This window comes from Cornus florida, unplaced genomic scaffold, assembly GCF_030987335.1.
Source record: "Cornus florida cultivar Cherokee Brave unplaced genomic scaffold, ASM3098733v1 CherokeeBrave_3.0.0_Hap2_Chr08, whole genome shotgun sequence".
In the NCBI taxonomy this organism is placed as follows: Eukaryota; Viridiplantae; Streptophyta; class Magnoliopsida; order Cornales; family Cornaceae; genus Cornus; species Cornus florida.
The window spans coordinates 8,762,412-8,833,770 of record NW_026775578.1 but is presented as its reverse complement, the minus strand read 5'-3'; the positions used below and the strand labels follow the sequence as shown (position 1 = coordinate 8,833,770).

Sequence of the window (71,359 nt, the reverse complement as noted above, 5' to 3'; positions counted from 1 at the left end):
TAAGGGTCTCAAATGGCAATTGCTAGTGATCACTACTACAACATTGTGCCTACAATGTGGGAGAAGAAGGCAATAATTGTTTGGTAGAATTTTGTTAACCAAGTGTCCCTACTCTTTGCCGAACCTAGGTATGTAACCATCTCTAATCCCATCACACCTTTTAGTGAGGGTCAACAGCCTACAACATGCAAAGACAAGCCATATCAGAAGTGTACTTAATTCCCATATAAATTTGATGAACGACAATGATATGTTGACACTCACCAACCGAAATGAACAATAACAGACTACACCAACAAACACAAACGATATTTAAATGACCGATTATCAAAACCAGATCGAAAATATATTACCTACCTAACTGCAAAAAATAAAGAACAAATTGACTTAAAGTCCATCCAAATAAATCCAACTGTGAAAAATAAAGAACAAATTGAATTAAAGTCCATCCAAATAAATCCAAGGATGGATCAGTAATCTATTGTTAATTTTTCATTATCTTGTTCTTTGGAAGTTAGGAGCTAATTAAATAACATGTTAGCCTAAACAGTCTGTCCTCTAGCTAAGTAAACAGAATACTTTTGAGTCCCACTTTCATACTTCTAGTGAAAGAGTGAAACGAACAAGACAAGAGAATCACATGATTGAAAAATTAAAAAGAATATTACGTGTATAGAGGAGGAAACTGGAAGGGTAATGGTGTACACAATATGACCAAGGGAAATGAATATGAAAAGGAAAGCAAAAAAGTAAGCAACATCAATAATTCTTGGCGAATTTTCATGCCCCCTAACAGGTCTCACTAATGCATTCAAGTGCCCAGAAGAACCTTCTAGGTGCCATTAAATATTGTCAGTAAAAACTCTTCTTCTATATCTACTGCTCTGTGTGCAACTGTGTGATCACGTGTGGTCGCGGGCATGTGTGTGTCAATCCCCATCAACTCCTCCTCCATATCTCGCCCAACAAGCAAGTCAACGAGTCCAACAGTCGTGTGGCTAATCTTAATTCCTCTATTTGCTATATCATTGGCTAGCCCAGTGCACGATGCGCCCACCATTGCGGAGTCTATTTGCTATATATCATTATGATTAAAAAATCACTATAACACCAAGGATTGTGAACTGATATCTAGAGGAAGTTCTCTGGACCTCAAATTGAGAGGTCCAAGTATTGGAGGCTGTCAAGATAGAAGGTGTGTCATTAACTGTGATGTCTAAATGTCAATAAAGGCACACCAAAGTAAAGAAATGAGTATCAGTGATTTGATCCGAGTAGGGTTACATATCAATATATCACAATCCTCATCGATTTGGATTGTATTCATATGAAGCTGAATTTCAATATTTGCTATTCACATGGGGAATCTGTAATGACAACTACCATGCCCAGTAGCACATACCCACCAAACAAGCATGACTCATACGGTTCTATTCCTAAAAGGAACATAACTCTAAAGTGACACAAATGAGGCCAGATACTAGCAGTTCGAGCATCTAGCAAGCACTATATTTCGAGCAATACACTCTCTGCAGAGTAGTGAAGAGAACAGGAACAAATAGGATTCTGTAGGATTTCATTCTTATATAAGCACTAAGAAATTAGAGAAATGCATATTGTTGTGTCAAAACAGCATTTCAAGGGGTCCAAGAAAACCAGATGGCATTTTCAGGAATGAAGAATGTGCAAAAGAAGCAGCAAACCCCAAACCAGTTAATGCGTACGCAGCTCTAACGCATGTGGTTTCAGTAAAGAACAACACTACATGTCTACAATATCAAATGGCTCAGAATTATCCACATCCAGCCACAGAAACACCTTGCGAAAGAACATTCCAAAGAAGACAAATTTCAACATCATAGAACAGATTACATAATTTGGTGGCTAATAATCATTTCATGGTTTCATAAGAAAACAATATTTTTGACATGGACATTAATGGAAACAAAGTAAGACGTAAGAATATAAATAAAAATAAGTACCACTAAAGGTGGTTGGTAAATTGTTCAAATCTACTTCCATATCTCATGATCATTTGTAAAATTCAAAGTCAGTGTCAGGCTTCTTTACGTTGGTTCTGTAACCCTTCTCAAAGTCCTTAGGAAGTATGACATACCGGTTCTTACGGACGGCATGCATCCCTGCTTCTTGACAAATAGCGGCAATCTGCATAAATCGATCTAATTATAATAGTTTCCAGAAAAATGAATTGTTTAAGTATTTTCAGAATGATGCTTCAAATATTAATCACTAGAGACAGAGAACCAATCTTGACAATGAGTATTGAAATACAGCAATTAAAAGTAAAGCTGTCTTTCTCTCCAACTAAAAACTGCAAAGACGAACTCAACTAACCTCAGCAGCACTAATTTTATCTGGCCGAGAAACATAATCCTCCAAGTCAACCTCATCGCTTAAGTTCATTTTGGAAGTGCACACCTGCACAAAAACAAAAAGTTTAAGAGAGGGAGAGGGAGAGAGAGAGAGCCCACAAAGAAAAGTTTAAGCCGCAGGATCTTTGTTGAAAAAGAAACGTATAATTAAAAAATTCAGGTAAACTGGTAACCTCGTTAAGCAAATCCCAATCACCACTATTTCACCTTTTTTTCTATCCTTTTGTTAGGGGAGAGAGGGAAAAGGGTGTGGGGGAAGGTGGGGCAAGTGAGAATGAGAAATACGAAGTATTGTCGCAACAATAAGATACCAATTATGAATGTGGACTCAAAAGTCAAGATTCACCTGAAAAACAAGTCTCTTTTGTCGTCTGTCAGGCAAAGGAAACTCTATCTTTCGATCAAGCCTTCCAGGACGCAGAAGTGCAGGGTCCAAAGTGTCAGCTCGATTAGTTGCCATTATAACTTTAACATTCACTGTCTGGTCAAATCCATCCATCTGCAAAACAACACCCAAATCCATAACAGGTGTAACTTACAGATACAAAGAGCATCAAGACATGGAAACATGCAGGTCATCAGACTCTCAGCATGTCAACACACACATAAGCTCCCTCTTATCCTAGAATTATGATTTGCATGTAAAGCGAAGGTAAAATTTGTTACTTGGGGCAGTTTTTAAAACTTAAATCTCTTTAAAACTCGTATCTTGTTGAACTACCTGATTTAAAATTTCCATTAGGATTCGTTGAACTTCTCTATCGGCCCCCGTCTGAGCATCAAACCTAGCAGTAGCAATAGCATCTACCTCATCAATAAAGATTATTGCAGGCGCATTTTCTTTGGCAAGGCGAAAAACATCACGAACCATTCGTGGACCCTGCACCAAGTAATATAAAAACTTACATTTACCATAATATATGAAATACTGTTGACAACAAGTGACAACTCTACAATTTGGTCTAAAAAATTTATTTTCATATAAAAATGATATATCATGGTAAGATACAGTGTGAAAAATATAACAAAGAGTAGTAGATGGTACAGCCAGAAGAAGATATCTATCTAAGAGAATCTTGCAGGCATACCTCACCCAAATACTTCTGAACAAATTCGGAGCCAACAACTCTAATGAAAGCGGCAGTAGTATGATTAGCAACAGCTTTGGCAAGCATGGTTTTACCAGTGCCAGGAGGACCATAGAGCAACACACCACGCGGAGGATCTATACCAATCTGTTTGTACAACTCATGATGAGTCAGAGGCAACTCAACAGCTTCACGGATTTCCTGCTTTTGAATGTCACATCCTCCAATATCCTGATATAGATACAAGCATTTCATGAATCTGATATTTGGAATGAAGAAGTTGCCAGGATATATAAAAAAATGTTTCCAATGGTTTCTTGTGGCATAACTTAGCTCAAACCCCTATGAACTTTTGGGCAATCTGGCTCTCACACTAATCAGCAAGGGGTAGAAAGTAAAAATAGGGGAAAATTTGACAATAAGAAATTTACATCAATTACTGAGTATTCCATACAATAAAAATATCATGTCAGGTACGATATGTAGCACTAAAATTCTGATCTGACTTCTGAGTATAGAACTTTGGGAACAGAGTTGAGTCAAAAATTCTAATTATTCAGTCAAGTCAGAATAAGATTCACGGAAGTACAATAAAACAGTTCATGCTACTAAAAGGAAGGAAATTTCCCGCAGGCAAGCCCATGCTTAGTTGAGAGTATTTATTATTATGGAGTTGGAAAAGGGTGTTATCTGGATCCTTAATTGGGAGACACTCAAACATAGACTAAAAATTTTAAATGTCACAACACCATAGCCAGCACTCATAAATGCTTCCTCAAACACCACCACTGACGCTGCTGCTAATGCACCATGAGACCATCATGTCAACTAACACTAACAAAGCCACCAACCATCCCCGCAACAACAGCTGGACAACTGGTACTTTCGCCAACAAGATCACATTACCTCGGCAAATCCTCCAGATTTCATCATAACCACTATCCACTCCTTTTCCACTACGGGAGTGCATAATTCAACATCCTGCCAATTTAGGCAAGCCAACCACAGTATATAGTATCACTCTGCTAATCCAACCTGGCCAATTATGAACCTGTAAGGACAACATCAAGCCCAAGTGCAATATATTTGACTATTAAGAATAACAAAAGCAGCACTAATAAAGCATATATTATATGTAAAGTGTAACTATATACACGCATACGGAGCAAATACTGATCAAGGGGAATGCTCATCCCAGGTTTGCACTAGCTAGGAAGTTTAAGTTGCTAAGAGAATATTTGAAAAGGGCGGAACCAGGACGAGTTTGGCGGTTTAGGTATGCAAAATGCAAAGTTGTGGAGGGATATTAGAGAGTCGAATACGAAGGAAGAGGCCAGCTGAGACAGTCCTTAAGAAGAGTGGAGAAACAAATGTGAGCTTGAGACTTGGGAGGAAAGCATTGTCAGAGGAAATTTGTTGCGGACAACAGTCTAGATTTTTACGGTCAAAAAAAGGATAAAATACGAAATTACTTCCTCGTGATGGTTAATGTTCTTGGAAGATCCAAATAAATGGGGATGAGGCTATTGATGGAAATGACCAAAGTGATATCGATAAAGATGACGCGAAGATAGAGATCATGCACATTTACAAGAGCTCTGTACTACGACATGTTAGAGGGTTTGGATTTAGGATACAACTTGAAGGAAGAGAATTAATAGTTGAAAGAAGGCGTTTTCAAGAGAATAAGACGGTGGAAGCTCAAGGAGCCTTCTATTCCATTTAATACGAACAATGAAAACAAAAAAAATGGATGCAAGCGAATGTAGGAAGGATCGAAAAGGTATGCCTACCAGTGTTGTTAAAGGCGTGCCTAGGCTCGAGGCGCAGGTCTACTGCCTGTTGTCATCCCATGCTCACTGATGTTTACTAGGCGCGCGCCTCGGTTGCGCCTCGTCCTATTTGTCTAGGTGCACCTAGGCACGCCTCGCTGTTTTTTGTTTTTTGTTTTTAAATGATTGTTCTATCTCTTAAGCCAAAAAGGGTACTTCTAGCAACTTAATAAACAAATAAGAAAGCCTAAGCATATCAGAGAACGATCTTTTGTTCAAAAGAATAAACAAATATGAAAGTTCAAGACCGAACATAGAAAGAGTGAGACTGTGAGAGTAACGACGAAGCCCTAGTGGCAGAGATGAATGACGAAGCCATGTCAGTTCTTTCTTCTTCTTCTTCTTCTTCTCTACCTCTCTCTCCTCTCTTCTCCTCTACTCCTCTCTTCTCATCTTTGTTTACTTCTTTCTCTCCGTGTTCTCTTCTCTCTTGTCTTTTTTTTTTTTGGCTCTATTTTTTTCTCCTCTTTCTTCCTTAACACTTTCTCTCTTTTCTCATCTACTTCTGTCTTCATCTACTTCTTTTGTCTCTGCCTCTTTTTTTTTTTCTTTTCTTGTTAACAGTTTTTTTTTCTGTTTTGCCTTTCAAGAAAACAAATTTGTGCTATGTTTTATAGTTCTTGAATGCTTATATAGTTGATGGATTTACTTTTTTATATTTGATATTAATTTTTAGAATATTGATATGACTTGTGAGATATGAATGTTATTATGGTAGTTTAAAATTTCAAATATGTGCCTCACTTCACTCAGGCGCGCGCCTCACCGTGCACCTCGCGCATAGGCTCCAAAGGACCTCTAGCGCCTTGAGCCTTTAATAACACTGACGCCTACAGGATTTTCCGCGTGTTATTTGTTAAGAGGGAAGGTAGTGTGCAAAGAGTCTAATAATTTCACCGTTTGAAAGGTGAACCCTCCTCGCTCTCGCTCTCCCTCTCCCCTCTGCCAAATGGGAAATCTCCTCCCTCCTTCCCCTTTCCCTATCACTTTTTTCACAGCACTCTCCCACCAAACCAAACACATTTTTCAAAAGAGATGATGCTCCCGTCAAGTGGCATGTCTATAGTGTGGTTAAGGGGAAACAATGCATCATATTACAAGAACAGGGACTTCAAACAAAGCTTAAATGCCCATGTATTGCTTTGGTACCTAATAAGGGTGGGCAAAAAGGCTGTTCGGATACTCGTCGCTCCACCAGCTACAGTTTCTCGTTCAAGTGGGCGGAATACTTTCCTGTTAATTCTTCCTAGTCTGGATAACTGGAAGGCAGACGAAAGAGGTGACCATTTCATCTTATTTGACTACGGTGATGAAAAGAATGTTCAAAAAAGTATTTGTTATTCATTTTTTTAATCTAGATAGCTAATCCCTTATCCTTTCACTCCATTTTCTCTCATTGTTGAGAGGAAGCAACATTTCAAAGATAAAGAACCATCTCCACTTCCTCTTTTCCCCATTCCATCTCATTTTTCAAACCAAACATTTTAAGAAACAAAACCCACTTTGCCCAATTATAACTCAAATTCTTAACCACTTCTTTGGACAACGGAGGAAATTAAATAACCAGTCAAGTTAACTACCAAACACCATATATATATATATATATATATATATATATATATATATATATATATATTCCTCCTTTTCCTTTCCTCTGTTTCCATTCCAACTTCCCTCAATCCAAACGGACCATAAAGAATTTCTCCTAAATTATAAGCAAATATATAATCACAATAATTCCCAATAAACCCTAAAAACCAATTTCACAGACAAAACTTATAAACCCTAATCAAACAATTCTTGAAATCAGTCAGAGCACCTTACATTATAGGTAACGTCAGGCTTCTCCGACTGACTCAACAGCGAAATACTCGAATCGGCCTCCGGCGGCAACACGTCGACGAGGGCATTCGAGTGCCGGTGCAGCGCCACCGACGCCGAGGGCTTCAAGAGCTCCCTATTTATAGTACTCAGAATCCTCACATAGTAATTCGACCCCGTGGTTGACCCTACAATGCCGTAGTTCTGATCAACCATCTCCAGGAATTGGCCGATCACGAGAGGCACAGATTGGATTCTCTTCACCTCTTCTTGGGCTCGGAGGTACTCGCGCTTCAGATTCTTCTGTTCATCCTTTACGTACTCTTCTCTGATCTCTATGTTCTCGCGTTGGCGTTGCAGGGACTTGAGGCGACTGTAGAGATCGTCGTCGTCGAAGGAGGAGGGATACGGGTCGGGTAGGGTTGCCGGGAGGGAGTGCGATGGGTCCGCTAAGGGTTTTTGGTCAAGAACCATCGCTGCCGCCATTGTTGTTGCTGTTTTTTGTTTTCTTGATGTGCTATCTGATGTGAAGAGCAAGATGAGAGTGAAACTGGAGTGATACGCAAGAAAGTTCGTGTATTGAGTAAAGTAAAGTCACATTCCTTTAATTTGGCAAAAGAAAGTTACTTATTTTGTGGACAATGACACCCTTTCAGATTTGAAAAAGGGCAAAAAAGTCGCTGACAATAATAAATTGACTTTATTACCCTTGATATAGAATTGATATTTTAATTAACTTAAATACCCTTGAGTCACACACACAAACACATTACATAATCGCCACCTGATGCCCTGTGTAATGAACCCCTCAGCCACTGCCTCATCATCATTGTCATGGTGGTGGTACTTGAACCCATTGTCATAGTGGTGGTGATGACGACGCATGCCGTCATGAAATATCATCGGATCGAAGTCACTGTTCTTACCTTTTCTCCTTTCCGTTCTCTCTTCCTCCGCTCCAACACCAACAGACACACACACACACAAATATGTACAAGCAGCGATGGTGAATGGATATGCGGCCTTTATCCTTCGATTTCGTTGACCCATAGAGCCTCCATCCATCGAATCTTACCCAGATTTTGCAAAGATTCATACACATATATATATATATATATATATGTACACACCTCCTTTCTGTTTTATCCACAACCCATCCACAGCCCTTTTCTACGAATACAAACCTTGATATGGCGGCGGAGGGATTGGATGACTGGCAGAACTCGTTGTAGTCATCGTTGGGGGATGCGGTGGCGCCACTCCAAGAGAGCGGTGTGGGTAGGTGTGGTGGCAGCGAGGGAGGTTAAGGTGTGGTGGCGGCGGCCGATGACCCCTGTGCCTTCCCCGCCGGTGTTGGTGGTGGTGTTGTAATGTGTATATAATATAGGGAGTTTTACATATAATGTGTATATATATATATGCTTGTGTGTGTATAAATATATATGTGTGTGTGTGTGTGTGTGTGTGTGTTTGCATATGAGAGGGGCATAGACGGTGTGAACCGTGTGATAGGAAGAGGAGAAGAGAAAAAATTAATAACGGGCTATTGTGTCATTTTGCAAGGTTTGATATTTTGTAATATATCTAAATTTAATATTGAGGAGTAATTTTGATTTTTCATATGACTTAAGGCCTTATTTGGATGGAATTTCAGAAAAAAAAAAAAAAAAAAAAAAAAAAAAAAGGAATGTCATTGTCCAAAAAATGAGTAACTTTCATCTGTCTGTCTTTTTGCCAAGCCTCAGAGGGTCTGGCTCTACTTTACTCAAAATATTTTTATTTTTGTTTCTTTTAAGGGAGTGTCTACTTTTGTCATTTCAATTGGATGATAATTAAAATGTTTCTTTTGGGTAAAATACAGCCACACCCCTTGAGGTTTGGCAAAAAAGACAGACAGATGAAAGTTACTCATTTTTTGGACAATAACACCCCCTCTTCTGAAATTCCATCCAAATAAGGTTTTAAGTCATATGAAAAGACAAAATTATCATTCAATATTAAATTAGATATATTACAAAATATCATACCTTGCAAAATGATACAATAGCCCCTTATTAATTTTTTCTCTTCTCCTCTTCCTATCACACGATTCACACCATCTATGCCTCTCTCTCTATCTACACACACACACACACACAGACATATATATATATACACATTATATATAAAACTCCTTATATTATATACATATTACAGCACCACCACCAACACTGGCAGGGAAGGCGCAGGGGTCGTCGGCCGCCGCGACCACACCTTAACCTCCCCCACTACCACCACACCTACCCACACAGCTCTCCTTGAGTGGCGCCACCGCATCCCCCAACGATGACTACGACGAGTTCAGCCGGTCGTCCGATCTTTCCACTGCCAAATCAAGGTTTGAATTCGTAGAAAGGGGCTGTGAATGGGTTGTGGATAAGACAGAAATGGGTTGTGTACACATATATATGTATCAATCTTTGCAAAATATGGGTCGAATTCGAAGGATAAAAGCTCTATGGGTTGACGGAATCGAAGTATGAAGGTCGCGGATCCATTCACCATCGCCGCCTGTATATATATGTGTGTGTGTATAAATGTATCTGAATATACATATATATGTGTGTGTATGTGTGTGCGCCCGCGCGCGCACCTGTTGGTGTTGGGGCGGAGGAAGAGAGAACAGAGAGGAGAAAATGTGAGAACAATGACTTCGATTCGATAATGTTCCATGGCAGCATGCGTCATCATCACCACCACCATGACAATGGGTTCAAGCACCACCACCATGACAATGATGATGAGGCGGCGACTGAGGGGTTCTTTACACAGGGCGTCGGGCGGTGATTATGTAGTGTGTTTGTGTGTATATATATACACACACACACACATACATACATACACAGAAAAAAAGGGGAAAGGTTTGGGTTTGATCCAAGGATATTTAAGTCAATTAAAATATCAATTTTATATCAAAGGATAATAAAGTCAATTCGCCATTGTCAGGGTCTCTTTGTTCATTTTTCAAACTTAAAGGGGTGTCATTGTCCAAAAAATGAGTAATTTTTACCTATGTGTCCTTTTGCCAAACTTCAAGGGATGTGGCTATACTTTACCTAAATATTTTATAACTAATTTCAGCAATTGAACACTCCGGAATCAAATAAAAAATTAGCAAGTTCTACCCAGAAAATAAAATTAGAGATTATTGTGTACTTTGTGTGAAGAAGAGAAAGAGCAAAAAAAAATATATGAATTACAAGAACTACACTAAAAAGAATTATTTGAATTACACTAAAAATACCGTCGCCATCTTCGATGCCATTTCACTAATAATTACAAGAATTTGTGGTTGAGGCTTTGATGGTTAGGATTCTTTTAAGATTCTGTGTTTTTTAAACCTAATTCTAAACTACGTTTTTTAGGCACATAAACAATAAAAGTTAGAGATGATACAGTCATAGAGATTACAATCAAAACACATGACTTCATAAAAAATTTAAAATAAATAAATAATAAAAAAAGGGTTAAATTAACCATGAGTTGAGAAAAAAAAAAGTACCAGTATGTTGTCAAACTTAAATAATTTTAATTGATTTTCTGTCAAACTTAAATAATTTTACAGGTCTAGAAACCCTCGTTCTTTCCTCTTCTGTTTTGTTTAGGGTTGCAATGTATAGGATTTAACTTTTTTTCCTTAATTTTCTTCTGTTTTATACAAGGGCTGTCATACATGAAGGGAGTCAAACCTATATTACCTATATTTTAGAGTTCCACAAAGATTATTAGAGGAGTCAGAATGTTTCTTATGCAACAAAAAACAAAAATCAAATCTTGAAAATTGTAACATTATATCATAAACAAACCTATTTTTTATTTTTTAATTGTGATCCTATCTGATAAAAAAATTAAAAATTCAAATCTGAAAATGACTTATATCTTATAATACACACACAATTTCCGCTAACTATGATAATCTCTAGTTTTATTTTATGGGAAGAAGAGACATGCCACCTTCGAAAAATGAAGAACTGTGTGCGAGGAATAATTGGTGTATATTTGCTTAAATTATTCTTGTTAAGAAATTAGTGACAGTTTCATTTTAAGTCGTAAAAGCTAACTATGATAATCTCTAGTTTTATTTTATGGGAAGAAGAGACATGCCACCTTCGAAAAATGAAGAACTGTGTGCGAGGAATAATTGGTGTATATTTGCTTAAATTATTCTTGTTAAGAAATTAGTGACAGTTTCATTTTAAGTCGTAAAAGCAGCAAATTTGAAGAGTCATTTTAGTGAATCGTGTTAAAATAATTTCGAAGTTAAAAATTGATAATCAGAAAAAGCTACTTTTTTAATTCATTTTTTTATTATATGAAAATTTTAATATGTTTTCTCTTTTATTAGTTCGCAAATTAGGAAAAAATTGCTGAAGGAAAATTAAACAAAAAAAATGCAGTCAATATTTGGTGTATGAAATCTTTCACCCAACACTTACCATGTTCCTTAACTTCAATTTATGGCTGAGCATTCATTTTCCTTTTATTATCAAAATTACATTTTTTATTTTTTATTTTTGGTTTTTTCAGAAGCACATATTTCTCTTATGTGCCTCAAACCAAAAGACTTGATATTAAAGGTGAAAAAAGTAGAAAAATATTGAGCACTTAAAACTTAAAAGCACCGATAAAATACTCAACTTTTCTAATGAGAAGAGAGTTATATACTCACTTTTTAATAGTGGTCTTAGGATCTAATCCGACGGATAACCTATTTTTCCCTGTCTTTAGAAAACTTGATAATTGACAAAAGTAGGCACCCACTTAAAGGAAATATATATATATATATATATATATATTGCTACTAAATTTGTCAATTGAACATTCGGAATCAAATAAAATACTGGCAATTAATACCTGTTTGATTTCCCAATTCAGCGCTGAATGCAGAACACGGTAAGTGATTTTTAAAAATAAGTGTGTTTGATAAAATTTTAGGACACCGCTTAACATGGTAGGTACCGCTTAAAAGAGGCCAAAATTTTAAGCGTTGGAAAGATTGATTATAGATTATCGCAGAACACGGTAAGTGGTTGGGTTTAAAAAATAAATTTCTAATGACTACTCTACCCTCGTATAATCATATATATTTAGTTGATTGTTGTTGTTAATGAAATTGAATTACATGGAACAAATTCCAAAAAAATAAAAAAACATAATTCTACCTAATATATTTTAAACTATTACCATTCATATTGATTCACTATGTATAGAAAATAATTATTTATATAAGAATTTTATTCAATTTCACTTACTTTCTTTAATATTGTTAACACTATTTTTATACCCTACATAAATATTATGTAATTATTTATATTTTAAACTATTACCATTCATATTCATATTGATTCACGGTATATGAAAAATAATTATTTATATAATAAAATTCTATTCAATTTCACGTATTTTGTTTAATATTGTTAACACCATTTTTATACCCTACATAAATATTATGTAATTATTTATATAATAGAATTTTATTCTCAGAGTAGAATTGTGTTTCAAATATAACCGAATTACTTTCTTTAGTAATAATATTTTTGAATATTTATTTATCATGCAGAAAAAAAATATTTACTTATTATATATTTTATTAACCATTTTAAACATATTGCATTATAGATAAATATTATTTGTGTGATGTTGCATACACACACACCCGAAGATTTATAGTACGTTATCGTAATGTACGATATTGGTTAGCCGACTTTCGAAATGGTGGTCGTCCTAGAACAAAAGAAGAGCTATTTAACCATGCACATGCCAAGCTAAGGAATGTGATTGAACGAACATTTGGAATATTAAAGGCCCATTTTCCAATCTTGAATTTATATTTTTTTATGATTATATTTGACATTAATATTCATAGTTAAATTGATATATTTCATTGAGTGAATGTGGTTGTTTTATTAATATTTTTGTATTATAAATATAAAATTGTTATGAGTATCAGATATTAAGGGCAAAAATGTAATGTGGGCAAAAATGTAATGTGTACAACTTTCAGACTTCAGTTTTTGTATATAACAAATAATCTTAATGAATTCAGCGCTTAAAATTAAAACGTTATCAAACAGATTTTCAAATTAATATATTCAGTGCTTAAAGTTTCAGCGCTTAAAATTCAGTACTTGAAATTTTCAGTACTTAATTTTCAGTTTTATCAAACAGCACCTAAGATATGTTGCTCTTAATTAATTTTCAAAATTCTTTAAACTCCAAGAGAGAATGGTGGCATTATTTTCAGACCATACAGGACTTATGCATCAGGCCCAACGACCGGTCCATATTTGGTGGGCTTCGAGAAGCAGAGTGGGCCCATGATAAACGCCACGCACGCCCACACGCATTAAACACTTATGCTAGTGGTAGCCAGACAGCTCATATCCTGGTTCTTGGCATTCAAACCATTTCAATGAGTCCATCCATTCCTTCTTTTCCCGTGAGAGAGATTTGGTGAGTTGAGTAAATAATTTCTTATTACACAAGACTATAAAAGTCCTTTTTTTTCTTTTATTATTTTCAGTAAAGGGTTATTTTCAGCCTTGAAAAGTACTCAGAACACATATCAAATCACATAATCTAACAAAAAAAATAAATTATATGTCATATCCAATACATGTCGATGAACCATGATCCAATTTATTAAACTTTTATTGTTGGACCAACAAGAATTTGAATTTATTAAACTTTTAACGTTAACCCTAACAAGAATTTGAATTTGTGTAAGAACAATGATGAATTCCAATGTAGAAAGAAAATAATTACTTATTTTTTTCTGACCATGACCTTCATGTTCTATTTTTACTTGATGATCCTTTTGCATAAAGGTAACAGAAACCACATGGTAGGTCCTCTTTTAAAACAACGCCTTTGACATGCAGCAAGCATTTTAAGCATTTATTACGTCAATGAGTAGATTCACATATTAGATGGTGGGACTGTGTGTGGTTTAAAACTCTAATAAATAGACGTTTTTGGTGAGATATGTATGACCTATGACAGATTTGGATGACAGAGATGATAACTACGACTAATATGGGAAACATGGAAATTAAATTTTCTTGATTAACGTGTTGTAATAATAAGTAGATGCTCTTTTTCTTTGGATGTTTATGAGCAGATCCTTTTTTCCCTGATAAACCACCACCCAATATATCAACAAATAGAAAAACTAAATTAACGAAGCAATTTTTAGATACTTTTACATGATGTTAGAATGATAATAGAAAGATAAAAAAATCATTAATCACACTAATAAAGGAAGGTGATATCCACACTTTGATAAATACAATTTATTTTTTTTATTTTTATTTTTCTTAATTTAAATGACAAAAATACCCTAATTTTTTCTTAATTTTCTTTACTCGTGTCCATTTGTTTTGCTCGATCCCTAAAACTAGTAAAACTAGTTAAAGAGCTCAGCAAATTAGAAAATATTTGTGTGTTTTGAAAACAAATTCCAACTTCTTTACCGAAAAAACAAAAATCCAACTTTTGTTCTTCCTCCTCAATAACAAAACCATTACACAGTACAAAATTCCCGTGAACCCCTTCCACTAAGAGTGCTGATATAATGAATTAGTACTCGCTCAAACTACTTCTAGGTTATGTAAATAGATTATAGAAGCACAGCTCAAACTTACTTCTAGGTTATGTCAATTAGTACTCGCTAAACGATTTAAATTGAGCAAACTTGAACATGACAACTAGGAATGAATAAGTAAACAGAACTCTGAGTCTCCAAACCCGAACGCTACACTAGTTTTTAAATGGGTTAATCGGGTGACATTATTACAACGATTAAAATCAACCACCCGAGTCATGTTGATGAGCCGTGAACACTATTGCCACCCCTAGTAGCAACAATCCATGGCGAACTTCTATTATTTAGGGTGTTCAAATGTTTACTCTGAAGCATTATCAAAGCTTTTTCCTCAAACACATGGCTTCCGCCATTGCTACATTCTCAACACATGGGAAGTAGAACAATGCCAAAATCAACACAGCACTGTCACTTTCCCTTGCAGTCTACACAATCCCAGCATCAAATTTTACTTTAAAGATGAATTAGTTTACACAAACTTGAGAACTAAGGGTCTCAAATGGCAATTGCTAGTGATCACTACTACAACATTGTGCCTACAATGTGGGAGAAGAAGGCAATAATTGTTTGGTAGAATTTTGTTAACCAAGTGTCCCTACTCTTTGCCGAACCTAGGTATGTAACCATCTCTAATCCCATCACACCTTTTAGTGAGGGTCAACAGCCTACAACATGCAAAGACAAGCCATATCAGAAGTGTACTTAATTCCCATATAAATTTGATGAACGACAATGATATGTTGACACTCACCAACCGAAATGAACAATAACAGACTACACCAACAAACACAAACGATATTTAAATGACTGATTATCAAAACCAGATCGAAAATATATTACCTGCCTAACTGTGAAAAATAAAGAACAAATTGACTTAAAGTCCATCCAAATAAATCCAACTGTGAAAAATAAAGAACAAATTGAATTAAAGTCCATCCAAATAAATCCAAGGATGGATCAGTAATCTATTGTTAATTTTCATTATCTTGTTCTTTGGAAGTTAGGAGCTAATTAAATAACATGTTAGCCTAAACAGTCTGCCCTCTAGCTAAGTAAACAGAATACTTTTGAGTCCCACTTCCATACTTCTAGTGAAATAGTGAAACGAACAAGACGAGAGAATCACATGATTGAAAAATTAAAAAGAATATTACGTGTATAGAGGAGGAAACTGGGAAGGGTTATGGTGTACACAATATGACCAAGGGAAATGAATATGAAAAGGAAAGCAAAAAAGTAAGCAACATCAATAGTTCTTGGCGAATTTTCATGCCCTCTAACAGGTCTCACTAATGCATTCAAGTGCCCAGAAGAACCTTCTAGGTGCCATTAAATATTGTCAGTAAAAACTCTTCTTCTATACCTACTGCTCTGTGTGCAACTGTGTGATCACGTGTGGTCGTGGGCATGTGTGTGTCAATCCCCATCAACTCCTCCTCCATTTCTCGCCCAACAAGCAAGTCAACGAGTCCAACAGTCGTGTGGCTAATCTTAATTCCTCTATTTTGCTATATCATTGGCTAGCCCAGTGCACGATGCTCCCACCATTGCGGAGTCTATTTGCCATATATCATTATGAATAAAAAATCACTATAACACCAAGGACTGTGAACTGATATCTAGAGGAAGTTCTCTGGACCTCAAATTGAGAGGTCCAAGTATTGGAGGCAGTCAAGGTAGAAGGTGCGTCATTAACTGTGATGTCAAAATGTCAATAAAGGCACACCGAAGTAAGAAAAGAGTATCAGTTATTTGATCTGAGCAGGGTTACATATCAATATATCATAATCCTCATCGATTTGGATTGTATTCATATGAAGCTGAATTTCAATATTTGCTATTCACATGGGGAATCTGTAATGAAAACTACCATGCCCAGTAGCACATACCCACCTAACAAGCATGACTCATACGGTTCTATTCCTAAAAGGAACATACCTCTAAAGTGACACAAATGAGGCCAGATACTAGCAGTTCTAGCATCTAGCAAGCACTATATTTCAAGCAATACACTCTCTGCAGAGTAGTGAAGAGAACAGGAACAAATAGGATTCTGTAGGATTTCATTATATAAGCACTAAGAAATTAGAGAAATGCTTAATGTTTGTGTCAAAACAGCATTTCAAGGGGTCCAAGAAAACCAGATGGCATTTTCAGGAATGAAGAATGTGCAAAAGAAGCAGCAAACCCCAAACCAGTTAATGCGTACGCAGCTCTAATGCATGTGCTTTCAGTAAAGAACAACACTACAAGTCTACAATATCAAATGGCTCAGAATTATCCACATCCAGCCACAGAAACACCTTGCGAAAGAATATTCCAAAGAAGACAAATTTCAACATCATAGAACAGATTACATAATTTGGTGGCTAATAATCATTTAATGGTTTCATAAGAAAACAATAATTTTGACATGGACAATAATGGAAACAAAGTAAGACGTAAGAATATAAATAAAAATAAGTACTACTAAAGGTGATTGGTAAATTGTCCAAATCTACTTCCATATCTCATGATCATTTGTAAAATTCAAAGTCAGTGTCAGGCTTCTTTACGTTGGCTCTGTAACCCTTCTCAAAGTCCTTAGGAAGTATGACATACCGGTTCTTACGGACGGCATGCATCCCTGCTTCTTGACAAATAGCAGCAATCTGCATAAATCGATCTAATTATAATAGTTTCCAGAAAAATGACTTGTTTAAGTATTTTCAGAATGATGCTTAAAATATTACTCACTAGAGACAAAGAACCAATCTTGACAATGAGTATTGAAATACGGCAATTTAAAGTAAAGCTGTCTTTCTCTCCAACTAAAAACTGCAAAGACGAACTCAACTAACCTCAGCAGCACTAATTTTATCTGGCCGAGAAACATAATCCTCCAAGTCAACCTCATTGCTTAAGTTCATTTTGGAAGTGCACACCTGCACAAAAACAAAAAGTTTAAGAGAGGGAGAGAGAGAGAGACCACAAAAGTCAAAGCCGCAGGATCTTTGTTGAAAAAGAAATGTATAATTAAAAAATTCAGGTAAACGGTAACCTTGTTAAGCAAATCCCAATCACCACTATTTCACCTTTTTTTCTATCCTTTTGTTAGGGGAGAGAGGGGAAAGGGTGTGGGGGATGGTGGGGCAAGTGAGAATGAGAAATACTAAGTATAAGCACATCAATAAGATACCAATTATGAATGTGGACTCAAAAGTCAAGATTCACCTGAAAAACAAGTCTCTTTTGTCGTCTGTCGGGCAAAGGAAACTCTATCTTTCGATCAAGCCTTCCAGGACGCAGAAGTGCAGGGTCCAAAGTGTCAGCTCGATTAGTTGCCATTATAACTTTAACATTCACTGTCTGGTCAAATCCATCCATCTGCAAAACAACACCCAAATCCATAACAGGTGTAACTTACAGATATAAAGAGCATCAAGACAAGGAAACATGCAGGTCATCAGAATCTCAGCATGTCAACACACACATAAGCTCCCCCTTATCCTAGAATTATGATTTGCATGTCAAGCTATGGTAAAATTTTTTACTTGGGGCAGTTTTTAAAACTTAAATCTCTTTAAAACTCGTATCTTGTTCAACTACCTGGTTTAAAATTTCCATTAGGATTCGTTGAACTTCTCTATCGGCCCCCGTCTGAGCATCAAACCTAGCAGTAGCAATAGCATCTACCTCATCAATAAAGATTATTGCAGGCGCATTTTCTTTGGCAAGGCGAAAAACATCACGAACCATTCGTGGACCCTGCACCAAGTAATATAAAAACTTACATTTACCATAATATATAAAATACTGTTGACAACAAGTGACAACTCTACAATTTGGTCTAAAAAACTTATTTTCATATAAAAATGAAATATCATGGTAGATACAGTGTGAAAAATATAACAAAGAGTAGTAGATGGTACAGCCAGAAGAAGATATCTATCTAAGAGAATCTTGCAGGCATACCTCACCCAAATACTTCTGAACAAATTCGGAGCCAACAACTCTAATGAAAGCGGCAGTAGTATGATTAGCAACAGCTTTGGCAAGCATGGTTTTACCAGTGCCAGGAGGACCATAGAGCAACACACCACGCGGAGGATCTATACCAATCTGTTTGTACAACTCATGATGAGTCAGAGGCAACTCAACAGCTTCACGGATTTCCTGCTTTTGAATGTCACATCCTCCAATATCCTGATATAGATACAAAGCATTTCATGAATCTGATATTTGGAAGGAAGAAGTTGCCAGGATATATACAAAATGTTTCCAATGGTTTCTTGTGGCATAACTTAGTTCAAACCCCTATGAACTTTTGGGCAATCTGGCTCTCACACTAATCAGCAATGGGTAGAAAGTATAAATAGGGGAAAATCTGACAATAAGAAATTTACATCAATTACTGAGTATTCCATGCAATAAACATATCGTGTCAGGTATGATATGTAGCACTAAAATTCTGATCTGACTTCTAAGTATGGAACTTTGGGAACAGAGTTGAGTCAAAAATTCTAATTATTCAGTCAAGTCAGAATAAGATTCATGGAAGTACAATAAAACAGTTCATGCTAATAAAAGGAAGGAAATTTCCCGCAGGCAAGCCCGTGCTTAGTTGAGAGTATTTATTATTATGGAGTTGGAAAAGGGTGTTATCTGGATCCTTAATTGGGAGGGACTCAAACATAGACTAAAAATTTAAAATGTCACAACACCATAGCCAGCACTCATAAATGATTCCTCAAACACCACCACTGACGCTGCTGCTAATGCACCATGAGACCATCATGTCAACTAACACTAACAAAGCCACCAACCATCCCCGCAACAACAGCTGGACAACTGGTACTTCGACCAACAAGATCACATTACCTTGGCAAATCCTCCAGATTTCATCATAACCACTATACACTCCTTTTCCACTACGGGAGTGCATAATTCAACATCCTGCCAATTTAGGCAAGCCAACCACAGTATATAGTATCACTCTGCTAATCCAACCTGGCCAATTATGAACCTGTAAGGACAACATCAAGCCCAAGTGCAATATATTTGACTATTAAGAATAACAAAAGCAGCACTAATAAAGCATATATTATATGTAAAGTGTAACTATATACACGCATACGGAGCAAATACTGATCAAGGGAAATGTTCATCCCAGGTTTGCAATAGCAAGGAAGTTTAAGTTGCTAAGAGAATATTTGAAAAGGGAGGAACCAGGACGAGTTTGGCGGTTTAGGTATGCAAAATGCAAAGTTGTGGGGGATATTAGAGAGTCGAACACTAAGGAAGAGGCCAGCTGAGACAGTCCTTAAGAAGAGTGGAGAAATAAATTTGAGCTTGAGACTTGGGAGGAAAGCATTGTCAGAGGAAATTTGTTGCGGACAGCAGTCTAGAGTTTTACGGTTAAAAAAAGGATAAAAATACGAAATTACTTCCTCATGATGGCTAATATTCTTGGAAGATCCAAATATATGGGGATGAGGCTATTGATGGAAATGACCAAAGTGATATCGATAAAGATGACACGAAGATAGAGATCGTGCACGTTTACAAGAGCTCTGTACTACGATATTGTGGAGGGTTTGGATTTAGGATACAACTTGAATGAAGAGAATTAATAGTTGAAAGAAGGCGTTTTCAAGAGAATAAGATGGTGGAAGCTCGAGGAGCCTTATATTCCATTTAATACGAACAATGAAAACAAAAAAAATGGATGCAAGCGAATGTGGGAAGGATTGAAAAGGTATGCCTACCAGTGTTGTTAAAGGCGTGCCTAGGCTTGAGGCGCAGGTCTAGTTCCTGTTGTCATCCCATGCTCACTGATGTTTATTAGGCGCGCGCCTCGGTTGCGCCTCGTCCTATTTGTCTAGGCGCGCCTCGCTGTTTTTTGTTTTTTGTTTTTAAATGATTGTTCCATCTCTTAAGCCAAAAAGGGTACTTCTAGCAACTTAATAAACAAATAAGAAAGCCTAAACATATCAGAGAAGGATCTTTTGTTCCAAAGAATAAACAAATATGAAAGTCCAAGACCGAACATGGAAAGAGTGAGACCGTGAGAGCAACGACAAAGCCCTAGTGGCAGAGACGAATGACGAAGCCATGTCAGTTCTTTCTTCTCCTTCTTCTCTTTCTTCTCCTCTACTTCTCTCTCCTCTCTTCTCATCTTTGCTTACTTCTTTCTCTCCGTCTAGTTCTCCTCTCTGTCTTTTTTTTTTTTGGGCTCTATTTTTTTCTCCTCTTTCTTCCTTAACACTTTCTCTCTTTTCTCATCTACTTTTGTCTTCATCTACTTCTTTTGTCTCTGTCTCTTTTTTTTTTTGCTCTCTTTTTTTTTGTCTTTTCTTGTTAACAATTTTTTTTAATAGATTTATTTCTTTTTGTACTCTGTTTTGCCTTTCAAGAAAACAAATTTGTGCTATGTTTTATGGTTCTTGAATGGTTATATAGTTGATGGATTTACTTTTTCATATTTGACATTAATTTTTAGAATATTGATAGGACTTGTGAGATATGAATGCTATTATGGTAGTTTAAAATTTTAATTGTGCGCCTCACTTCATTCAGGTGCGCGCCTCACCGTGTGCCTCGCACATAGGGTCCAAAGGACCTCTAGCGCCTTGAGCCTTTAATAACACTAATGCCTACAGGATTTTCTGCGTGTTATTTGTTAAGAGGGAAGGTAGTGTGCAAAGAGTCTAATAATTTCACCGTTTGAAAGGTGAACCCTCCTCGCTCTCGCTCTCCCTCTCCCTCTCCCCTCTACCAAATGGGGAATCTCCTCCCTCCTTCCCCTTTCCCTGTCACTTTTTTCACAGCACTCTCCCACCAAACCAAACACATTTTTCAAAAGAGATGATGCTCCCATCAAGTGGCATGTCTATAGTGTGGTTAAAGGGAAACAATGCATCATATTACAAGTACAGGGACCATGTATTGCTTTGGTACCTAATAAGGGTGGGCGAAAAGGCTGTCCGGATACTCGTCGCTCCACCAGCTACAGTTTCTCGTTCAAGTGGGCGGAATACTTTCCTGTTAATTCTTCCTAGTCTGGATAACTGGAAGGCAGACGAAAGAGGTGACCATTTCATCTTATTTGACAACGGTGATGAAAAGAATGTTCAAAAAAGTATTCGATATTCATTTTTTTATCTAGATAGCTAATCCCTTATCCTTTCACTCTATTTTCTCTCATTTTTGAGAGGAAGCAACATTTCAAAGATAAAGAACCATCTCCACTTCCTCTTTTCCCCATTCCACCTCATCTTTCAAACCAAACATTTTAAGAAACAAAACCCACTATGCCCAGTTATAACTCAAATTCTTAACCACTTCATTGGACAACGGAGGAAATTAAATAACCAGTCAAGTTAACTCCCAAACACCATAAATATATATTTTCCTTCTTTTCCTTTCCTCTGTTTCCATTCCAACTTCCCTCAATCCAAACGGACCATAAAGAATTTCTCCTAAATTATAAGCAAATATATAATCACAATAATTCCCAATAAACCCCAAAAACCAATTTCACAGACAAAACTTATAAACCCTAATCAAACAATTCTTGAAATCAGTCAGAGCAACTTACATTATAGGTAACGTCAGGCTTCTCCGACTGACTCAACAGCGAAATACTCGAATCGGCCTCCGGCGGCAACACGTCGACGAGGGCATTCGAGTGCCGGTGCAGCGCCACCGACGCCGAGGGCTTCAAGAGCTCCCTATTTATAGTACTCAGAATCCTCACATAGTAATTCGAGCCCGTGGTTGACCCTACAATGCCGTAGTTCTGAGCAACCATCTCCAAGAACTGGCCGATCACGAGAGGCACAGATTGGATTCTCTTCACCTCTTCTTGGGCTCGGAGGGACTCGCGCTTCAGATTCTTCTGTTCGTCCTTTACGTACTCTTCTCTGATCTCTTTGTTCTCGCACTGGCGTTGCAGGGACTTGAGGCGACTGTAGAGATCGTCGTCGTCGAAGGAGGAGGGATACGGGTCGGGTAGGGTTGCCGGGAGGGAGTGTGATGGGTCCGATAAGGGTTTTGGGTCAAGAACCATCGCTGCCGCCATTGTTGTTGCTGTTTTTTGTTTTCTTGATCTGTATCCGATGTGAAGAGGAAGATGAAAGTGGAACTGGAGTGATACGCAAGAAAGTTCGTGTATGCGTGCGTGTGTGTGTGTATATATATATATATATATATTAGTGTTCAATAATAATGGCCTGCGGCTTTGGAATCAATTATTTTAGGATTTGGAAAAGGAAGCAGGAGGTATAGGAATTGGAATTAAAATGAAATTATATTTACATGTTTGGAACAAATTGGATTTAAAATAGAATTTTGAATAAAAATAATATAATATTATTTTTGTCTTTATTTAAATAATAAATAAAATATTTATTTTATTGTAAAATATACTCCAAAGTTACATCAAGAAGATAAACAAGGGAATGATTACGTTATGGAAATTTGAAACATAATAATTATTTATTATTTATATATATAAAAAAATAAATAAATAAATAAATAAAAAACAAGAATACAAGTATACAAAAATGTAAATTCTGCTCTATTCATGTAAGTTCTACTCCATTCATGTAAAAATGTAAATTTTGCTCCATTCAAGAATACAATAATACATTTTATTGCACATAAATGCTGCCAATTCTGAAGAATTGAATGATATGGCTCTTCGTTTAAATTTTTAAGTACACAAAATATAAAAGTAGTGGTGGATGCTAAAGTATTGGATTCCATGATTTTTGGTTATAAAGTTCTGTTCTATTCATGTAAAATTTTGAAGTACAAATATAAAAATGTAAATTTTTCAAAGTACAAAAATACAAAAGTGGTGGTAGATCAATTTATTAAATGCCGTGTAAGATATTGAAGTATACCAAACAAAATGGTGTGAATTATGGAGGATTGGAGCATGATTTTGGTTATACAAGATTTTTCAAATACAAGAATACGGTGGATCAATATGTTAAACACAGATTTTCAGTAATTTTGATCGATATCTTACCTCATAACTTTGAGATTTGAGGACAAATTTTTAAGTACACAAACGGTGGATACTAATGTTACGTTTGGTGTGCAGGAATTGAATGGAATGGAATACCCATTCCAACCATTCCTTTGTTTGATATGCAACTTAAAGTGGGAATGGCCATTCCATTGGAATGAAAATCCATTCTTGGGAATGAAAATCCATTCCACAACTAAACTTATGAAATGACCATTCCATTCCCAAGTAATTTATTTTAAAAAATCGACTTCCCAAAACACCCTCATATTCCAAATCTAAAAACCACCATTACCTTCCACCACAATTATCTCCGCCTTTCACCACCACCACCACTACCACTGCCTTCCACCACCACCAACTTTCACCATCGCCCGTCACTTTCCACTGCCACCACCGCCACCGCCTTTCACCACTGCTACTGCCACCGTTTACCACAACCACCGCCGCAGCCTTTCACCATTGCTACCGCCGCCACCACCACCACCACTTTTCACCATCACCACTGTCATTGCCTTTCACCACCTTCCACCACCACCGCCGCCGCTATCGCCTTTCACCACTGCCACCACCTTCCACTGTTGAGATTTTACCTATGGTAATTGTAACACCCCCACATTTTCCACGCATAAGTTGATCAGGCTTATACACGAAAAACGAGGGATATCAAAAACAATTGGCAATATACAAGCATGGAATACAAAATGATGATAATAAAAGAATTTAGACAGGAAAGAAACATTAAATAATACAACATCCATCCATCCTTTATTTAATACAGTACTTCATTACAACTTGGAAATCCTACGTCAGGGATCCCTAAATATAACCCTGAGAGTTCAACGTCAAAAGTAAATAAAAATTGAAACTGAAATACTACATAATACTTCTACCCTGCACTGGATCGTAGGAGTAGATGAGTTCGGATGATGGTCCCACACTGCTAACCTCAGCCTTGAAACGGATACTGACCGTATCCTGAAATAACAACAATGGTGGGTCAACCCCACGAGCAAGTCCTCTCTTCTATGACCCAAATCAGAGAATCAAATAAATTAATCATTATGAATCGGATGAGTACTATATCTGTATACATCCTATGGGAACTATCCAATGTATAACATGACCTCAACCAGAATAGACGGTGATCACTTAGACTCACACTAGGTGGTCAAGTGTCGCCTTTCCCTACCCGGGAAATCAGCTATTATACATGGTGCACGGTACAGACAACACAGACTATAACGAACTACACAGTGATAACACCTCGCAAAGTACTGATGAATATACTGAGCATATCAATTAGGCAACACATGCCAACAATATTAATAAATGTACCGACAATGTCAATTTAGGCAACACATGCCAATAATATTAATAAATATACCGAGTATGTCAATTAGGCAACACATGCCAATAATATTAAACCACATACCCCGACAGCCACACATCTGTCTATCGCAACGAATGCATAAGGTATAAATGAGTCTAAACTTATTAGTCAGCTCACATGGTTCTATATGGCAACACATCCATATAATATAAATGCGACATAATAAACAGTCCATTTATTCCCTGAAATGCACACAGCATAATAATCATGGTTTATATACGATTAACAGTATAAATATTCCATAATATATAATGGGTTATTTATATGAAGAAAACCAAGCACTAATTAATTTAACATTAATGGTTATTACAGTTTAATAAAATAATACCATTAATAGTCGTTAAATCAATTACATATGTTTACTAGCGATTCGCACTTTAACTGATACAATTAATATTTAGAAATATTAATCGGACATTTATAATAATTAACGAGAAATAAAATAATAATATAATGTCCCGTTAATTCCAAAAATGCCAACCCGAGGCCCCAAAATGTATAGTGAAGGTCCTGGTAATGACAAAACAGTCCCTAGGGGTATTCTGGACTTTTCCAGCAGCCGTAGAGGCCCTTCACGCGCCCCCACGCGCCTCCCAGAGTTCCCCACACGCGCCGCCAAGCTTTCCCACTCTCCCACGCGCCTCCACGCGCGTCTGGCGTCAGCCACGCGCGCACACGCGCTCCCACGCGCGTTTGGAGAGTCCCACGCGCGCGCACGCGCTGCCACGCGCGCGTTGATGGCTTCCTGCTGACGTGGCGTTCTCCGGTTGGTTGGCTGCATCATCCTTCCTACATGCGCGCCACACCGGATCATCTCACCCTATCTTCCCTCCATCCAACGCCCACAGATCCGGGTGTACCGCGGTATCATGGACCGCGATGCACCGGATCAATCAGACTCCACTAATGGCCAGGATGCGCGCGTACACCCTCCTATGGTGCGCCGCGTTGCACCGGATCACTCCGGTTGTCTCCCCCACTGCCGGCGACCGGAAAACTCGCCGGAAGGTCGCCGGAAATTGCAGAAAATGCCCGGAAAAATCTAGAAAATTCTAGAAAAATCCCTAAAGTCTTATTTAATTATTTTTAGCCATTATTAATTTCATAGGACATTAAATAAATATATACCATCCTATATAATTAAAATTCCATTAATTTGAATAAAATAAAATTAATAATTTATTAACCTCTAAACCTTGGCTCTATGCATAAAACTAAACCAAACAATTAATTTATTAATTCAAAGGGGAAAAGTAGATAATAACTTGCCTTTTTGGATTTAAAATAAATCCGCCGGTCTGCGCGTAGTCGGGTAAAATTGCCTACACCGGTCCAAGCTTCTTTCTCTTTCTCTTTTCCTTTCACTCTTATAAAATAGCTCTCTAGAATTTATACTTTGCTTCTAACTCCCTTTATTTTTTTTTTCTAAGGCAAGCTAGTTAATTTATATACAAAATATATAATATAAATATTACAAATATCTTATTTTTTCATCAACTAACCATCCTCCCAACCATATGGCTTCAATTCCAACCATAACCATTGATGCAATCCTATCCTAATCTCTAATTTCATCATGACAATGGTTTAATACTATTATTATTATTTATAACTATTATTATTATTTATTACTAATATTATTATTAATAAACTTTTATAATTATTATTATTATATTATTATTATTATTATTATTATTAAACTAATATAATTATTATTATTGTTTTTACAAAATAATATATTATATTATCATAATACTTTATAACACAAATATAATATTCTAATTAACTAATATTGCTTCATTAAACATAATTAACAAATAAACAATTAAATGAATAAATTTACTATTTCAACATACACATTTAATTTACATGCACCATTAAATGAACTTAATATAACAATGAAGCATGCACAATAATAGGTACAGGAATCCACACATAATTGAATTTAAATACACTGAACTATTTAATTAATTACGGGGTATTACATTCTCCCCCCCTAATAAAGGAATTTCGTCCCCGAAATTCACTACATACCTGTCTTAAAAAAGTTCTGGATACTTGGCACGGATAATATCGTCCCGTTCCCAAGTAGACTCTGTAGCACTATGATGACTCCACTGTACACGTACTAATGGAATAGTCTTCGTGCGCAGTATCTGATTCCTACGATCGAGAATACAGTAAGGTTGTTCCAAATAGGTTGCATCGGGTTGCAACTCAATCTCACCCACATCAATGTGTTGGTATCGATCTTCATCCCGTAGAAATTTTCGCAGCATAGATACATGAAAAACATTATGTACCCTATGAAGATTATCGGGTAGAGCCAGACGATAAGCTACTGCCCCAATCCGATCTGTAATCATAAAAGGACCCACAAAACGAGGCGATAACTTACCCTTTGACCCAAACCGCATTACTCCCTTCATGGGAGAAACCTTAAGCAAAACCTGATCAATCTTAATCATCTGACAGGTGCTACATTTAGAGACAAAGATAGCTATATCTCTTTTCATGCCGGCCCACCAAAACTGGCGTTTCATGTCCTGATACATCTTGTCTCCCCCTGGATGTACAGAGAACTGAGAAGTGTGTGTCTTTCTCATCACAACATTTCTCAAATTATCAGCTGAAGGCACAATTAAACGTCCCTTGTACCTCAATCCTCCATCAGTCCCTATAGAATAAAAAGGAACATCTCCGGAGGCTAACTCCGAAACCCGATCAATACACTGTTGATCTGAGAGTTGCGCTTGAATGACCTGATGAATGATAGAAGGAGTTACTACCACACATGCCATAAAAGCGTCTGCTAACTCATCAACAGTCTTCAAAGCATCCCACTCTGTTGTAAACAAAGCTGAAAGGCTGACATAGGGTCGGCGGCTGAGTGCGTCTGCTACAACATTCGCTTTCCCTGGATGATACTGAATAGAGAAGTGATAGTCTTTCACGAATTCCAACCATCTGCGCTGTCTCATATTCAGTTCCCTCTGTGTGAACAAATACTGTAGACTCTTATGATCGCTAAACAATCGAAAAGTCTCCCCCAAAAGATAATGTCTCCAAATACGCAAGGCAAAAACCACTGCGGCGAGCTCTAGGTCGTGAGTCGGGTAATTAAGCTCATGAGGCTTCAGCTTCCTAGACCCATAAGAAACTGGTCGCTCTTCTTGCATCAACACACAACCCAAACCCTTCAGAGAAGCGTCGGTAAATACTAAATACTCGATTCCACTCTGAGGTGTGGCTAAGACAGGTGCAGAAGTTAACTTACTCTTCAATTCAGCAAAAGCAGTCTGACAAGAATCATTCCATACAAATGGTACATTCTTCTTAGTCAGATGAGTAAGTGGACCCGCAATTTTGGAAAATCCCTGGATGAACCGGCGATAATACCCCGCTAATCCCAGAAAACTGCGAATCTCTGTCGGTGAGGTAGGCTGTCCCCACTCCATAACGGCCGCAACCTTGGCTGGATCTACTGCTAACCCTTCTTCTGACACTACATGTCCCAGAAATTTGACCTCTTTCTGCCAAAATTCACACTTCTCAAACTTCGCAAACAACTGATGTTCTCGAAGTGTCTGCAATACTGTGCGTAAATGTCTGGCATGGTCCTTCTCCGACTTAGAGTAAACCAGAATATCATCAATGAAAACAATGACAAACTGATCTAAGTATTCTCTGAATACTCTATTCATCAAGTCCATAAAGACAGCTGGAGCGTTCGTCAAACCGAAAGGCATAACACGAAACTCATAAGATCCGTACCTCGTGAGAAATGCTGTCTTTGGAACATCTTGTTCTCTGACTCGTAGCTGATGATAACCAGACCTCAAATCGATCTTTGAAAAGTAAGTAGCTCCCTTCAACTGATCAAACAGGTCATCAATTCTGGGCAACGGGTACTTGTTGCGAATAGTGACCTTGTTCAGTTCTCTGTAATCAATACAAAGACGAAGAGATCCATCCTTCTTCTTTACAAACAGTACTGGTGCTCCCCATGGTGAAGTACTCCTGCGAATAAATCCCTGGCTGAGCAACTGTTGAATTTGATCTTTCAACTCTCGCATCTCCACTGGTGCCATTCGGTACGGCGCCTTAGCAATAGGCGTAGTGCCTGGAGCTAAATCAATAACGAAATCTATCTCTCGACTCGGTGGCAAGCCTGGAATTTCCTGGAATACATCCTGGAATTCCTGTACTACCGGGATGCTGTCGAGAGATACCGCAGTCGCTTCCTGTGAGTCCTCCTCAAGAACGAATAAATAAGTGCTAGGCCCTCTATCAGGTTGTGGTACAACAAGAAGATACATCTCCTGTCCTGGTATAGAAAATACAATAGACTTTTCGTAACAGTTAACCTGAGCATGGTACTGAGATAACCAGTCCATCCCAAGTATAACATCATACGAATGCATATCTAACACTAACAAATTTGCAAGAAATCGAAGTCGGCCTATATCTATAAGAATATCACCGCTATACTCTCGTAAAATTGCGCCAACTCCCAATGGTGTATAAATATTAAGAGGTTGGTCACATAACTGAGTCGTCATACCAGATAAGATAACAAAAGATCTAGACACACAAGAATGTGATGCACCAGTGTCAAACAGTATACGAGCAGTTCTACCATGTATAGAAAACATACCCTCAATAGCCTGAGGAGCCTGCGCATTATGTGGCATGAAGTTATAAACTCTGCCCTGATGCAATTGCTGTGGAGGTTGTCCCGGAGGAAATGGTGGTGCTGGAAGTGCCGGAAAATTCTGAACTTGCCCACGTGGCATCGGTGGGGCCGGTAGAGGTAATGGCTGATTAGGTCTCGGCTGCCCATACTGTCCCTGCTTAGCTTTGGGACACATCTTGGCCGGATGCCCAATCTCTCTACAGTGATAACAACGTCCCGTAAAAGGACCTGCCTGCCTTCTCTGTTGATTTCCCGACCACTGTTCCTGTCCGGTCTGAGGTATCCCACCTTGTCTACCCTGATTAGGGACTCCATCCCTCTGCACATCTAGGTTTCCTTTGTTTTTCTTCCAAGGTTGTTGTCCTTGAAATCTGCCCCGATCATTGGACCTGGTACCACTGCTGCTTCCTTTCTCCACTGTCTGGTAGTCTCGGTTAGTCCGCTTATCTCCCTTGGACTTCCGGTAATCACTCCTCATCTGGCAGTGCTGTAAGGCGGCATTAACCACCTGGATATAAGTAGTATATGCCGGACTACCTAAGATCACCACTTTAATCGGCCATATTAACCCCTTCACAAAGCGGTCTCTCTTCTTTTCTTCCGTATTGACCTCCTCTGGTGCAAATAATGACAAATTTATGAACTTCTGTTCATACTCAGCCACAGTCATTTCTTCCTGTTGCAGATCCAGAAATTCGGTCTTCATCGCTGATCTTACTGACATAGGAAAGTACTTGTCGTCAAAGCGAGTCTGAAATTCAGCATACGTCAATCTGATCCTCTCATCGACAGTAGTAATAGACTCCCACCACTGCAATGCATTGCCTATCAGCATAAACGTAGCCAGCATCTGTTTCTGCACTTCGGTACAGATTACCATCCGAAGATGACGCTCGCTCTCCTGTTTCCACTGATATGCTAACAGGACATCTGTGGACCCCGCAAACGTTGGTGGATTTCCCCGGATGAACGAGTGACGAACTTTGTCCCATGACATTGGCTGTGCCACTGGTTCAGGAATAGGTACTATCGGAGGAGGTTGCTGGTTTCGTAGAGCAGATGCTACTCCTGCTGCCACAGCTCGTGCAATGATGTCAGCAACTTGAGGAGAAAATTCCTGATTCTCATTTTGAGTTGGGGAATTACTGCGATGACGGTTCGCATTCCTTGTCCCATGCCGAGACATCCTTCTATTATATTCAGAAAAATCTAACGTCAGTACATTATAATGGACCGACTAAAAGAATACAAAGAACCCTAATACTTAGGCTCTAATTATCAGAATACACAACGCGGAAGTATAGTAATCACAGATCCCTAAGACACTCGAACCTGGAATGCTCTGATACCAACTGTAACACCCCCACATTTTCCACGCATAAGTTGATCAGGCTTATACACGAAAAACGAGGGATATCAAAAACAATTGGCAATATACAAGCATGGAATACAAAATGATGATAATAAAAGAATTTAGACAGGAAAGAAACATTAAATAATACAACATCCATCCATCCTTTATTTAATACAGTACTTCATTACAACTTGGAAATCCTACGTCAGGGATCCCTAAATATAACCCTGAGAGTTCAACGTCAAAAGTAAATAAAAATTGAAACTGAAATACTACATAATACTTCTACCCTGCACTGGATCGTAGGAGTAGATGAGTTCGGATGATGGTCCCACACTGCTAACCTCAGCCTTGAAACGGATACTGACCGTATCCTGAAATAACAACAATGGTGGGTCAACCCCACGAGCAAGTCCTCTCTTCTATGACCCAAATCAGAGAATCAAATAAATTAATCATTATGAATCGGATGAGTACTATATCTGTATACATCCTATGGGAACTATCCAATGTATAACATGACCTCAACCAGAATAGACGGTGATCACTTAGACTCACACTAGGTGGTCAAGTGTCGCCTTTCCCTACCCGGGAAATCAGCTATTATACATGGTGCACGGTACAGACAACACAGACTATAACGAACTACACAGTGATAACACCTCGCAAAGTACTGATGAATATACTGAGCATATCAATTAGGCAACACATGCCAACAATATTAATAAATGTACCGACAATGTCAATTTAGGCAACACATGCCAATAATATTAATAAATATACCGAGTATGTCAATTAGGCAACACATGCCAATAATATTAAACCACATACCCCGACAGCCACACATCTGTCTATCGCAACGAATGCATAAGGTATAAATGAGTCTAAACTTATTAGTCAGCTCACATGGTTCTATATGGCAACACATCCATATAATATAAATGCGACATAATAAACAGTCCATTTATTCCCTGAAATGCACACAGCATAATAATCATGGTTTATATACGATTAACAGTATAAATATTCCATAATATATAATGGGTTATTTATATGAAGAAAACCAAGCACTAATTAATTTAACATTAATGGTTATTACAGTTTAATAAAATAATACCATTAATAGTCGTTAAATCAATTACATATGTTTACTAGCGATTCGCACTTTAACTGATACAATTAATATTTAGAAATATTAATCGGACATTTATAATAATTAACGAGAAATAAAATAATAATATAATGTCCCGTTAATTCCAAAAATGCCAACCCGAGGCCCCAAAATGTATAGTGAAGGTCCTGGTAATGACAAAACAGTCCCTAGGGGTATTCTGGACTTTTCCAGCAGCCGTAGAGGCCCTTCACGCGCCCCCACGCGCCTCCCAGAGTTCCCCACACGCGCCGCCAAGCTTTCCCACTCTCCCACGCGCCTCCACGCGCGTCTGGCGTCAGCCACGCGCGCACACGCGCTCCCACGCGCGTTTGGAGAGTCCCACGCGCGCGCACGCGCTGCCACGCGCGCGTTGATGGCTTCCTGCTGACGTGGCGTTCTCCGGTTGGTTGGCTGCATCATCCTTCCTACATGCGCGCCACACCGGATCATCTCACCCTATCTTCCCTCCATCCAACGCCCACAGATCCGGGTGTACCGCGGTATCATGGACCGCGATGCACCGGATCAATCAGACTCCACTAATGGCCAGGATGCGCGCGTACACCCTCCTATGGTGCGCCGCGTTGCACCGGATCACTCCGGTTGTCTCCCCCACTGCCGGCGACCGGAAAACTCGCCGGAAGGTCGCCGGAAATTGCAGAAAATGCCCGGAAAAATCTAGAAAATTCTAGAAAAATCCCTAAAGTCTTATTTAATTATTTTTAGCCATTATTAATTTCATAGGACATTAAATAAATATATACCATCCTATATAATTAAAATTCCATTAATTTGAATAAAATAAAATTAATAATTTATTAACCTCTAAACCTTGGCTCTATGCATAAAACTAAACCAAACAATTAATTTATTAATTCAAAGGGGAAAAGTAGATAATAACTTGCCTTTTTGGATTTAAAATAAATCCGCCGGTCTGCGCGTAGTCGGGTAAAATTGCCTACACCGGTCCAAGCTTCTTTCTCTTTCTCTTTTCCTTTCACTCTTATAAAATAGCTCTCTAGAATTTATACTTTGCTTCTAACTCCCTTTATTTTTTTTTTCTAAGGCAAGCTAGTTAATTTATATACAAAATATATAATATAAATATTACAAATATCTTATTTTTTCATCAACTAACCATCCTCCCAACCATATGGCTTCAATTCCAACCATAACCATTGATGCAATCCTATCCTAATCTCTAATTTCATCATGACAATGGTTTAATACTATTATTATTATTTATAACTATTATTATTATTTATTACTAATATTATTATTAATAAACTTTTATAATTATTATTATTATATTATTATTATTATTATTATTATTAAACTAATATAATTATTATTATTGTTTTTACAAAATAATATATTATATTATCATAATACTTTATAACACAAATATAATATTCTAATTAACTAATATTGCTTCATTAAACATAATTAACAAATAAACAATTAAATGAATAAATTTACTATTTCAACATACACATTTAATTTACATGCACCATTAAATGAACTTAATATAACAATGAAGCATGCACAATAATAGGTACAGGAATCCACACATAATTGAATTTAAATACACTGAACTATTTAATTAATTACGGGGTATTACAGTAATCCAGGATTATACAGTTGTAAATTGAATTATTTACTCCTTGATTTAGGGTTAATTGATAGGTAATTAGTTTCCCGGTTATTGTATAATTAGTTACCTATTTTAGCTAGGTATTATTCTATAAATTGAATGTAAAGCCATCGTGAATAATATCGAATTGAGTTTTGATTCTCCCATTCTTTCTCTGAATTTCAAGTTGGTATCAGAGCCATCATTGAACCGTATTTTTTGATTTCTTTGAATTTTTTGATCTCTTTGAATTTAGCCTTGAAATACACATACCCATACCCAGACCCATACACAGTCAATACATCAACAGGCATCTCATATCCATATACAACATAACCATACCCATACAACATAACCATACCCATACACATCAATTCACAGTCACCATTGATTAACCCACACAAGCCACTGCCAAACCGCTGAAGACCTCGCCGGATCTGGAAGTTGGTAATTGATTCTGGTGCTACAGATCATATGACTTTTAATTCTAGACGGGTCTTACCTCTTAATTCCTCCTCACAACATTTTGCTTCTACTGCCAATGGTACTTTAACCCCAGTTATCGGGGAAGGAGCTTTGACACTACCTGATAATTTGCATTTAGATTCTGTTTTAGTTGTTCCATCGTTAGCTTATAATCTTTTGTCAGTTTCCCAACTCACCTTAGCTTTATCTTGTGTTGTAATCTTTTGGCCTGATTTTTGTGTGTTTAAGGACATCCAAACAAAGAAGACGATTGGTTGTGGTATTAGGCAAGAGAAGCTGTATTACTTAGACTTGATGTCGAAAAGTTCCGACAAGCTACGACAAGTATTGACAGTGGATGGTTCTGAGGGGGAGAAAAAGAAATTTGAAATCTGGCTGTGGCATCGACGTCTGGGGCATGTTTCCTTTCGTTATCTGAAAAAATTATTTCCTAGTTTATTTGAAAATTTTGATGGTTTTAGTTTTCGCTGTGATGTTTGTGAACCAGCAAAGAGCTATCGTGCTTCGTTTCCATTATGTTTGAATAAAAGTCCACTTCCTTTTATGGTTATACATTCTGATGTTTGGGGTCCGTCCAAAGTTACTACTTTAGGTGGATCACGTTGGTTTGTTACTTTTATTGATGACTGTACCTGGATAACCTGGTTGTGCCTGATGAAATCCAAAAGTGAAGTGAACTTATTATTTTAAAAGTTTCATAAAATGGTTGAAACTCACTATAATGCACATGTTCAGGTTCTCCGTAGTGATAATGGTGGAGAATATCAGAGTTTTGACCTTCAACAATATTTGGAATCACATGGAACTATTCATCAAACCACTTGTTCCAATACACCCCAGCAAAACGGGGTTGCAGAGCGAAAAAATCGGCACTTGTTGGAAGTTGTTCGTGTTTCATTGATAGAAGCTCATATACAGTTATCGTATTGGGAAGAAGCACTTACCTCTACAGCATATCTAATCAATCAAGTACCTTCCAGCTATATTGACTTCCAGACACCATTGCAGGCTCTCACTGACGCAGTTGTTGCTCCAATCGCCCAAATCTACCTCCTCATGTTTTTGGTTGTGTAGCTTTTGTACACCTCCATAAACATCAACGCAACAAGCTAACTCATCGGGCATTGCGATGTGTTTTTCTCAGATATACTACTCATCAAAAGGGGTATCGTTATTATCACCCTCTAACTTGACGAATGTTCATCACCATAGATGTTGTCTTCCATGAAGACTCGATGTATTTTTCCTCTGCGTCTGAACTTTAGGGGGAGTACCAGAATGAAATTCAGACTCTAGATTATGATTATCACACTTTTGCGGATGATGATTCTAGTGGTGATGACTCACAAGTTGGACCAACCAATTAAGAATTGGGCAAATTGGATTCGAGTGGTATAAGTTTATATCAAAGTGGTGATGAACGCTCAGAAATGGAAAGTATGGTGCCAACCCCACTATCGTCGGAGTTTGAGTCCCTCGCAATTGATATATCAAACCAATTGCCTGCTGAGGATGTTCCTGATTTAGTGCCCGAGCCACTTGGAAAACAATTACCACAGCGTCACACTAGAGGTATTCCTAAACCCACATATGAACTTGAACTTTCTAATAAAGTTAAGTATCCCATGAGTCATTATGTGTCGAACCATCGTTTGTCAGAATCAAATTTGTCATTTTTATATCAATTATCTACTGTATTTATTCCTAACAGTGTGCAGGAAGCCTTAGCTGATCATAAGTGGAAAGCAGCTATGAAAGAGGAAATGCAATCCTTACAGAAAAATAAAACTTGGGAACTCATTGATCCTCCACCAGGAAAGAAACCAGTAGGATGTCGATGGATTAACACTGTGAAGTATAAAACTGATGGCACAGTTGAATACTTTAAAGCAAGGTTGGTGGCAAAAGGTTACACCCAAACCTATGGAATCGATTACACAGAGAAGTTCGCACATGTAGCCAAAATCAAAACAGTTCGGGTCTTGTTGTCTTTAGTTGCGAACTTGGATTAGCCATTGTAACAATTCGATGTGAAGAATGCCTTTCTGCATGGTGAATTATCTGAAGAAGTCTACATGGATCTCCTACCAGGATGCATGATACCCGAAAAGTATAGTCGAAAGGTTTGCAGGTTAAAGAAATCGTTATATAGGTTGAAACAATCTCCAAGAGCATGGTTTGGAAGATTTACAAAGTCAATGATAGCCTTTGGCTACCATCGGAGCAATTCAGACCACACATTATTCATGAAGAAACAACAGGGTAAGATCACTGCACTCATTGTATATGTAAATGACATGATGGTTACAGGGAGTGATCCTGAAGAAATGAAGGCTCTCAAGAAGTACTTGTCCAGAGAATTCAAAATGAAAAATCTAGGTCCTTTGAGATATTTTCTTGGGATCGAAGTGTTTTGATCTAATAAAGGAATCTTTCTATCTCAAAGAAAATATGCCTTAGATCTATTACAAGAGACTGGCATGACAGTATGTCAACTAACTGAGACACCAATGGAAGAAGGACTGAACTTATGTGTTGAGTCCAACAAAATACCTGCTAATAAAGGAAGATACCAAAGACTTGTAGGGAGATTGATGCACTTAGCACACACGAGACCGGATCTGGCTTATGCATTGAGCATTGTTAGCCAATTTATGCATGATCCTGGAGAGCAATATATGAATGCAGTTATGCGCCTTTTGAGGTATCTGAAATCTGCTCTTGAAAAAGGAATTTTGTTCACTAAAAATGCTGGTTATCAAAACATAGATGCATATACTGATGCTGACTGTGCTAGAGCTATAGATGATAGGCGATCTACTTTTGGTTACTTCACTTTTGTAGGCCGTAATCTTGTTACATGGAAAAGCAAGAAACAAAATGTTGTTGCTCGCTCAAGTGCAGAAGCTGAATTCAAAGGTATGGCGCTTGGACTTTGTGAAACTTTGTGGTTAAGGCTTCTCTTGCGGGATTTGGGTTATCTACCAAGGTAACCGATTCGATTATATTATGACAATAAAGCAGCATGTGATATTGCCCATAATCCAGTTCAATATGATCGTATGAAGCATATTGAAATAGACAGATTCTTCATTAAGGAGAAGTTGGATGGAAAAATTATAGAGTTGCCTAAGATTCGATCTGAGGATCAACTAGTCGACATTCTCACCAAAGCAGTCTTAACTCAAGTGTTTTCAAAATTTTTAGACAAGTTGGGCTTGTGTGACATCTATGCACCAACTTGAGGGGGAGTGTTGAGATTTTACCTCTAGTAATCCAGGATTATATAGCTGTAAATTGAATTATTTACTCCTTGATTTAGGGCTAATTGGTAGGTAATTAGTTCCCCGATTATTGTATAATTAGTTACCTATTTTAGTTAGGTATTATTTTATAAATTGAATGTAAAGCCATCGTGAATAATATCGAATTGAGTTTTGATTCTCATATTCTTTCTCTGAATTTCAAGTTCCACCACCACCACTGCTATCGCCTTTCACTACCACCACCACCTTTCACCACCGTCACCGCCACAGCCCTACACCATCACCGCCGCCTTCCACCACCACCACTGCCACATTTCACCACCACCGCCTTCCACAATTACCAACGTCGCCGTCATCGGCTTCCACCACCGCCATCGCCTTCTACCACCTTCCATCACCACCACCTTCCACCACCGCCACCACCTTTCACCCCCACCACCGCCACCACCTTTCACCCCCACCACCGCCACCTCCGCCACCGCTACCACCTTCCACCACCACGACTATCGTTAATTTAATTTAATTTTTTTGTTACTAAGAGGGATATTTTGGAGAATTCAATTAGAAATTTATTCCATTCTAAATTTTAAATTGGTCCAACCAAACACTAGAATGGTTATTATCATTCTATTCCTACACATTTCATATTTACAACCAAATAATAGAATGAGAATGACCATTCCATTCCATTCCCACTTGCATTTCATTCCATTTCTGCACACCAAATGTAGCATAAAGTATTGGATTCCATGACTATTGGTTATAAAATTCTACTCCATACGTACCTAAATAAAATTCCAGATGAAAACGAATAAATAAAAAAAAAATTAAAATCAAAATACACAAAACACTTGAATATGTTATGCTCAACACTCAGAGAAAAAAATATATGTTCAACACTTAGAGAACGAAGTAGCATGGATTTAGCTAAATAAGAGAATAAGAATGATTCAGTTAAATAAGAGATTGAGATATGGTAGTAGATATTTAGGATAGGGTTTAATAAGAAGAAGGGTTTAATAACGAGAAGAAGTTGGAAGGTTAATTAAGGAAATGTTTAATTAAAGAATATATATCCCGTTAAATCCTGACTTTTTAGACTTGATTTGAAACGTAATTAAAACGGTATTTGAAATCCTATAATTATCAAATCCCTTTTATAATTCCGTGATTCCATACAAGGCAAATCCTGTTTTCAAATCCAAATCCCATCAAATCCAGCATTCCAAACAAAGTGTTATGATCTAATCCGACGGACAACCTTCCTTTTGTTGTCTTTTGGAAATTAATAATTCTTTAGGTAAAGTATAACCACACCCTCTGAGCATTGACAAAAGGACACACGTGTGAAAGTTACTCATTTTTTGGACAATGACACCCCCTTCAAGTTTGAAAAATGAACAAAGAGACCCTGACAATGATGAATTAACTTTATTACCCTTTGATATAAAATTGATATTTTAATTGACTTAAATACCCTTGGATCAAACCCAAACATTTCCCCCTTTCTCTGTGTGTGTGTGTATGTGTGTGTGCGTGTGTATATATACACAAACACACTACATAATTGCCGCCCAACGCCCTGTGTAAAGAACCCCTCAGTCGCCGCCTCATCATCATTGTCATGGTGGTGGTGCTTAAACCCATTATCATGGTGGTGGTGATGATGACGCATGCCGCTATGGAACATCATCGGATCGAAGTCACTATTCTCACTTTTTCTCCTCTCTGTTCTCTCTTCCTCTGCCCCAACATCGAATTCAACCCAGATTTTGCAAAGATTGATACATATATATGTGTACACACCCCATTTCTGTCTTATCCACAACCCTTTCACAGCCCCTTTCTACGAATATAAACCTTGATCTGGCGGCGGAGGGATCGAACGACCGGCTGAACTCGTTGTAGTCATCGTTGGGGGATACAATGGCGCCACTCTAGGAGAGCGGTATGGGTAGGTGTGGTGGCAGCGGGGGAGGTTGAGGTGTGGGAGCGGCGGCCGACGACCCCTATGCCTTCCCCGCCGGTGTTGGTGGTGGTGGTGTAATGTGTATATAATATAGGGAGTTTTACATGTAACGTGTGTGTGTGTGTATATATATATGTGTGTGTGTGTGTTTGCAGATAAAACGAGAGGCATAGATGGTGCGAACCATGTGATAGGAAGAGGAGAAAAGAAAAAATTAATAAGGGGCTATTGTGTCATTTTGCATGGTATAATATTTTGTAATATATCTGAATTTAATATTGAGGGGTAATTTTGTCTTTTCATATGACTTAAGCCTTGTTTGGATGGAATTTCAGAAGAGGGGGTGTCATTGTCTAAAAAATGAGTAACTTTCATTTGTCTATCTCTTTGCCAAACCTCAGGAGGTGTGGATATACTTTACCCAAAATATTTTTATTTTTGTTTCTTTTAAGCGATTGTCTACTTTTGTCATTTCAATTGGATAATAATTAAAAGAATTAGGGTAAAGTACAACCACACCCTCTGAGGTTTGGCAAAAAGACAGACAGATGAAAGTTACTCATTTTTTGGACAATGACATCCTCTCTTCTGAAATTTCATCCAAACATGGCCTTCAGTCATATGAAAAGATAAAATTATCCCTTAATATTAAATTAAGATATATTACAAAATATCAAACCTTGCAAAATGACACAATAGCCCCTTATTAATTTTTTCTCTTCTCCTCTTCCTATCACACGGTTCACACCATCTATGCCTCTCTCTATCTGCAAACATTATACACACACACACACACACACACACACACACATTACAACACCACCACCAACACCGGTGGGGAAGGCGCATGGGTCATCGGCTGCTACCGCCACACCTCAACCTCCCCCGCTACTACCACAACTACCCACACCGCTCTTATTGAGTGGCGCCACTGCATCCCCCAACGATGACTATGACGAGTTCAGCCGGTCGTCCGATCCCTCTACCGCCAGATCAAGGTTTGTATTCCTAGAAAGGGGCTGTGAATGGGTTGTGGATAAAACAAAAAGGGGGTGTGTACACATATATATGTATCAATCTTTGCAAAATCTAGGTCGGATTCGAAGGATGAAAGCTCTAGGGTCGACAGAATCGAAGGATGAAGGCCGCGGATCCATTCACCATCGCCGCCTGTATATATATGTGTGTGTATATATGTATCTATATGTACATATATATATGTGTGTGTGTGTGTCAGTTGGTGTTGGGGCGGAGGAAAAGAGAACAGAGAGGAGAAAAGGTGAGAACAGTGACTTCGATCTGATGATGTTCCATGGCGGCATGCGTCGTCACCACCACCACCATGACAATGGGTTCAAGCACCACCACCATGACAATGATGATGACGCGGTGGCTGAGGGGTTCTTTACACAGGGCGTCGGGCGGCGATTATGTAATGTGTTTGTGTGTGTACACACACACACACACATACAGAGAGAAAGGGAGAAAGGTTTGGGTTTGATCCAAGGGTATTTAAGTCAATTAAAATATCAATTTTATATCAAAGGGTAATAAAGTCAATTCACCATTGTCAGGGTCTCTTTGTCCATTTTTCAAACTTGAAGGGGTGTCATTGTCTAACAAATGAGTAACTTTCACCTGTGTGTTCTTTTGCCAAATCTCACGTGGTTGTACTTTACCCAAATATTTTAAAACTGATTTCGGCAATTGAATACTCGGGAATCAAATAAAAAATTAGCAAGTTCTACCGAGAAAATAAAATTAGAGATTTTTGTGTACTTTGTGTGAAGAAGAGCAAGAGAAAAAAAAAATCTGAATTACAAGAATTACACTAAAGAGAATTATCTGAATTACACTAAAAATACTGTCCCCAGTTTCGAGGCCATTTCACTAATAATTACAAGAATTTGTGGTCGAGGTTTTGATGGTTAGGATTCTTTTAAGATTCCTTATTTTTTAAACCTAATTCTAAATTACGTTTTTTAGGCACACCAACAATAAAAGTTAGAGATGATATAGTCCTAGAGATTACAATCACAACACTTGACTTCATAAAAATTAAAAATAAATAAATAATAATAAGACAAACAGGTTAAATTAACATGAGTTGAGAAAAAAGAATACTAGTATGCTGTCAAACTTAAATAATTTTAAACCATCTTAGACTTTAATTGATTTTTTGATAAACTTAAAAAATTTTACACGTCTAGAAACCCCTCGTTCTTTCCTCTTCTGTTTTGTTTAGGGTTGCAATGTATAGGATTTTTCCTTAATTTTCTTCTGTTTTATACAAGGACCATCGTACACGAAGGGTCATCAAAGCAACAAGTACCTATAAATTATAAATTTTCTTCGTGTATGATTTTTTTTTTTTTTTTTTTCCTGGCAAACAGAAAGATCGTCAAACCTATATTACCTATAAATTTGAGTTCCACAAAGATTAGAGGAGTCAGAATGTTTCTTATGCCACAAAAAACAAAAATCAAATCTGAAAATTGTAACATTATATCAAAAACAAACCTATTTTTTATTTTTTCATTGTGATCCTATTTGATAAAAAAATTAAAAATTAAAATCTGAAAAATGGCTTATATCTATAATACACACACAATTTCGGCTAACTATGCTTATCTCTAGTTTTATTTCCTGGGAAGAAAAGACTAATTGCCAGTGTTTTATTTGATTCTGAATGTTCAATTGACAATTTGATTCCGAATGTTCAATTGACAAATTTAGTAACAAAATATTTTTATTTTTGTTTCTTTTAAGTGGGTGTCTACTTTTGTCATTTCAATTGAATGGTAATTGAAAGAATGATCAAGTTTTCTAAACACAGGGAAAAAAAGGTTATCCGTCGGATTAGATTCTAAAAGTGAGTGTACAACTCTCTCCTCATTAGGGATCAGTTGAACAGCACTGTGTATATATATATGGGGGTCACTTGTGCCTGCCTTGTTTATGTCGGATAAAGCAACCGACTCATTAACGCTGCTGTTTTATCGGTCCTTTTAAATTAAGGGTAACTTGTGCCTACCTTGTTCATATCGGATAAAGCAACCGACTCATTTACGCTGCTGTTTTATCGGTCCTTTTAAGTTTTAAGTACTCAATATTTATCTACCTTTTGCCCTTTTAATTTCAAGTCTTTTTGGTTTGAGGCACATAAGAGAAATACGTGCTTCTGGAAAAACCAAAAAAAAAAAAAAAAATGTAATTTTGATAATAAAAGGAAAATGATTGCTCAGCCATAAATTGAAGTTAAGGAACATGGTAAGTGTTGGGTGAGAGATTTCATACACCAAATATATTGACTACATTTTTTTGTTTAATTTTCCTTCAGCAATTTTTTTCCTGTTTGCGAACTAATAAAAGATAAAACATATTAAAATTTTCATATAATAAAAAAAATGAATTAAAAAAGTAGCTTTTTCTGATTATCAATTTTTTAACTTCGAAATTGTTTTAACACGATTCACTAAAATGACTCTTCAAATTTGCTGCTTCTACGACTTAAAATGAAACTGTCACTAATTTCTTGACAAGAATAATTCAAGCAAATATACACCAATTATTCCCCGTACACAGCCCTTCATTTTTTTGAAGGTGGCATGTTTTTTTATAATCATAAAATGGAGCTTATTATTAATATGAATGGTATGCTTTGTCAGGCTAGTTAGAACAGTTTTCTACTGTAAATGTTGGACATGAGTTGAAAATTACGAACTTGAACTTAATATGGTTTTGGATGTATAACATTTATTAAAATTGATCAGCTTTTACTTTAATTTCTTTCTTATTAAATCTTATTTAATATATATTAATACAGCATAGAATCGATTTCTTGAGAAATTTTTTAGTGTTTTGTATAATAATCTCTATAGGGTTATGTATGGAGATTATATATGCAAAAGTAACCCAATTAAAGGCTAATTTAAGGTCAAATCCCACACAAGCTCTTAATTATTTTTCAAAATTATTTAAACTCCAAGAGAGAATGGTGGCATTATTTTCAGATCATACAGGACTTATGTATCAGGCCCAACGACCGGTCCATATTTAGCGGGCTTCGAGAAGCAGAGTAGGCCCATGCGCCACGCACGCCCACACGTATTTGGGCTAGGGTTTCAATACTCTGCACGTACTATATAATGCATCGCATACCCTCCCCTGTAATTTCTAGGTCTTCAGAGCTCTGGGCAGATCACCGTTCGCCGCCATGGGGAGAAGTAAGTGTTTTTATGTGCGAGTATATGTTTATATTTATGTTCATCTAGATGTATGCATATGATATATGTCTATATAGATATATTCGTATGGATATAAACTGTATATTATCTCGTCACGTATTGACTCTCGCTGAATATTTGGACCTCGTTTGGCACTGTATAACATAGATTGATGGGGAATGTAGAATTGATAATTTATATGTTACCTTCGAAGGGTTTTGAATATGAGATTTCGGTGAGTGTCTTCTTGTGTTATTCATGTCAGTTTGTGCCATCTTGTGCAGAATAATTTTCTTTTAATCAACCTGTTTGATCGCAAAAGAAATATGAGGTTATTTCTTGTAAAACAAGAAAATGAAAATAAGGGATCCCACCTTGCCTTTTAAATTCTTTAAATTGCTTTGCAAATTATTGGTTGATCATTGTTACACTTGCTGTAATAAATTGATGATAACCCACTTTTTGGAGATTAATTAAATTTGGGTATTTCCGGCTGATGGTGAATAAGGGCCAATCTGTTTTAGTCATCCGATTCTTGAGCTAATTGTTCGACTCATCCGAGTCTGCTCGGAACTGGTCAATTCCTGAGCCATTTGTTATCCCTGCAATTCTTGACTTAGGTTGAGAAGGAGAGTGCCGCCTTGATTTGTGAAGAGAATTTATTATTATTTTGTCAATTTTTCTTTGGGACCCTCTGCTGTGTTCCTTGTGTCATTAGATGTTGGCTTGAGCATATTAACAACGGTAGTATAGACATTTTGGCACCCTCTGGTGTGTTCATCGTGTCATTAGATAATGTCTTGAGCATATCAACATCGGTAGTATACAGACATTTTGGCATGGAATTAGGAACTAGGCTTGACTTGAAGATATTCAACTAATTCATCTTCAAGTTTTGAATTACCCCTTTATATTTTTAGACCAGCTTCATTATAGGGAACTTTCATTGGTCATTTGATTAAAGTTTGAATACTTTAGATAATGTGCAATAGCAATTCCTTGTATGTTTTCCAGAAAGGTTGTATCATATGTTATCATGTTTTTACTTGTGTTTTGGTATCTTGTTTTACATGTCGCTTATTCCTTACCAAATACCTTTCATTTGTTTAATGTGGATAAACCTTGGTTTTAGTGGGGTTAATGTTGCTAGCATCATCTGAGTCCTTGGTCATGCTAGTTGTCCTTTTCAGTTTTATCATGTATTATTGACATCATGTTATTTATTTTTTGATGAATTTGTTCCATCTGTTGCTTAGAATATTGTATATGTTATGCTCTACCTAGAAGTGGTTTCTCAATGATTTTTATAACATTTTGAATTTCATTATGAGATGCGTAGCATGGGAATTGTGGATCATATTGTTTTTTAATTTTGCAGGACCAGCAAGGTGTTATCGCCAGATTAAAAACAAGCCATACCCGAAATCAAGGTATTGCCGTGGTGTTCCAGATCCAAAGATCAGGATTTATGATGTTGGAATGAAGAAAAAGGGTGTAGATGAGTTCCCATTTTGTGTGCATTTGGTTAGTTGGGAGAAGGAGAATGTCACCAGTGAGGCATTGGAAGCTGCACGCATTGCGTGCAACAAATACATGACAAAATTTGCTGGAAAGGATGCTTTCCACTTGAGGGTACGCGTTCATCCTTTCCACGTCTTGCGTATAAACAAAATGTTGTCGTGTGCTGGGGCTGATAGGCTCCAGACTGGAATGAGGGGGGCTTTTGGTAAGCCGCAAGGTACATGTGCACGTGTGAGCATCGGTCAGGTTCTGCTCTCTGTCCGTTGCAAAGACGGGAACAGTCATAATGCTCAAGAGGCTCTGCGCCGTGCGAAGTTCAAGTTTCCTGGTCGTCAAAAGATCATTGTCAGCCGAAAGTGGTATGTAATATATATATATGTGTGTGTGTGTATGTATGTATGTGTGTGTGTTAGCTATTAGTCATGAACTGATATTTTTGTGGCATGTATTTCGAAAATCATCCATCATGGCAATATAATATTAATCATGTGGCGCTTGAGTGCCTAAGGTCTTCCAACAAAACAAGTAGAAGTAGTTTAATTGTTATGGTTTGAAATTGATATAGTAGTTCCTCTTGTATCATTTATTGGTCTTAAATCCACACATGCGCCAACCTGCAACTGCAAGGTTGTTAATAATGCAATTATTATGTTTGATTTAATCATTGTGATCTTCAAATTATATATTGATGAAAAATAATTATGTTAATCCTTTGTCAATGCCATGTTCAGGGGATTTACGAAGTTCAGCCGTACTGATTATGTGAAGTGGAAAGCAGAAAACCGCATTATGCCCGACGGTGTAAATGCCAAGGTTAGTCTATGTTAAACATGCCATGTTCTGCTGCTTATGTTTATTCATTCACGTTTATTAATTGGGTTGTACCGTACATCACTCCAGTGAATGCCTGCCAATCAGGCAGCTGCTTGGTGGTGGTATACTGGATTAGTTGTTATATTATCCCCCATGACAGAGATCTAATGTATTTTGTGTGTGGATTTGAATCTTGCAGCTTCTGGGATGCCATGGACCGTTGGCCAATCGTCAACCAGGAAGAGCTTTTATAGATTCAGTTGCTTAGGACCACTCATTTCCTTATAAAACTGGGTTTCAGGCAACTCTCACCGTCTAATTTTTTTATTTTGAATGCTTTTGGTTGAAAAAGAAATTCGCCTGTTATCTTCTGTAATAGAATGCTTTAAATATGGTACATTTATTTGTTGTGTTTGTTGGCTGAATCTACCGTTTATTTTTGTGCTAACCTTGTTTAGATCATGGTTTTCTTCTTGATGTTTTGTATTCGGTTCGTTTGTTTGTTGATTTTTTTAAAGGCCCGCATATAGCTCGAGTATTGTATTACTGCGTCTTATGGAGTGTGGGATGCAATGGTGATTGAAATTAAAGTTTGGCAGTGAACTTTTGCTGTATAGTGGGTCTCAAAAACAATAATGGTAAATCACACTCCCTAATATTGTTAGACTTTGATCCGTTAAATAATTATTTTAATCATTGTAGTTTTTTTATTATTATTATTATATATATATTTATTTTAATTATTATAATCATTGTATTTTTATCATTATATATATATATACATTTATTTATTAGGGCTTGTTTGGGAAGTGTTATGATATTGTTTTTCTGATATTGGTATCCAAATTTGAGTCTCATGTTTGGTAGGGCCGATATTGGTTTGAAATAATTCATAACCGTTTAGATTTTTTGACCCAAACTCATATCACCAAATTGGTGATAATGTGTGTTTTGGTATTGTAGCAGATGAATTAAAGCAAATTTTTGAAAAACAAATTTTTATTATCAAATATGGTTTTGATTTCTACCCAAATAATAAAACGATTGTTTTGGTATTGACCAAAACCGTAATGACTAAAACATATCGTTAATAAAAAAAATTCGAAAATATGTTTGAGTTCTTCATTTACAATATAAAAAAAATTTGATATGTTACGAATTATTGCAAATTAATATTAAATTGTCTCAAACATGATATGGTTCTAAATAGATACTAATATCAAAAAAACAATATCATAATACTTCCCAAACATTGAATACCAATATCTTGCTATACAAAAAAACACCCCTATTTAGACAAATATATATATATATATATATATATTTATCTATATTATCTTTATTTATTTTTTGTTTAAATTGCTCCTTATTGAATAAATTATATTTAAATTGCTCCCTATTGAATAAATTCGTTCATTCTTTTATGAAAATCCTAAAGTACCCATTTGAGTCACAAAACTGCCCCTACCAATTTCCTCTCTATCTGGAGCGTAAATCTTTTCTTTAACAGGTTCCTTTCTCTCTCTATATCAGTGCAAGTATACTTATAAAGTATAATAGAGCCACAGTAGCAATAGAGAAAAAAATTCAGAAACCTTTTCTTGACTAATTGTCAAGAACTTTTTTGATCCTCAATACCCTCCCCAACGATAACTTTTTTGTGTTTCTTGAACCCCGCCAATATTGGGGACGGTGTTTCGAAACATATCTTAGAAAAATTAATTCAGTCAATTAGACCCAAAGACTAGAGTTTATTTGAGTAAAAATTTAATTTTGTTGATGTTTAGATTTGCTACGTAACTTACTTGTTTGGTTGAAGTGGCAAGAAAACAAAATTAGTGATCATAGTGGTTTTATGAGAGACAAGAATCCTCTTCCACAAAAAGAGAGGTCATGCACACCCATCAATCATTGGCAAGGAGACAAAATTAGTAATCATAGTGGTCTTATGAGGGACAAGAATCCTCCACACAAAAAGAGAGGTCATGCACACCCATTAATCATTAGATTGAATTCCCTTAACATCAACGACAATAGAAAATAGTACTCTATTTCTTCACCAGCAACTTCAATTCTTTTCATGATAAAATAGGACAAATACACCATGGAGGATAAAGGCGGTTCCTTTCTTATGAGATGATGCTATACATACTTCCAAACATCAATTTTGTTGCTTGTATTCAGGTTTAGAAGTCACAAAAACTGATATATGTAAATGATAATAAATTTGCGAAGTTTCAAGATTTGCCATTGTATCTAACGGAACCCATGAGAGCTGATATATGCCCTGATATATGCATGCATATATGTAAGTAAGTTGACCAAAGACCGGGAGATAAGCGCTTTAACAACTAAGTCACTAAGTAGTACCCAATTAGATTTATTAGAGTTATATACAAAATTGATATGTTAACATGCACAATATATTCTATAAGGTTTATATATATATATATATCAATCTTAATTCTTAATCTCACATCTCAACCAATAGTCTCAAGAGGTTGCACAACCTACACGATATGAGTGCTGGGATCTAAGTCACACAATCCTTCTCAATGGGTGTCGCTTTCACGCTCCGAGCGCGCTTCCTCTGTCACACTTTACGCACTTTTTGACTCAAATTTTAACTGTTTATGACTTAATTACTCTCGCATTCGTTGTCACTCCTGCTTTATGTGACTTAGGCTGAGATTGCATCAAGATGGAGCTCAAAATTTGCTTCACACTACATATCATACATGATATATATATATATATATATATATATATGTATATATGTATCTATTTCTAAGCAAGGCAATAAGTACGGGACTGAATCAAGGATGGAGCTATACATTTGTTTCAGAGGATATACCATGCATGATAATTTATATATTATTTCTAACTAAGCAAGGCAATAAGTACTGCTCGTGTATCATACACAAGTGCAAGAAGAAAATTTAAAGAAAAAGAAAAAAGAAAAACAAAGATGACGGTTCCACCATTATAGTAAATGATTTTTCAATTTTTTTCATCAGCCTCTTACTTTACTTTTCAAAGGAAAGTCAGGAGTTTAAGTGTCAAAAGAGACAAGTGCTTGTGACTAGGGGAAAAAAAAAAGGATTTTTCAATTAGTAATTCTTTTCATCAATGATAATATTCAAATTTTCAGTTAACGCAGTGAGATTTAAAAAATAATAAAGAAACATGAAACCAAGTTTATGAACCTGCTTCTGGCACCATATTCATCCAATACTAGGCTAAATGGGAAGTAAAAACAGAAGAGAGTTTAGATTTAGAAGTCACAAAAACCGATACATCAAAATGACAATAAAATTGCGAAGTTCCAACAACTTCGGCTGCAGTCAATACTGAAACAGTAGCTTATTTACTGACAAAACTAAGGAAAAAAAAACGAGGTTCTTTGTAGAAACAAAAAGCAATTGGCTTCATGCAAGACTTCAGTACCTGTGCTCCATCTTCTCTTTTTCCTCGTAGTGCTGGACATACCTGCATCAATGAAAAGATGTAAACAAGTAGGAAATATGGTGAACACAAGCTATCACTGCTTGTCAACAAAGTAGCAACAATGTCTGCCTATGTTGTTGGTTCATCAACAATGGGATTGGCCACCAAGTGTTAATAACAAATCATCAATTAGTAAGAAAAAAAAACAGTTTTCAATATGGTAAAGACTCTAGCAAGACTTGTCAAATACTGGTTAATCACAAGTGCATGCATCAGTACTCACTAATAATTAATAGTAGTTAATAACAAACCTTACAGTATTGTTAACTATAGAATAAAAGAATGCATTCATTGCACACGTGTAACAGGTATGCACATCATAAAATTATTGCATCACATATCCCATGTTTTGACTAGTGGATCATCAATATTCTTCATTTTGAAATAACTTTTTTCTCTGCGTATGTTTATCTAGTGGCCAATAAAAGTAAGAATAAATTAACAAGAAAACTTTGTAAATTAATAAATATGGCACTAGCCAAGCTATGTACGCATGTAGGAAATGTTGATCGAACTAAAACACGAACTTCTTCATAAGTACCAGTAAAGAGCGCCTGAGGTGGCACAATCCAAGTGCACGACACCTATATTTGCAGGTACTAGTGTGTGACTTGCAAAGTCAGCTTTAAGAAGGAAACAGACACAGGAATATAGTGCGTATAAAGACACATACCAAGGCCAGAAGGACTGACACTGTGGAATGTGTATACTGTACACACTTGTAAGCATCAGCAACTAGATTGAGATAAGATTTTCCCCCTAAATTCTACCACAGCTGAGCATTAATTAAGCCTCATTGTAGGAGAAATTTATCAACAAAATAACACAAACAAATAAATAAAATGATGACATTACTAAAATACTAGAGTGACCTCATTTATGTATGGCTGAAGAATGAAACAGATAGATACATTTAAGCATTATGAAGAGAATGGAAAATTTTCTTTCTTGTACTGTCCAATGGTCCTTCAAAAGGTGAACCCTAAAAAAAGTGGGGGTTAAAGTTGTAAATGCAAGTAACCTGACACTGCTATGTCATTTTGCAGCTTCTAAATAAAGGAAGAATACAAAAATATTGCATTCTCATGCAGAGAATTCTGAATCATTTTTCTATACCACAACATATAAATGCATTGTTTGTTTTACTATGTAATTTCCAATGTTTCACTCCCCAACATGGTCATCTTATAAAAGATGGTATCATAACCCCTGCCTAAGGAAATTCCTAACTATGCATAAACTACAGTAAAAAGTAATAGCCTTAATTCAGTCCCCACAGCCAGGTTGAAGCGGACCCCTTCATGTCTAAACTGTAGGAAAGGGAGCAGTCTCCACCCCCTCCTTACCTCTTCTGGGTTATATTAAAATGTCATAGCTCTCCATTAGATGTTCCCCACTAGACTGCTAAATGGGGGTAGGCTGAGATGCAGCCCCATAGAAATCATCCATTGCAATGTCATTCTAGGCCAAAAATACCCATAATAAGAAATAATACTATTTGAAAAGCACAATTCCCAACCGCAAGAAAAACCCCCCCCCCTCCTTTTGTTTTGAATGTGATTTTCAATTAAACACACTAAGTAATTTTTCCAAATATTTGACTATTTTATGGCTAGCAAGTTAATCTAGTAACATGCCCCATCCTCTCTCCCACTAAAGATTGGTCAGAGGATAATGCATTGGGCTTCAATGCAAATTCTTTGCTATGAGATTCCAACCAGAACAGTTCAATAGATGCAAAACTTCAGTAATTTTAGATATGATATTCCATATCCAAAGGATCCAACAATGAATAGTCCAAGTCGGTTCATTTTTTCCCAAGGATATTCGAAACCTAAACAAGGATCTAAGCATGTCAAAATTGACAGGATCTAGCTATAATTCATATGAATCATATTAGATTCATTTCATATAATATTGAAAGATCAATTTTGGTCTAAGACTTGTGACGGTTGCCCAAGCGGCAATCAAGTTCAGAAGTAACAAGAAAAGTCATATATTCTACAAGCTAATAACAATAATAGCGTTCTATACTAACAGGAAATAATGGAAAAAGAGAATTCATGTGACCGACCCGTCTATATGGGATAAAGGCATGAATGATGAAGATGTAGTGTTCTATAATCTAATTTACAAATTTTTACATGTAGAACACCAAAAATAAGCTAACATGTTTTGTATGGTCACTTCCACACACATCTTGCTTCAATAAGATGTTTTAGACTTTTCCCGTGTGTCTGAGCTTTCTCGTGTTGGAAGAAAGTTAAACAAGTAGATACGAATCCCAGGCCCCCAAAACTCAAATTGTCAAAACCAATCAGCAATTCCATAAATGTATTTAATTATTTTTTTCGAAGAAATTCCAACAATCTCTAGGGGGGAAAAAAATTAATCATAGCCTACGCTCAGTTGAGATATGCTTAAATTAAGAACCACTAATGAGAGCACAAGTGTATCAACGGTTAGACATTCATGTGAAACCAATGCCAATACTCATCAACAAAAGATGATGTTTAAAACCAAGATCAATCAAGCTGAACTATAAAGGCATCAATCAGCATCACAGCAATTGCACTTTGCATAACAAAGATGAGAGACAATGCTCCAGTTTTCGAATTTCACACAATTCTCAGGTATCAAACAGCTATACACTTCCAGCTAATTCCATTCAATTAGCGTCCCTCAATCATCAACATCAAAATCAAACCCCCTCTTATGGAATTATATATTACACCAATATTGGATCCAAGCACACAACTAACCTTTATACACACAGGAACAGGTAAAATTGGAAAGGCAATATGAATCAAGACGAAGTAACAATAAGGAAATTGAAGTATATACACACACATATATACATCGAAACTCTAAGAATCAAGAATGGATAAGAGAGATAAGGGGTTTTACCCATAGACACCAACGAGGGGAGCGAGGAGGAGGGTGGCGTTGAGCCAGTTCTCGGAGACCTTGTGGTGGATCTTACCGGGGAGATCCTTCCAGAGACCCGTCATCACCTTCTGCTGGAACGGCGATAGGGCGTAAACCACAGCCCTCATCTTCACCGGCGTCTTCCCCATCCTTTTCGATGCTTCTCTCTATCAACCCTGCGCACGTTAGCAGCCGTCAGTGGCTAGATCGATACTCGTTTTAACAGATTGGGGTTTGAGAAATGGCAAATGCCAACACACTATACCAGTTGTTTGACTGTAAAATGAGCTTGGTGATAGTGGGCCGGTGGTTTCTCCTGGTCTGGGCTCGCTTGCTTCATGGGCTCACATGTTTTTCAAAACCCTTATTATATATATTCTCTCCATCCCAAAAAAAAAAATTGTTCACGTTTTTTTTTTTTAAACAATATATTTCACATTTTTTCATATATGTGTTTAAAATTTCAAACTTAAATATTCAAAACCTAAAGAGCAACTAGAGTCAGCTTCAGTGACATTGGGAAAGTCAAGAATTTATTTCAAATGAGGTCAATATAATGAGAAATTTTGAATAAAAAAAAAGGTCTTTTCTTAATTTTGATTCTTAAAAGTTTTGCGGGACTATCTGAAGCCTGTTCTTCTCTCTCTCTCTTTCTTTTTTAACCTTTTTATACACGAATCCCACATATTTTCACATTTAGAATTTACATATGCAACATATATCACTGTCAAGAGTGAATTTTTTATTAGTTAGGTTATTTCTTATTACTTATATATTTCAATTTTTTTTTTTTTAAAGGTACAAAATAAGAATTGTGTTGCGCCATATATACGAAGGAGTGTACAATAATGATATATTTGATGAATCAAATACCACGGTCTAACAGTGAAGCATTTTAATTAGTTGATAATATTAGAGCATCTTTAGCGGTATATTAAATATTTTTTTGTGTAAAATATACACTGTCATTTATGATGTGTAAATTTTTTTCATCTCCAGCATATGTTAAGATACATTGCTATATTACCAATGTGTAAAAGGTTTGTGTATTTTACACAACATTTTTACACTACTGTATCAACATATCTCTTTTCTCATCCCTCTTTCTCGTTCCATTAAAAAATTAACCATATATTAAATAGGTTTGTAAAAGTTATGTTAGGTCCTGGCATGACACATGGTTGATTGTCATTGAGAGATATATTTTTACACAAAAAGTATAAAACAACTGTTGGAGTTAAAATTAAATAATCCAAAATTTTTGTATAAATTCATCATCACACATCACATTTACACAAAAAAATATACACAACGGTTGGAGATGCTCTTAGTGTTTGTTGATAATTTTGTGAAAAATTCCTTGTGAAAAGTTTCATTTACCCTAGTTCATATGGGTCTTTTCTGAATTTTGAAAATTATGTGTGGTCAATGAGTTAGAAAATGAAAGGTCTTTTTAAATTTTAAAAGTTTTTCTTAAGGTGTTTTGTAAATTTTTTAAGACTTCACAAAACACCTTAAGAAATAAATTATTAAGGTGTTTATTATTAAATTTTTGTATAAAAAATAAAAATAGCATAAAATTCCAATGGAGAAAGGTGGGGTAAATAAATAATAATAATAAAATAAAAATTGCTCAAAGGATCTTTGACTAGACCACACGAAGAAAATGTTGCTCCACCAATTTCTAATGATGGAATGTGCCTCACCTAAAACGAACTCCAAATGATTTCTAGTTAAGGGTCATAACTTTTTGTCTTTCTTTTATTTTATTTTTCCCTGCAAAAAGACAAAAAAATATGGCTTACATATTTTGATCAGGAAAAACACAAACAGCTCTAGATAAGTTAATACAACATCTATGCAATTGCACAATATATATATATCCCTCAATCTGAAAGAGTCACAGGGCTGTCAATAGTTTTTCCGACACCAGTCAAATAGAATAGATTAATAACAAATAAATCCAATAATTATTCTACTTTTACAACAGCAAGCAACTACAGTCACAAAAGCTACAAGGAATGTTGTTACTCTTTCCTATTCCCTCGATTCGTGTTATCGAATTCGTCCTGCATCAAAATTCAGCCAGCCATGTTCGATCAGCCCTCTCTTTCAAGCTTCACAGAATCCACACACACCGAGGTGCATAATATGGTGACAAGATGAAAACCAGGTGCCACGATAGGTCATCAGGAAGAATAATTAGAACAGATCCCTACCAACCAGTTTTTGCACGCTTCAACCCACTGGAGCCGAAAGGAGACACACTTCCACTACCACTCGGTCGAGGACTTTCTTCTCTGAAGTTGGAATTTAGCATGGCAAGTTCTCTTAGCTGTTGCCTTTTATAGAAATCCTGTGACTCATCCTGCAGTTGAAGATGTAAGAAAATGAGGATATCTATAAAAAGTGTTGTGGGATATAAATTCCTTAGTTACATCCCCTGATAGTACTTTGGTCACAAGTGAAGGGCCCTTTTGAAGAATAAAAATACCTAACATCAAGCTTGATCTTTTTGATATTTTGTGACTAGTCATTTTAAAAGCTACGCAATATAGAAGCTAATATATTCATTATATTCTTTCATCGATAATTTTCACTTTCACTATGTTAAATAGACTCTTCAAAAGTAGGTGAAGTACTCGTGTCTAAAACACATTGCTCGAACATGGGTATGTGATATGCGTCCGACACTTTTAGTTGGACATGTACCTAAAAAACATGTCCAATAAATCAATTTTATTATATTATTGATTCAAAATGAGTGAAATGTCTACATTGTACATTATGTTACATAAAGACATTATTTTACTCTAATAAATAAATAATATGAATATTTAGCGGTGTTCATGTGTCTTTTTGTTTGAAAATTTGACATGTCTGATACATGGATACATATCCCCACCCGAGACACATGTACTGTCATACCCGAGTCCATGTAACATAGCTTTCATATTGCAAATTATGCATGACCGTACATCAACAATATATGGCTGGAAGTGTACTGAATAGCCAGCCATACATCATAGAACAAAAAGAGATTAGGATAAAAACAAATACCACAGGTTTGAGCAGTTCTTCTATAATTTCCCGTGCCTGTCTCAACCGTACATCAACAATATTAACAGGTAATTCTGCCTCAATCAAAATGTGCAGAGGGTCATTCAGGTGCTCATATCCTGGTCTTCCTCTTAGACTCTCTTCCTTCAAAGATAAATCCATAATTAGAAAGTATGCATACATATATATATTATAGCATGAGAAACAATTTCGACTCAGCATGCTACAGATTTGAACCTTGAATTGTCTAACCTAATGTTAGAGATTTAAAAGATTACATATAATTGAAAATTTTAATTTAATTTTTTTTCCCTAAAAGTATATTACCTTGTCAGGGTCTTTTATTGAACCTTTTCCTCTAATGAATACACGGCATCCTGTTGAAGCTTCCACCCGCTTTAGGGAATTGCCGCGTGGACCTAGAAGTCGCCCAACAAAATTGAACTATTGTCCAAAAGAACTGTAGTTAGTCTAAGCACTTCTTAATGTTAGGAAAACAACGTCCAAAATCTCTCCTGTTTTTTTTTTTCCCAGTGGGGACTCGAATCCTCAACCTTCCATTTGAAAGGAGGAGGGGATACCACTTGGGCTAATCCCTTGGTATTCCAAAATCATTCTTTTAGTTTTTACTTAAAAGGAAACACGAAATTGAGAGATCAATGTCATATAGCTTACATTAGGATAGCTATCCACCGGTATCTCCAAGCGCATAACTCTCTTCACGATATAGGAACTTGGGCTTCCTGGTGCTGCCTGCCAGTCCATTGTCTTCCCTTGTGGTCCACCTAATCTCTATTACACAATGAACGCAAGGCTTATTATCATAACTAGAATCAAATAGGCAGATTAGAAAAAAAGAAAAGAAAAACTAGGACATTTAATGAATTAGGTGAAAGAAGAACAGGAAAGCAGAAACAAAGCATGAGTATTTTTAACACACGAAAAGCAGATGAGCAAGTACCTAGCATTCACAGTAATTCCACAGGAACATATAATACTGTAAAATAATATAAGAAACAAAATCTCTGGCACATATATCCAAAGAATGACGGACATTGCGCATTCCTCTCAATATTACAGCAACTAAACAACAATATGGGAATTGACACAAGCAGTCAACTAAGAGCTTGATAAACTAACAGCCATACAGACTATGGATTTAATGTTTGGAATTGCCCAAGGATCAATGGTGCTTCTCACTTCTTCACCCTAGAAAGTATCATTCATACAAAAGGGGTGGAAAGACATCTGAACTCCATATACAAGAAATGGAAAGGACTAGGGATGTCAAGATAACTCAACCTATATGACAAAGCCTGGAACAGGAGGATGTTTAGGGCCTTGGTTAAATGAACTACTAACCGCTTGTAATTGTTGGATATCCACAGGTAATAGCCATATGAGTTTTTTCTTCAACAATAAATATTGGAATAAAATTCTTTCTTATTTTTTTTTTATTTTTTATTTTTTTATTTTCTCTCTCTCTCTCACCTCTTCTTCTTATTATTATGCTTTTTATTTGTTTCTTATGAGTTTCTCCTTCTGTAAGTAGCATTGATTTTCAAAATTTGTTGAGCAACTGAAAAGCATATTTAGGTCTGAGACTTGGCAGATGTTTTTATATATGCCTTTGGAGATTACTTAAAAAGATGAACTCTGTCAACCATGGGTTGTTCAACTTTAATAGAAGAATGGAGATAGGTTGAGCAATTATGCATCTAGATAGAACTAACTGGTGAACAAGAATTTACAAAAGTAAACCTCAAATAGTTGGGACCAAGTTTTTGTTGAATTGAGTTTGAGTATAGGTCATTTGTTAAACATATAGTCACTATTGCTTTTAATCAGTTAATTTGTTTGATATCATCATTCTGCAAGATAAGCAGGTGGGGAAGATTTTCTTTCTACATGCTGCGTATCATTTCAAAGTCTCAGAAATTCTCCATAGGGCAACTAACTGGGAGAATGAAAAGGGGGTGGGAGAACCATATAATTGGTTTGGACCAACAGAGCAGAGGCTACTAGATCATCACATCACGTCAGCTATGAGACCAAGTTTAAGGAGATCATGTGTGTTTTTATACACTCGCGTGCGCACAATGAGACACAGACAGATAGAAAGAAAGGTGTTTAACATATAATATTATATCTTACATATTGCATTGCACATTCACATGCAAAATCATAATGAACATATTATTATCAAATGTTACTATTTAATAAATTTTATAGACGTGCCTTGTTTATACTTTGATGCAGCCTCTAATCAACAATATGATAATGATGAAGACGTAGTTTAGGAGTATGTTATTAGAAATTAGAATCCATAAAATATTGCAGTCCTACACTAGCACTCCACCCATTTAGAAAGGTTAATGTAGAATAGAGATTTTTTTAACAAATTTAAAAATTAAACATTTCCACAAATGGGAAGGTAAAGAGCAATAAGAGTGGTCTTTGTAATCTCCAATAGCCCACATGATAGGAGCAGAGAGATTTTAAAGTGGGGCAGAGGTATCTCAGTAAAAGCAGAATTTTGACCTTAAAACCATTTAAGTAAGAGATCAAATTGTTGTCTCTAGTAGTAACTTGTTTCACTTATATTTTCTCAATTTCTTTTACTTGTCACACACACACACACAGAGACAAAGAGAGAGAAAGGTCCAGTTTGGCATTTCAGGATGGTTTTATATATGAGCAAGTAGTCATGCATTGCACATTCAAAGGGACATGGCACATATCATTTACTCCAAGTTATAAAAAATTACCAGTGTATTCTAGACATATTGAGTGACAAGATATGCAACTAAAAACCAAGGGCCTAATAAGAAATTAAAGTGGCTTGGCTATGAGCCTATGAACATACTAAAAAGAGAGGCAGATATTTCAGTTAAGATACAATAGATTATAAGAGCATACGTCAGTCTAAACAGATCAAGAAATAAACAATGGACGTTTCATCATTATAGAAATAATAATGTTTGTTAGCCAAAAAAAAAATGTGTGGTTATGCAGAGGAAAATAATAGGCAATCATTTCCCCATAAGATGTACCAGTGGCACTAGCTAATGAGCTCAGTCACCTCAGTGATGGGATTCTCAGATGGGGTTTATCTCCTGGGTAGGTGACAACCTGAAGTTCTTAACTTTCTACGATATAGGTAGAAATGGGGTTTTATCTCATGTAGTAGTATGGTGCCAAAGTTAATGGTCTGAAATTCCAAATCATGAGTCAGTAGGTATAAAAGTAATATGGAGCTAGGCATCATTAAGCATAAATGTGTAGTGCATGGACAAGTTTAAGGGAGCACATACAAGTGCTACTAATCAAATATAGTAGAGAACAACTGCATAAAGAACAGGTGCATATAAAATTGTGATATATAAGAATTGAACAGATTTTATCATCCGGGGAGGATCCAGGAGTGATAATTTCAGCCATTCATGATGACAAACATTTGCTTACATACCTCATGTGGAAGGCCACTCCAGCCATTTCCACTCCATCCACCTAAACTTGTTCCACCAAGATTTGGCATTATGTCTGAAGAAGCCATGGGACTAGGGCTTCCACGCTGCAGTCTGTCAAACTCACTAAACCCTTGGTTGGACATCATGCCAGAAACCCTTAATATCTCTACAAACATTAAAAAGTAATGAAACAATTTAAAGGAATATTTACTTTATAAAAATACAAGAAGAGTGACCATGAAATAATTTTTGATGCATATGCAGACAATTATAACAAGGGGATGCAGAAAATGGATTAGAGAAGTGAAACAGAAATAAAAGCCTATAATAGAAAGGATATACAAGTTCAAGCCATGATTAGTGAAACATAAAGCCATTCAAAATAAGAATCAAAGCAGACAAACCACAATGACCATTAACTAAAGTAATCTACTGGAGAAAGGGAAGTACATTGAACTTTGATAACTGTGAAAGAGATCGGTTACAACATCGAGGAAACATATCAAATATTGAATATCTGAATTGTTCAGGATCACGATGATGCCAAGCTTACTTACTGAAGATTTTTATGAAATTACGGATTTAGAAAACATTGCCTTAACACAAGTAATAGATTAAATTCTAACTCAATGATCATTCAAATGTAGATTGAAGAAAACGAAAACAAAAAACCCAATTAACATACAATTCAGTTTAGCTGTATATACTATCCTACTAATAGTCTCACACATTTATACACCACATTTACATGTATATATATGGGTAGGTAAGAAGGCGTCTACATATCCTGCATACATGTATTAACTAATCGCATTCGAACATGAAGAGAATCATAAGAATTAGTCAAAACAACAAAAACCCATTAAAACATAGAAAACCTAGATCCGAGAATTGAAGGTAGAAACCAACCTTGATTCAACAGTCGGCTGCATATGGGTAGGATTTGCGTGAAGGGTCCAAGTTTCTGGTGCTCTGCTAACAGCTCTGTCAAGTACTGACTACAAAAGATAAAAAAAAAAAAAATAACATAAAACCCTAATCGATCAAAACCTTGAAGCATATTAAAACCCAATTGAAAGTTTAACATCAGAAACAAAGAATTGCTCTTCTTATTACCTATCAACATCTGGGTTGGTCCTCACATGTGGAGAAGCAGCTCTTGCAGGTGAGTAATTCAAATTCTGTGTGTATAAACCAGACATGGCAAAAAAGGGTTTGAATCTTGATAGCAGAGAAAAAAGAATTTAGAACAAAATTCACACACAAAAAGTTTGTGTGAGAAAATAACTTGAAAGGTCTGTCCTGTGGACCCTGAAAAAGAAGGAAATAAATACATGGAAAATGTGAATGTATAATTGAGTGGCCTTTTTTCAGCTCTGGTGGTTTAATTTAGGTGTGGGGTATACATTATTCACACATGTATATGTATTCGCCTTTATTGCTATGTAAAGTTTTTTCTTTTTTTTTTTTCACAGATGTGTTTAGAGAGAGAAAGGGATAGGGGTTAGAGAGAGAGAGACCTGGGAAACCTTTGCTGTAAGATTTTAGATTGACATTCGACAAAAAAAAAAACAGCCGTGAGTTATATAGTCTTTTTGAATGAAATTGAAAATACACGCGCTAGTGAGGAGCGTGAAGGTACGTTACAATCATGTGGGGACACATATGGCACTGAATTAAAAATTGGATTGGAGTTAATTTTACGCCAAATGCAAGCGCGTGAAATTAACTCAATCCCATTTTTTGAATATTCGCATCAAAACGGTAAGAGGGAGTGCTTGGTCCGAGTCGTGGATGCAGAAATGCGTAGTGTTTGGTTTCAAGTCCTCTTCAGGCTCAGGACATGCCCCAAACTATGGTTTTTTTATTATAGCCATTTTCAACTTCTATTTTCTGTTTTTAAAATATTTTTTTTTAGTTGAATAAAATAGAAATATGTCTTTGTTTCAATTTTTTGACTGAATATAATAACAGTTTACTATTACTCCTGAAAAGTTGTTATATGAAGCGTATCAAAATTTACAAACGGAAAAATAAAATATTAGAATGATATAGTGTACAAACTCCCATTTTTTTATTTTATTTACAGTTCTCTTTTAAAAAAGGCTTCTTGCTGTGCTAGTGTAAATTCCACATGTAATTGAAAATTTTCATTTGGCATATTTAGTTGAAACTTGAAAGAAAGTATTATATCAAAAGTAGGTAATAAAATGTTAATAACTAAGACGTTCGGATTATATTCGAGTAACATTTAACAAGGTGTTTCTTAATAATTTTAGTTTGTGTAGAGACAATAAATTTATAATCATTCGCCATGCCTCTTTGATTTACTTGTCCAAGTAGAACGTAATTAAAACTTGCTTAATCAGTAAACGATTAGATGCTTGTTTAAGGCCTTTATATATATAATACTTAATGAAAACACTCCATATAATTTTTTACACAATTTAATTATATGTTCCCTCCATGGATGATAAAAATAGACTGGATTCAAGGTATACATTCCCTCCAATTTTATAGATTTAATTGAACTATAGACTTTTACTCTAACCATCTCCTTTTTACCACATATTCTCTTATTCTTCTAAAATTCTTCTAGGTTGTTATTATAGTATTTTTTTTTTCTCTTTCTTTAGGCTCTTTTAATCGGTTAATTAGTGAAGTTATGAAAATATATAGACTTAATTAATATTATTTATACTAAAGATGAAATAATATTTCCATTAAATTTATTGCTTTAGGGCTCAATATGTATCAAGCTGGCTTAAATGTAAAATGTTAACTCATGAATGTAATATTTTTGTTAGCTATTATGAGCCTTAACTTTAAACTACGTTTTGAGACGAGCATAAATATATTCGTAAGAAGTACGCAGAGAAAGAACACCCCATTTAAAGTTGAGTAGTGAAAATTTTGAAATTTTTAATGAGTTATTTTGACTTCTTATTCAGGGACGGATCTCCACTAGGCTTAGTAGGGACAGTCGCCCCCATAAAAATTTTCTGTTTTTGTATTATATACCCAATTTTTTATAAATTATATACCCATAAAATTTTAACAATTTTGCCCCCACTGAAAAAATTAAAAATTAAAAATTAAAAATTAAAAATTCTATGAAGTGGTGAATTTACTACCACCACGACCATCTCTCAACAACCTCCAAGTCCTAGTTTGAAAGTATTTTCACAACAATCCAATGCCCACACACTTGGCGCAAGTGTCCACACTTTGGTTCTGACCTCATTTTAATCCACAAAACTGTCACCACATCATTGTCCCTCCCACCTAAAAGTCCTGTCACGGCAAACAGACAGCTTCTTTAATTAGAGATGTAAACCATATACTATAAAATATTATATATATCTATATGTCTCTAATATTACTATATAGTATATGTGTGTATATATATATATATATATTTACATAACTACATTGCATGCGATGCAATCAGCTAGCTAATAGAGTCCAATGTTTTTATTCTCTAATCTTGGAACTACTTCCAATTAATTTAAGAATCAGAAAAATAATAATTAAATTAAATTATTATTCTCAAAAGACATGGGTAAAATTAAAGATGCAACATAGGATTCCTCCTATTAGGTGGTGGCTTGAAAAGTATATGGCAGTGCACGTTGGGCCGGAGACAACAATGTGTGGATCACAACAAAACGATTCCCAATTATTTATTAAATTCATGCACATCTTGCTGAACCGTCCTGCTTAAATTGTACAGTATATGTATAAAGTATATCTTACAAACTACTTCTTTGTCCATCATATGTGTATGCTCTCCCCTAAAACATTATACCGAAATTTTTATCGCGGAAAATGATTCTGATTTAGTTCATGACTTATTAAAAGTAGAAATCGCTCTAGTGGGATGGATCCTCACCGATAGAAAAGAAAAAAAAAAAAAAATACTTCAGATACCGTGCAAAATGAAACTCGTTCTATCTTTGATTAGAATTTTTTTTTATAAAATATATGAATCCTAGGAATATATTCAAGTATAACTACTCACCTTATACAAAAATAATGTCAAAATTTAAACAAGTGTACTTGTATAGTTGTATCCTCTCATCATCTTCATAAAATTGGCCGATTGAGTTGTTATTAATTTGAAGAAAAGGAAATAAAAATTATTTTGCAGTAAAAGAAAGGGCATATGACACATAGTAGGAGCAACCACGATGGTTTTAGTTGGTTCTTGATTTGGGCTGCGATACATATGGACTATTTCGTCATGTTGTTTGGATTGTTTCTGGTTCTGGACTTTTTAACTATAACAAAATTGTGTTTATTATTGCCTACTTAGTGGCCCACTAACAAATCTAAGCAAGTCTTTGATACAAACAAAATGTTAAAAACAACTAAATTTATTGGTTGGTAGTCCACAACATGTTTTTTTAGTTGGCACCAGAACTTCCTTGGGCAAGTGCCCAAGGTCCTTTGGAGTCACCCCAAAGATACAAACTCGGGATACTGCAGTCGGTCCTTTAGTAATAACACCAGGTTAGTTAGGGGTTAAAATGGAATGTTAGGGAGCAAAATCCTGAACCGATGAGAACGAAGGCCCTCTCCTTACCGCTGGACCAAACCCCTGGGGCTGGTAGTCCACAACTTGAAACAACAAATTTGCATTTACAAACCGATTATAAATTATGCACATACACTCGTCATCCTTCCCCACTATTCATCTTCTCCTTCATGTTGATTGCCAAATATGGTGGTCGTTACCTCTTAGTCGTCATCCTCTTTCTTGATCTCAGTTGAATGTCTTTCTTGGTCCCAAATCTACACAAATAAGTGTGCTACTCGTTACCTATTAGTCCTCATTGTTGTTCCTGAAATGATGTCCCGTCCATATCCAAAGACTTGGGGGAAAAGCCAATTCTTTTATTAGTTCTGCAAATCCACGCTCAAAACAGTTTGGTATGGTTCAAGATCTGAAAATTCAGACTCTAATCATGGTAACCATATATGAAAGACTATTGTCCTAGATTGTTTTCTGGCTCCGTGTAACCCATTTGTTATTTAAAAAAAATCAAAGACACAATTCCGGACTGACTTGACGTTTTCTAAGGGCGGATCCAGTCTTTCTGAATGGGGTGGGCTAATTTTGGATTGGGCTATGTTTTTTTTTTTTTGGGGTGGGCTAAAGCCCAGCTTCGCCCACCCTTGGATCCGTCCTTGACGCTTTCATGATCGTCAATGTTGAGAATATGCTCAGTGGCACAAGGTGGGAGCTAGAGTTAGGTTGTGGCCGAGGTAGAATTGGCGGTGGTGAAAGTGTCAAGTCAGTCCTAGATATTTGAAATCCATACATTTGCATACATGCATTCAAATCATAGTTAAAACTTTCTATCCATCGACCTTTCTATACGCACAATTTAGAGGGTGATCCAAAAAAAATCTAAGATGAGAGCTCGTTTAGAGGCTTAGGCTTTCAAAAATATGGTCCGTAATCAAAACTAATGATAGATTATGATAAGCCTTTCAAAGTCGGTTATGACCCCTTCAAAGTCGGTAACCAAAAATATGTAAATGTATTAGACATCTTTGCCACCAACTGCATGCCCTCAAACTATCATATTTGGGCTGCTGCTATGTTTGATGGAGGCCCAACAATTATAAGCAATAACTCTATCGTCTATACTTTGGTGGTTAAATAACATTTCTCATTAATCAAGTGTGTTCACATTTGACATTACAAAAATGTTAAATCTTTTGAATCATTTACCCAATTGCTTCAAAATGATATTTCGTTCATATAAATTATACGAATGTATATTTTGGGATTTAGAGACTCCGTTTGTTTAGAGATGTAATGCTTTTATTTTGAATTTTTTTTTTAGAACTTTTGTCAAATATAGAAAAATAAAAATACAAATAAAAAAATATATTTTCTTTGAAATAAAAGTCTTCAACTTAATCCTTGAATTGAAACACATAATTTTTTTGAAATTTAGAGACTCCGTTTGTTTACATGTAATACTTTTATTTAAAATTTTTTTTTTTTCCATAACCTTTATAAAACATGAAAAATAAAAATAAAAAAATTTATATATAATATATTTTTCTCAAAAAAATATTTTACATGCACGTGCTCCCGTAAAAGTAGGGTGGCATTATTCATTAAAATATTAATTAGATCCATGTTCTCACATTTAGTTGTTTTTGACCAATACTTTTGTGGGCTTGGAACTAGGTAGATAAGATTGAAGTGTTAATGGGTTGAGTTAAAAGCAGTAAGGATTATCTTAGTCAAAAAGAGTTGGAAAGTGTTGATATTTTTAGAGTAGGGTCAATTTTGGCAGCAAAACACTATACTAGTTATCACTGTCCAAGGCTTCATTGAAGGAAAAAGTTTGTGTCTGTTTTGGATACAGAACGAGCACTGCGGAGTCATCCAAGAGGAATACAAATTAAAGATTTCGACGGCAATTATACGGTAACTGGAAAGCGATTATATACACAGGGCGCATGCATGCACCTGTACCTATATATATATATATATATATATACACATAATGATAAATTAGTTATATATAGTGATGGCCAAAAAATAATTTGTGAGGAGGCCACTTTGAACAAGGAGAAGAAGAAGAAGAAAAAGAAGAAATAAACTACTATAATTAACAAAAAGAACTTTAACATTAATTAAATTTTCTTTAAAATTGTTCATACTTTCACTTACATTATTTTTTTCAATAAATACTTGATAACTGATGAGTATGAACATACATATTAAAAGGTAATTTAGAAACATAAATTGAAATTGTGAATTCATAGATTTGATATAACTAATTTTATTTTATTTATTTGTAAACCAATATGATAAAACATCCCTAGCCAAGAAACCCGGCATATTAATAAAAATTAATAAATTAAAAATTCAGTAAACTAGTTTAGAGAGTGAAAATAAATAGATGAGCTCTAATTTACTCCATGTACATATATGTATATACAGATACATATATATTTATGGTATCTTTATCAAAAATTTAATGATGGCATTATTATAATTTTAGAAAAAAAAAAATTAACTATATAATGTAAATAAATAAAACTTGAGTGGGGCGGTTGCCCCTCCCCACTCATGCTCCATGTCTCCATCCCCGACCATGGTCCATAGGTATAAATACTTGTGCTTAGAATGACGTGTATGATATTTGTATATGCATAACGAATTGGATTTAAATTATATGTTATGTATGGGACACACTTACATCCAAGCCAGGGACAATTGCCCCTGATATTTTCTTTTTTACTAATATATCTTGCCTTTTTTTTTCTTTTCTTTTTTTACTATAGACTCATAAAATATTACCATTGTTCTTCTGAAATTATAAAATAAAATTCATTCTCGCCCCTCATCCAATATTCTGCGTCCGGCCACGTTTGTAGAAGGTCATCGTGATGGCTTTGTCCAATTCAAAAGATTCCAACGTTTTGTTTGGAATCGAATTTTTTTTTTTTTTTTTCACTATATACTCATTAAATATTGCCATTATTCCTCTGAAGTTATAAAATAAAATTCATTCTTGCCCTTCATTCAATATTCTGCGTCCGTCCACGTATGTATGTATATAGTAAATAGAAGTAATTAAACAAATAACACTATTTTTTTTTTTTTTTTTTAACACAACAAATAACACTATTGACTGTATACATAAGTTATGCACATGTTTCGAATTAAAATAATTAGTAACAATGACATGAGACGGCAATGGCAATTGTAGAACGTAGGTGGTTGGTAGATGAACCAACGTGGGCGGTTCAGTGGCGGTGGTCCACCAACTTTTTGATGGCCGCTGCAGTGCCGTGCCAACCTAGTATCTATTTAACTTCACAAAATTTTTATTTTTTATTAATTTCTTCTTCACTGAACAGTATGAAACATTGGAAAAATAAAGAAACAGTACGAGAACAAGCTTTGTTTTGAGTAATTGTTAGATGGCCTTTGAGTTGGTAGTTCAATTCAATTCGGTCTGTCTGATTAAAAAAAAAAAAAAATTTAACAAGAGTATAATAATATATAAATAATTATATTTCTTGCAATAGTTGATATAATTATCTACCTACAGTGGCTTGCATAGCATCCCAATATGAAAGTGAGTACGAATAACAGGACTCATCATTATATTGCTAAGGAACAAATTATTGAATCACTAAGTAATGTACCAATAGTCTTGACACATTTAATAATTTTTTTTTTTTTTACATTAAATTATCGAATCAGAAAAGATCTATACATGTGCAGGTTGTAACTTCCAACCGAAGAATGATTACTTTAGCGAGAAAAAGCTTATATGAACATACAATAAAATTTTGTGATCAAACATTGACTTCATAACTACAATGATCAAATGTGTCAGCTACGTACACTTCATTAAAAATATACCACTAGTAGCTTAACTGTTTCAACATGAATGCGCACATCCAAAGAATAGAAGTGTTCTGATACCAATTAAAGCTTGACTTTTCTACATTAATGTTTATGTATAATACCATCTACGTACTCATCCGTTTACTTTTCTACAAACTTCTACATCTATTAGACACCAGTGATCTCATTTTACAAAATATGCCGGCTAATCAAACAAGTTACTGATAATTTAATTAGCCATGTTTAGAGTACTGTATTGACATTTTGAATAATACGAATTTTTGACACGGTCTATAATATATTTAAATAATTAGTGGATGCGGGAATAATGTTTTTGACCAAAATAAAAGCTACTCATCGTTTTTAGAAAAGGCGAGGCCGTCCGCTCATCTTAATTTTATACTACGTATAATATTATGATAGTAGTTTTCTAGATGGATAACCAACAATCTTAATTTTATATAGTATTATGATACTTGTCTAGATGGGTAATCTACAACCTGTTTTTAAGTCATGGGATAGGTTCAAATAGTCAATTCCCCCCGTGATATATCAGCTTATATGTATGTATGTGTATATATATATATATATATATATATGGGACTAAAACTAGGACTGATTCTACACCGTATGAATTGGTTCTGAGGAAATTATGAATTAATTTTAATATACTTTTAAAGAATATATTAAAATTAAAAATTGTCCAATTCAAAAGTTTCCAATTAAAGGGCTTGGTCAAGTTGGCCGTCGTCCATATACAGTTAGAAAAATGAACACTAGTGATATATGACAAGCATGAAGGACGTTGAATTGAACGACTAACAACCATTTACCAATATTCCTTATCTTTTTAAAATTAAGTTCAATAAGCATAGAATTCATCTATACCTGTTTTCATCCAAACAAAGATAAAACTTGCTTATAATTGGAGGGAATTGAAATTGATGACCACGTACTCTTTCCTCTATGATTCAAGTCGATCTTAAAAGATGAGGATTTTCCACCAATTGAGATCAAAGTTGACAATCAATATCTCAAGTTGTTAGAAAAAAAAACTTCATTGCTGTTATGAATATTCAATAAACATTTTTTTTCCTTCAATAGATTATTGTTTCTTAAAACTTCTTTTTTGAAATAAAAGTTAAAAAGGACAGAATAATTCCTTCTAAACAAATGTTTCTCAACATGAAAGAAAAAATAATAATAAAAAAATAAAAATAAAAAACTTCTAATAGTAGCCTTTATTAATAAGATGAGTAACACTCATACATATGTTAATTGTTTACCATTAACTTATTTAATTTGACAATTCCTTAAGGAGGAGTGCTAATTGCAGTACACGTTCATTTATGAGATGTCTCATGTCTTTATTGAAATTAAATATAAATTTTTAAGATAAAATTACCCTTTAACATTTTCTTATATTTCTCCTTTTATTCTCCTTTACTTAGGAATATCATTCTAAATTACCAAAAAACAAAACATGCGGGAATATATTATTTTCTTTTTTTTTGGATTGTCATAACAAATAATATTATCGGAATGGATTATTTTCTTTTCTTTTTTTAATTATATTTTAACTATATACATGTATGTATGTGCGTGCTATATGGATTCACGTTCAATTCCTATAATCACAATTCATATAGGTTTTTTTTTTTCATTTTTTTTTTCTCTCCTCACTTAATTGATGTACATGTATATATATAATATGTAATATGTATATATATAAAGATATATATGTAAATAACTACCATCATATACGTATGTATTTTTTTATCTCCTCACTTTACATGTGTGTGTATATATATCTCACTTGCTATCAACATGTATCTATATAGTTAAAATATAATTTTAAAAAAGGAAATAAAATAATCATTTTGTTTATCAATTTTATAATTTTAACCATTCAATTTTTTTTTTTTTTTTGCACAGCCATTCAATTTATCATAGTACTAGAAATTAAATGCATTGATCAAGCGGTCAAATATTCCGTGCCTCCTTTTCGTTTGTATAATTCATGTGATATAATGAAATTAGGTGGGCTATTTAAAATTTTCAAGTTAAATTATAAATAAAATAAAATAAATAAAGAGTATCATTTCGAATTAATGTGGATTTAAATTTTTACTATCTTTCTTTCACAAGTTTGGAAGCGTAAGAATAAGATGGTAAACATTAAATTACCAACAAAGAGAACTTCATGTGTCAACGTTTTGTTTGGAATCGAATTCTTTTGAGATTTGGAATTGATAAAGGAAAAGGAATAAGATTGGATTTGAAATGAATTCCATTTGTGTGTTTGGAATTAGCTGAAATTTAATTATAAAGAAAATATTTTTTACCATTTTATCCTTATTAATTTATATTTCAATCTTATGTTTGACTAAAATGAAGGGCAATTTGGTAAAGTTACAACAAACCTACAACTAATCTAATTTACAAATCCTATCAAATTCAACAAATTTTCATGAAATTTGAGGAAGCAAGAGTTTGGAATTTCAAATCCCATGAAATCCAATTCCATTTTAAATTCTTTTGGTTTCTAAACAGTAAACACTAAAAGAATTTCATTTTGAATTCCAAATTCCCAATTCCAACATTGAGTATCCTTGTTTTTATTTTTGTCATTCAATTATCAGTTTGAAGAGTATGAAATTGTATTCCGTAAAGTTTCTTTCATGGTTCATATTTGGCTGCATATTTATATAGGGTTAATTTTACTACACCACTCTAGATTTGGCCAAATATGATAATGAAATCCCTTTTGAAAATTACTATCGCTTAGACTCCAAATGACTTTTTAGTCAATGACACCGTTAAAAATGTACAAAATGACAATTTTACCCCTATTTTTTTTAATACATTTTATTGTAAAATATTTAAAAAACACTGAAAGGACTAAAATGCCCTTACCCACCCTGCCAATTTCACTCTTCCATTATCTCACTACAAACCCTAGTCACCAAAAGCCCAATTCATCATGCTTGTTGTGGTAGAGTACTCGTTGTACAATTACTAATTGCTTCTATTCCCATTTCTTTTGTTTTGTTGATCATGTGTGTTAATGGATACGAATCTTTGTAAATGGTGGATGAAAATGGAAGAGAGAATTACAATTCCTTTCTTAGATATTATATTTGTAATTTTATCCATTCAAATCTTTTTTTTGCACAGCCATTCAATATCATAGTACTAAAAATTAAATGCATTAATCAAGTGGTCATATATTTTATTCTCCTCTCTTTAGTTTAATCCCTTATATCAATAACATTTTAGATTTTTTTTTTTTAAAACATATGGGAATATATTATTTTCTTTCTTTTTGAATTGCCAAAACAAATAATATTATAATAATGGATTATTTTATTTCTTTTTTTTTAATTAGATTTTAACCATATATATATGTGTGCGCGCGCTATATATGAATTCACATTCAATTCCTATGGTCACAATTCATATAGTTTTTTTTTTTTCCTCACTTAATTGATGTACATGTGTGTGTGTGTGTGTATATATATATATAATATGTAATATATATGCAAATAACTACATTCATATACATATAAGTTTTTTTTATTTCTATTTGCTTCTCTCCTCACTTAATTAATGTACATGTGTGTGTATATATGTATATATATCACTTGCTATCAATATATAGCATGTATATATATAGTTAAAATATAATTTAAAAAAAATAAAT

General features: G+C 35.5%; 5 protein-coding genes across 6 annotated transcripts; 1 reads left to right on the top strand and 4 right to left on the bottom strand.

Moving 5' to 3' along the window:
• Positions 1-1,832: 1,832 nt before the first annotated feature.
• Positions 1,833-7,730, bottom strand: LOC132269248 (26S proteasome regulatory subunit 6B homolog). Its single transcript, XM_059770377.1, has 6 exons — positions 7,138-7,730; positions 3,482-3,712; positions 3,115-3,273; positions 2,740-2,892; positions 2,356-2,439; positions 1,833-2,166 (listed from the first exon to the last, which is right to left on the bottom strand). Exons 1-6 carry the CDS (start codon positions 7,618-7,620, stop codon positions 2,032-2,034), a joined length of 1,245 nt encoding a protein of 414 aa, XP_059626360.1. The 5' UTR covers positions 7,621-7,730; the 3' UTR covers positions 1,833-2,031.
• A 9,363-nt stretch (positions 7,731-17,093) lies between these two features.
• LOC132269247 (26S proteasome regulatory subunit 6B homolog) lies at positions 17,094-22,970 on the bottom strand. The gene is made up of 6 exons (XM_059770376.1): positions 22,356-22,970; positions 18,731-18,961; positions 18,365-18,523; positions 17,990-18,142; positions 17,617-17,700; positions 17,094-17,427 (listed from the first exon to the last, which is right to left on the bottom strand). Exons 1-6 carry the CDS (start codon positions 22,836-22,838, stop codon positions 17,293-17,295), a joined length of 1,245 nt encoding a protein of 414 aa, XP_059626359.1. The 5' UTR covers positions 22,839-22,970; the 3' UTR covers positions 17,094-17,292.
• Positions 22,971-43,904: 20,934 nt separating this feature from the next.
• LOC132269246 (large ribosomal subunit protein uL16) lies at positions 43,905-46,750 on the top strand. The gene is made up of 4 exons (XM_059770375.1): positions 43,905-43,968; positions 45,347-45,848; positions 46,221-46,302; positions 46,502-46,750. Exons 1-4 carry the CDS (start codon positions 43,959-43,961, stop codon positions 46,568-46,570), a joined length of 663 nt encoding a protein of 220 aa, XP_059626358.1. The 5' UTR covers positions 43,905-43,958; the 3' UTR covers positions 46,571-46,750.
• A 2,796-nt stretch (positions 46,751-49,546) lies between these two features.
• On the bottom strand, positions 49,547-52,999 carry LOC132269245 (cytochrome b-c1 complex subunit 8). Its single transcript, XM_059770374.1, has 2 exons — positions 52,717-52,999; positions 49,547-49,791 (listed from the first exon to the last, which is right to left on the bottom strand). Exons 1-2 carry the CDS (start codon positions 52,884-52,886, stop codon positions 49,743-49,745), a joined length of 219 nt encoding a protein of 72 aa, XP_059626357.1. The 5' UTR covers positions 52,887-52,999; the 3' UTR covers positions 49,547-49,742.
• Positions 53,000-54,577: 1,578 nt separating this feature from the next.
• LOC132269244 (KH domain-containing protein At2g38610-like) lies at positions 54,578-60,614 on the bottom strand. 2 transcript variants are annotated; one of them, XM_059770372.1, is made up of 7 exons: positions 60,384-60,603; positions 60,177-60,265; positions 59,267-59,433; positions 56,473-56,589; positions 56,125-56,241; positions 55,798-55,941; positions 54,578-55,105 (listed from the first exon to the last, which is right to left on the bottom strand). In XM_059770372.1, exons 1-7 carry the CDS (start codon positions 60,467-60,469, stop codon positions 54,953-54,955), a joined length of 873 nt encoding a protein of 290 aa, XP_059626355.1. In that variant the 5' UTR covers positions 60,470-60,603; the 3' UTR covers positions 54,578-54,952. The 2 variants fall into 2 exon arrangements, with proteins under 2 accessions (XP_059626355.1, XP_059626356.1); XM_059770373.1 differs by lacking the exon at positions 56,125-56,241 and having other exon boundaries at positions 60,384-60,614.
• Positions 60,615-71,359: the final 10,745 nt, after the last annotated feature.

What these genes read in the sequence shown, in the direction of transcription:
- LOC132269248 (XM_059770377.1), bottom strand. Translation starts at nt 7,620, where the DNA reads ATGGCGGCAGCGATGGTTCTTGACCAAAAACCCTTAGCGGACCCATCG. An exon ending in TAATGGAAATTTTAAATCAG is followed by an intron (nt 2,893 to 3,114) that starts GTAGTTCAACAA and finishes GTTGTTTTGCAG; the next exon opens with ATGGATGGATTTGACCAGAC. An exon ending in AAAAGAGACTTGTTTTTCAG is followed by an intron (nt 2,440 to 2,739) that starts GTGAATCTTGAC and finishes GTTTTTGTGCAG; the next exon opens with GTGTGCACTTCCAAAATGAA.
- LOC132269247 (XM_059770376.1), bottom strand. Translation starts at nt 22,838, where the DNA reads ATGGCGGCAGCGATGGTTCTTGACCCAAAACCCTTATCGGACCCATCA. An exon ending in AGCCTGACGTTACCTATAAT is followed by an intron (nt 18,962 to 22,355) that starts GTAAGTTGCTCT and finishes TATCTATATCAG; the next exon opens with GATATTGGAGGATGTGACAT. An exon ending in TAATGGAAATTTTAAACCAG is followed by an intron (nt 18,143 to 18,364) that starts GTAGTTGAACAA and finishes GTTGTTTTGCAG; the next exon opens with ATGGATGGATTTGACCAGAC.
- LOC132269246 (XM_059770375.1), top strand. An exon ending in ATCATTGTCAGCCGAAAGTG is followed by an intron (nt 45,849 to 46,220) that starts GTATGTAATATA and finishes TGCCATGTTCAG; the next exon opens with GGGATTTACGAAGTTCAGCC. An exon ending in CCGACGGTGTAAATGCCAAG is followed by an intron (nt 46,303 to 46,501) that starts GTTAGTCTATGT and finishes TGAATCTTGCAG; the next exon opens with CTTCTGGGATGCCATGGACC.
- LOC132269245 (XM_059770374.1), bottom strand. Translation starts at nt 52,886, where the DNA reads ATGGGGAAGACGCCGGTGAAGATGAGGGCTGTGGTTTACGCCCTATCG. An exon ending in CCCCTCGTTGGTGTCTATGG is followed by an intron (nt 49,792 to 52,716) that starts GTAAAACCCCTT and finishes TCATTGATGCAG; the next exon opens with GTATGTCCAGCACTACGAGG.
- LOC132269244 (XM_059770372.1), bottom strand. Translation starts at nt 60,469, where the DNA reads ATGTCTGGTTTATACACACAGAATTTGAATTACTCACCTGCAAGAGCT. An exon ending in GGAGTGGCCTTCCACATGAG is followed by an intron (nt 56,590 to 59,266) that starts GTATGTAAGCAA and finishes ATTGTGTAATAG; the next exon opens with AGATTAGGTGGACCACAAGG. An exon ending in CGGTGGATAGCTATCCTAAT is followed by an intron (nt 56,242 to 56,472) that starts GTAAGCTATATG and finishes TTTGGACAATAG; the next exon opens with TTCAATTTTGTTGGGCGACT.